This window comes from Martes martes (genome assembly GCF_963455335.1).
Source record: "Martes martes genome assembly, chromosome: 10".
Classification (NCBI taxonomy): domain Eukaryota; kingdom Metazoa; phylum Chordata; class Mammalia; order Carnivora; family Mustelidae; genus Martes; species Martes martes.
In genome coordinates this window covers 26,326,585-26,398,673 of record NC_137898.1, presented here as the reverse complement: position 1 = coordinate 26,398,673, position 72,089 = coordinate 26,326,585, and positions in this window count along the sequence as shown.

The following is a 72,089-nucleotide window of genomic DNA, read 5'->3' as shown; positions in this document are numbered from 1 at the left end:
TTTTATTTTCTGTAGTCTTTTTGTAAATATTGTTATTTCAGTTAAGGGAATCATTTGAGTCACCTTCAAATGATTCCCTTAACTGAATTAACAATATTTACATAAAGACTACAGAAGTTTCTGTATCTTTGCAGTTGACAAGTCATTCACCACTTCCCACCCCAGCAACATCAGCAAATAAACAATCTAGAATAATAATAATAAATATATTATATATTTGTATATATAAATATAATAATAAAAATAATAAAATAATAATATAATTAAAAATAAATAAATAATAAAAATAATAATAAATAAACAATTTAGAATAATAATGGCTTCAATTTCATGACTGCTTCAAACTTTAGGCAGGTACCTCTTGTGAGCAAGCTAACCAAGATCCACATTGGGAAGGGAATTCTGGAAAATACTGGCCAAAGTGATGACACTAGGTTAAAGCAAAGAATTTATTATAATGTATCTATTTGCCAGTACAGCATTCACACATGTCCCTTGTAAATATATGTAATTTCTGAGTAAAGACACTGATTAAACAAATTTTCAGTTTAACTGAGCATAAAGAACTCTGCCACATAAAACTAAAGACATGTCAACACTCTCCTCAAAAAGGGAAGTGCAAAGACCCATAGAATCTCCAGATATTCGCCCTTTTTCTAGTTAAGTTACACTTTCCGTTTCATGTCCTTTAATGTTAACGTTAGTCTGAGATTTAACCTCTAATAACACATATTAGAGTTAAGAGAAAAATAATGCTTAATATATACAGATACATCAAAGCAAAGAAGAAAATGCATAAATAATATAGCAATTAATAAAGTGGTAGCAGATAGTAATTGCAAGTTTCTTATTCTGTTATCTGTTCTTTATCTGTATTCTGGTTGTGGTGTCTCACCTATTAGGGCAACTTAAACTTCTTTGTCAAAATGCCTACAGTGTTAGTTGTCTCTCTTGTATTTGGTTACTGTCGTTTTCAACTCATGATAAGCATAAGGCATGGGATACTTAGAGTACTCCCAGAAAAATCTCATGGCTGCAGTCATATTCTAGGCTTATTCTTTCTCCTTGTGGGGCAACAACCCAATTTCCCCACTACAGACAGGATTAATCATCATAGTCAGCCCAGCCATCTTTTGCTTTGTGCTGCTTCTGCTTCCAGTCAGGTGGACCATTGGTTTTACTCGTTTGAAGTATTTCTTCCTTAGATTATGATAGGTATAGCAAAGCAAATGTGATTTCCTTGTTTTGTTTCCTGTAATTCTGTATCATGGCTATGGTATAAAGGATACTACTATATAACAGAGCATATACTGTATCAGGCAGAACACTACTGTAATATCTCAAAGTGTGTTCATTGAGCTGGTGCCATGACAGTCTTCCAAAAGGCTATGGCATCTTTTTATCAAGACAGCTGCTTCAGAGTTATGGGCAAAAATACCAAGATCTGTGAACATGTCAAGCATGAGAATCTTGTTTTTGAATTTCTGTAAAATTAACTCCCTGGAGATATGCTGTGGGGTCTGGAATATCATGACAAAGTATCATGACAAAAAAAAAAAAAAGGCGTTCTGTTAGCTCTCCAGATGATAGTTTGGGCAGAAGTATTAGTAATACTAAACATCAGTTTATATCCAGATATAGTCCTATTCCAGAAAGTACAAACAGTTCCCCTTTAGTCAGGTGGCTGCACCATCTTCTGGAAAATCATGCCATATCAGAGTCTTAGTGTTATTCTCTGCTGATGACATATTGTCACTGAAGACTGTATTCTGATGGACTATATAGTTGGTAGTAAGTCATATGCCGTATAGCTTAGCCCATGATAATTTCCATACTTGCTACAGTAAGTCAAGTGGTTAAAGACATGGGTGGCTGGGGAAAGAGGCTCACCAACCTCAGCTGAAATCAGTCATTTTGTTCACATGATTTTTGACCGCCTCCTATACTGAAGATATTGTTGGTGAATACATTTACATTAGATGTAAATATCCTCATACTTTATGCCCATTCAGGGAGTTTCAGCCAACATCTCTTCCTGACATCTTGACACTTTTCAACTTTATTCTGTTGCATTTTTTAATCTCCAGACCAACCACTAGACACTACTCATGAATCAATGTGTATCAGCATCTCTACCCATTTCCCTTTAAAGAGAGGGAAACAACCATGTACTTTGCCCAAAGTACTGCCACTAGGAGGTGTTCTCTTTACTACCAACTTTTAGGGATAGGGCTACAGTGCTGTATCCATTTACTTTTTTTTTTTTTTTAAAGATTTTATTTATTTGACAGAGAAAGACATGAGAGAGGGAACACAAGCAGGGGGAGTGGGGGAGAGAGAAGCAGGCTTCCTGCCGAGCAGGGAGCCCAATGTGGGACTCGATCCCAGGACCGCGGGACCACCACCTGAGCTGAAGGCAGATGCCCATCCACTGAGCCACCCAGGTGCCCCTACACTCACTTTTGAAAAGCTCAAATGTTTTATTAGGTCCCACAAGGGCCTCCCAAACTCTGCTTTCCAACATTTCTACTGACACAGACACTTTATATACCACTCAACTTTCTGAGTTATATGGCCGAAGTGACAAAGAGACTTTTACAGCCATCTGAATTTGTTGAAAAGCCTCCTTTTCCTCTTGTCCCTTTTCAAGTAATTCCATAAGTGCATTTAAGGAAGATGCAACAATGAAATATAGTTGCCTCTGAAACCCAAAGATACCCAACAGTAACTGTGTTTCTTTCGTTAGTGGTAGGCATGTCACATGTACCAATTTGTCCTTTCATTTGGAAAGACTGCCCGGCTTTGCTCCAGACTACTAGACCCTTGGCGGTGCAGTGAAATGGCATGTTCTTTAATTGTGTAGAATTCTCTTTCCACACTTGGGCACACACGTATGTTTCACCAATGTCTAATCAGTATGGTGTCATCAATATAGAAGACAAATATTTTGTCCTATGGAATGAAAGGTGGTCAGTGTCCCTATAGCCTACATTAGGACAAAATGCTAGAGAGTTGATATGACCCTACAGTAAGGCAGTAAAGTATTTCTCATAGACAGGTAAGAGAAAACTGTGTCAGGTGGACTTTACTAAGAAGTAGAACTAAGCCACATAAGATCATGGTTGAATATCAGATGAGATTTGTAGAAAAACCAATTCTGGAGTAGCAGATGGAATAGAATAAAGATCTGATTAAGTTCATGATAATCCACTATTGGTTTCCAAAATGCATCTGTTTTTGTACAGACCACTTAGCAATATTAAAGAAGGATATAATAAAGACCGCTGTCTTTGTAACTTTTCTGTGTAAGGGGAATTAAGCTCTGAAATTCTTCCAGAATATATTATTGCTACATTGCTACATTGGTTAGTAGACCAATATATGTTGATTTCCGCAGTACCTTCTGGAACCTGGAAAACAAACATAGAATGGGCCATGATATAACACGGTTCTTTCTCAAGAGAACCTATTTTTTTCTCTTGCATTCACAGGACTCTGTATCTTTGAATTTGTTAAATCTGGGAATTTTGTGAGGGATCATGATCTTTGATTATAGTGATTCAAGTTCACCAGACCTGCAAATGTTGCAGGATTTTTTTTCCTTTAGTGCCCGTATTCTTTGGTCATGCTGCTTCGATGAATGAAGAGGTAGACCTGACTAAGAGTGGTTGGCAGCAGAGCAAAGTTTATTGAGCAATGGTACAAAGCTCCCAAAGAGAGAGGGGGCCCAAGAGGGTTGCCCCCTGGAGTTTGTTGCTGGGGGGGAGGGGCCTCCCTGTGCCTGTCATCCAATCATGTTTTTGTCACCTATCACGTGGGAAAGGGTGACTGGCTCCTTCCAGGGTAGTGTAAAATCCTTTTAAGGATCGTTTCCTCTTAGGGTGGGGTCCCCTTGTCCCTGTCTGCCTGCTTTCCAAGGATCCTTCATCACTGCCAATATCTCTCTGTCTGGACTAGTACTTTTGCAAGAAGTGACTTAACTTTGTCATATGATGCTTATGAGTCTGTGATTTCAGTTTTCCTTTATAATCCTCACCTGAAAGATACAGTTTGAGGTTGGGTTTTCAGAAATTTCAACTTTGTGGCTATAGGTGATCAGTGCTCATTTTTTTCTGTTTATATCTGGATTCTCTATAGTTTGCTTATTTGTTAATTTGGAGAAAAACTTTATAGAGGCTGACAATCTTCCAACAAGGGCTTATCCTTTGCAATAAAGAATGGAATGTGACTAATCATTTTAAAGCAAAAAGAGACAGAACCCCATTGAGAATGGGTGGCCAATTTATTAAGGATCAGCATATTCTTAGACCACAATGCTTTGAAACTGGAACTCAAACACAAGAAAAAGTTTGGAAGGAACTCAAACACTTGGAGGCTAAAGACCAACCTGCTTAAGAATGTCTGGATCAACCAGGAAATCAAAGAACAACTTAATTCATGGAAACCAATGAGAATGAAGACACATTGGTCCAAAACCTATGGGATATGGCAAAGGTAGGAAATACATAGCCATCCAAGCCTCCCTCAAAATAATTGAAAAATCCAGAATATACCAGCTCTCTTTACACCTTAAAGAACTGGAAAATCAACAAAAAATTAAGCCAGCCCCATGCACAAGAAGGGAAATAATCAAGATTAGAGCAGTGATCAATGAGTTAGAAACTAAAGATACAGTAGATCACATCAACAAAAATAGAAGCTGGTTTTTTGAAAGAATCAATAAGATCAATAAGTCATTGGCCAAACCAAGAAAAAAGAGAGAAGACCCAAATTAATAAAATTATGAATGAAAAGGGAGAGATCACAACTAACAACAAGGAAATAGAAATAATCATCAGAAATTATCAACAGTTATATGCCAATAAGTTAAGCAACCTAGACAAAATGGGTGTATTCCTAGAAACCTATAAAATGTCCAAAACTGAATCAGGAGGAAATTGACAACCTGAATAGACCAATATCTAGGCAGGAGAGTGAAGCAGTGATCAAAAACCTCCCAAAAACCAAGAGCCCATGATCTGACAGATTTCCTGGAGAGTTCTACCAAACATTCAAAGAAAAAATAATACCTATTTTCCTGAAGCTGTTTCAAAAAACTGAAGCAGAAGGAAAACTTCCAGACTCTTTTTATGAAGCCAGCATTACCCTGATCCCCAAACCAGGCAAAGACCACACCAAAAAGGAGAATTTCAGACCAATATCCCTGATGAATATGGATGCCAAGATTCTCAACAAGATCCTAGCTAATAGGATCCAACAGTACATTAAAAAGACTATCCACCATGACCAGGGGGAATTCATCCCTGGGAGGTAGGGGTGGTTCAACATTCGCAAATCAATCAGTGTGATAGAATTAAATCAGTAAAAGAAGAGAGAAGAAATACATGGTCCTCTCAATTGATGCAGAAAAAACATTTGACAAGATACAGCACCTGTTCCTGATTAAAACAATTCAAAGTATAGGGATAGAGGGAACATTCCTCAACTTCATAAAATCTATCTATGAAAAACCCACAGTGAATATCATCCTCAATGGGGCAAAGCTGACAGCCTTCCCTTTGAGTTCAGGACCACGACAAGGATGCCCACTCTGACCACTGTTGTTCAACATAAGTACTAGAAGTCCAAGCAACAGAAATTAGACAACAAAAAGAAATAAAAGATATTCAAATTGGCAAAGAAGAAGTCAAACTCTCTCTCTTCGCAGATGACATGATACTTTATATGGAAAACCCAGAAGACTCCACCCCCAAACTACTAGAACTCATAAGGATCAGTCTAATTCTGTTTTTTTTCTCTAGTTCTTAGAGCATAAGCCTCCAGGGCTTCTGACCAAGAATGTAGTTTATGTGTTATGGCCTTTCCTTCTGGCCTGTCCTGAACATTTTCATCTCTCATCTTCCTAGCAGTGCAAGACTATCAAAATCTGTCTTCCCTTTTTCACATGCTTTCACCTTCACATTCTATCTCCCTTCCTGTACAGCTACAGATTTCAGTCAATGCCTTGAGGGGAGAATTGCCCTGTGTCAGGCCCAGTTAATCCACTTTTCTCTTTTCTTCTGGATGTCCACTGATGTTCTAAAAAAAAAAAAAAAAAAAAAGAAAGAAAAAAAAAGTGGGTGTGGGTGTGTGTTTCTCCATCCTGATCTGGTCACCACAATTCTAGCTGGTTTCCCTGTGCCCCTGAAGTAGACCTCTCCCAAGGGCCAGACCCAGATTCTCAACCTGTTGAATGATGCCAGAATCAGAAAAGTATCTTCAGGCAAAATGCTCCATGATTATCCCTTTCTGTAATCTTGGTCTATTTAACCCATTGTTTTGGCAGCTCTCTGATGAATTTATATAGATTTTTGTTGTTGCATGTTTTGATAAGTTTACTTTTTTTTTTTTTTTTTTAAGAATTGTCTACTGCAAGCTACTTTAGGAAAATGCCAAGCTTTATATCCATCTTTGATTTTTGGTCAATACTTTCAGCATATTTCCCCCAAGTAGAGTCTATATTCATATCCCACCAGGATTACATGAAAGTACTCATTTTCCCTCAACATAGTTAGCTCTCGATATTACTAAAAGATTGTTTGCTATTTGCCAAACAAAAGGATAAAAAAAGTCTTATAATTATTTTCATTTGTCTTTTATGTATTCAAGTGAAATTGAACATCTTTTAATATTATTTACTTTTCATTTTTTTCTCCCCTCTTTCTGTCCTTCTAGTCCTCCCTCCCTTCCCTTCCCCCTTCCTTCCTTCCTTCCTTCCTTCCTTCCTCTTTCTTTCTCTCTCTCTTTCCCTTTTGTGTTTCCACTTCCTTGCTCTTTGCCCCAAATTCATTTTGATTGTTGGTTTGTTTCTTTTGTTTTGGGTTTAATTTTTGCTTTTTAATATCAGTATGCTGGAGTTTTCTTTATATTACATATGTTAACAGTTTTCCATATTGCTTATTTATTTTTATTTTAGATTTCCTCCTGCTCTGTCTTTGGATTTTGAATTTATCAGTGGTATCTTTTCACTCAGAAAATTTAATTTTTATGTTTTTTTAAATCTGCCTTTTTTTCCAATTATAGCTTGAAGTTTCTATGTCCTTTAATTCATCAATAATATTTTGTTACTGTGAGCTGCATTATATATTTTTACCTACTATGTAATGATTTCTGAAGTAGAGAATCTTTATGTGTAGATGTGATCAGTATTTCATGAACATTACATGGATGTTGCAAAAAAGCAATGTAAATTGAGACAAATGTTTTATCTTTTTTTTTTTTTTTAGTTTAAAGAACTGAGTGTATGCATGAAATCAGTGTAGTGTATGTATGTGTTACTGGAAAGAAGTATATGGTCAAATGATGTCACATTTTCCTACATCAGTTTAACACATACTATTCTCATGAAATAAAATTAATCAAGAAAAAGCATCCACCAGTTATGATCTTTCTGAAACATCCCTTACTCATTTATTACTTGGAAGTGGAATATGGCAGTCTCTCATCATCAGTTTTCCTATAAATAATTGGTAAGGGATTACATTGAAAATAATATCAATGAAAGATAAAGGTCAAGAAGTGCTTCTTTATACTGAGCCAATATTTTAGATCTAGATATTGTATTTTGACTCATTAAAAAAACCCCAAAAACTTAGAAATGTATGAGCTCATGTAAGGCAATATCAGTGTGTAGTAAAGTAGGCTCTGCACGGTTAAAGTAGTTTAGACCTAATTTAGGATAATATATCTGCTTTTACCTGATTATTGTTTTAGAGGGACCTCCCTTGAATCTTGAGCTGGAGTTGGCCATAGGCTTTTAGTAAGCAGTGGCAGAAAGAGTGTTTGTACCTTGGGGTTTGCTCTCTCGTGCTGGTGTTATAGAATTTCACCTGAATGGACCAAACTAGCTAGAATTATAATGGTACCTATGTGGTCAAGTTACCGCTTTACTTTAGCTGGCGTTGAGCCAGTTACCAGACCTTCCATGAGGCGACTTGACCACGCGGAGGTAGTCATATCCCGGGTCCATATCCTGGAACAATTAAAAGTGTTTGTTAAGTCACTAAGTTCTGGGTGAGCTTTTTTGCATCAAAAGCTGATACAGTGTTCTTACTAGGCAAATGGTTATTATATTTCAGACACTATGCAATGTGTATACAGTTTTAGAAAAATAGTTCATATATGTTAGGTTTTGCCTTGTTTAAGATTTCCTTCCTTGAAAGAAAAAAAAAAAGCCATTTTGCTCTGCAGGTAAGATTCTTGTTATTCTCCAAAGCTGATACTTTTCTTACACTCAAAAAATGGACTCACTTCATGCTTCACTAATAAAATAGAAACTACCTCACAGAAACTTGTTTTAGTGTTCATTAAACTTATTTTTTGTTCACTAAAAACACCTTTGTACTTTTCATTCCTTCCACATATGATTAGGTGATCACCTCTGGTTAGACATATGCATTGTATGATCACATTTATGGGATCTTTAGGAAAAGTGAGTAGTGATTGCCTTCCCGTATGTACTTGAGTATTTGAGTATTCATGTAGTACTTGAGTATTTTTTAATGTTTTAATTTTTAAATAAGATTTTTTTCATCACACAAACAATGGAACTCAGAATTTTGAAAAACAAAAAAGGTGGTTATGGATTACAAGGGACAATTTAAAACTATATGAAGTCCCACATAAAGTGAATCTAATACCTACAGTGAGAGTAATAATTTCTATTGATCCCTAAAGTGACCCTTTGTTTGAAATTCTGGGGAGGTGCTTGGAGCAAGGACAAGGCTCTATTGTCACAAAGTTTCAAATATCTCAGGGTTCACTTGTTTATTTATGAATAGTAAAACTCTTCTCTTTTAGTGCTTAAAAAAAATAAAGTACATTTATTAACCCATCTAGTGGCTTTATAAGGAAAGTAAATAGCAGCCTTCCCATTCCTTCTTCATGATCTTTTTCACCTTTGCATTTCCTGTGATTATCCCTCTCAAGGACCATACTCTTACATCACTGTCACTGACCAACCTTATGGCGTGCTGCTTACGGATTAATTTGCCAAGCCATCTGTCTGATTTCCATAGTCTAAGTATTACTACATCCTATGCCCTGACAATAAACCGCATTCATTCAGTCAGAAGCATTAGTTTAATGTGTGAACGATGCAGTGATTTGTCTGGAAATTCCAGCTGGTGTAATGCAAACATCAGCACCAGGCAGTTGATTTTTGATCCACATAGATGAAAGTAATTCTCTTTTTATTATACTTATTTATGCTTTTCCTCTATATTTTATTGTTTTATTACCACTATTCTTTGTTCCTTTTTTTTTGTTTTTATAATGCTGTGACATGGCAAAACCTTTTTTTAAAGATTTTATTTATTTGACAGACAGAGATCACAAGTAGGCAGAGAGGAAAGCAGAGAGAGAGAGAGAGGAGGAGGAAGCAGGCTCCCTGCTGAGCAGAGAGCCCAATGTGGGACTCCATCTTAGGACCCTGAGATCATGACCCGAGCCGAAGGCAGAGGCTTAGCCCACTGAGCCACCCAGGTGCCCCCAAAACCTTTTATCTAGTGAAATTATTAGCTGTTACTGCTGACAGAAAGTCGCTATTTTGATGGGCAGATAAAGCTGTGGATAAAGATGTGAAATTTCTGAGTTAAACTCTTGTCCAATGGCTTTGAATATTGAGATTTTCATGATAAACTCAATAGTTCAATGGATTTGGAGCTTTATAAGCATTACTGCTATTAAACACTCTTCTCAAGTACCAACTACTCTCTTTCCTTTTCAAATTATTTTCAACATAAGGCCATTTATTCCATGGGGATATGGTTGAAACCCAAGAAAATTCATTACTAGGCCACTCACTATTCATCATTCTCAGAAATACTGAGATTCGGAGCTAGGAAATTTTTGTCACAGTGACAATCCTGTGCATTGCAGAATGTTTAGAAGCTCACCTGACACTTCCCCACGGCATGGTGCAAGCACCAACAGCCCAGTGTGATAGCTAAAAACATCTGAGTTGCTGCCAATTGTCCTTTAGCAGAGCAATGACATCAGCCTAGTTGAGAGTTTGTGGTCCATTGGGTTAAAGCTGGCTTAAATGATTGTGAAAGAAAGTGACCTTAAATGGGAGAGGGGTAGAGGAACACTGAAGAAAAACTGAGATGTTGTATCCTTTTAGCTGAGTACAAAAATGTGAAAATGCACTGGGGGTTGCTGTTGCATTTAACTAGTTACAGTTATTCTGTACATGAGATTTAGAGGTATGTGTTGGTATATACATTCAAGATACCTTCTGAAGGCCGGCCTCCCTCTCTTTTCTTTCATTCTTTTCTTTCTTTCTCTCTTTCTTTCTTTCTTTCTTTCTCTTTCCTCTTCTTTCTCCCTTCCCTCCTTCTTTTCTTTTCTTTCTCTCTTTCTTTCTCTTTCTTTCTTTCTTTCTTTCCTTTCTTTTTCCCTTCCCTCCTTCCTTCCTCTTTCCTTTCCTTTCCTTTTCTTTCTCTTGTCCATTTTATTCCACACATCCTGTGCCCATACTCATTTAGGTAAAGAGCTTCTGCCTACTCATAAATCCCAGGACCCACTGCGTATCCAGTGCTACTTATTCCAGTTTCTCCTTTATCTTCTGTGAATGTCTCTGTCTTTATCATCTGCTTCCAACTTTACCATCAATAGCTGAGGAATCTGCAGTTGTGTCCCCCCAGTGGGGACACAGTGGCTGGATTCCTAGAACCTGTCATCAGAATTTCCCTGAGTGCCTATTAAAAATTCCAGTAAATAGTACTCAGAAATTAGCTAATGTTTTCTCAGTCTTATATACAGTTGCACGTGAAAACTGTTTGCAGGGGCCACAGCAAGCTTTATTATAAGCAACTGATGCAACCAAGCCAAGAATTCATGGTCTAGTGATTTTTACCAGATACATAGATGTGCTTTGGAAAACCCCAAAGTAAATATGCTTCCCACAAAGCTGCCACGTTTCTCTGGACATGTTTGATGCCAGGTGCCAGCTTTCACTAATCTATCATATTGCCACGTACTTCATTCATTCGTGGATCCCTAGGTCTGAAAGCATAACATATAAACAATGGGTGTTTTTGGAAAATGCTGTTCTAGTTATGAAATTAACTTTTTGCTGCAATAACTGTTAAATGTCTCCTCCCTCCTATATTTATGGAAACATCTCCTCAGTTTCTGACTTACTCCAAACTTATTTATTTTTTCTTTTTAGATTATTTATTTATTTATTTGACAGACAGAGATCTCAAGTAGGCAGAGAGGCAGGCAGAGAGAGAGAAAGGAGGAAGCAGGCTCCCTGCTGAGCAGAGAGCCCGATGCGGGGCTCGATCCCAGGACCCTGAGATCATGACCTGAGCCAAAGGCAGAGGCTTTAACCCACTGAACCACCCAGGCGCCCCCAAACATTTTATTTAATCTTTGTATGGTTCAGGCACTTTGAATCCTGTAGAGTTAAGTGTGGAACCAAAAAGACATCCGTCTTACTGTCATAAAATTTCCAAGAAAGATACAACTAAGTAAGTATTACGATGCAGGATAACGTGGGAGTTAGTAGCGGGAATATAAAGTGTCAGAAATGTAGATGAAGGCAGAATAAACAAAACTGGGGGAAGGGAGAGCACTTCTTTTCCTGTCTTTCCCTTATTGATCTCTTATTTCAAAACAAAATTGATGTCTAAGCTTGGCGAGAAGGATAGAGTGTAGCCGAATAAAGAAACCACAAATCATCATTCTATAGCCCAAAGAATAGAGTACCCAGAGGCTTGAAAGTTACAAAGGGTATGATGCATTTTTTAAAATGAAAGAACTTCTGTATGGCTAGAGTTTAAAGCACAGAGAGGGAAGTGTGAGAAGGAGTGCATGGAAAAGGATAAACCACCAAATTATGGAGTCTTTTCTATTTTATGAAGGAGAATTTGGATTTTGTCTTGAGGAGGATGGTGAGCCATGTAACTGAAATGGGGACAGAATATTTTAGAATTCTAACTCTGTTATGGATGGTGGATTGTGGAGCTTGTAAAACTGGAAGCAGGAAAACCATTAACAATACTGTTTGAGTGTTCCTCATTACAGAGCGGTTCCCAAAATCTTCTTGTGCCAAGTTCACATTTTCGCAAATTATGTTCATCTATTCCCTTAGGTAAACACTGGTTTCTCCCAACTGTAGACATGTTTTGGACATCCTCATTTTTAAACATATTCATTTTAAAGGTATCATGTTTGCAAGGGTATGAGGTCTTTTTCCAAAGTCCTGTCTTTTCCTCCCAGGTGTGGGAAGCTCCACCATTCATGACTTCTGGCCCATCTGTTGCCTCCGAAGTTCTGAATGGAGGTCAGCTATGTAAACAAGGGGATTATATTCTGGATGTCTGTGCTAGACAGCACATTTCCCTCAGCTTTGATCCAAGTTCCCAAATACCAGATTCAGGAGAAATGAAAGTGGCATTTCCCTTTCACATGATTTCTCTAGGTTTTCAATCAGGCTCATGTATTACTTGTTTTAGAACTTAGATGGTATACTTTCAGACTCCCCATGGTCACACTTTCCAATAAAATTTAAGATAGGATCTTGTTGGATGTCAAGTACTCAAATACTTGACTTAACTTTCATTCACACACACACACACACACACACACACACACACACACAGTTATTTTAAATTAATCACCTGACTGAAAGGCTTTACTTACATCAGTCCTTCTTACCAATCCCAGACTATCAAACAGAAAAAAAGTCACCAGACTCATTTCTTACTTGTTTTATAAATGTACATGAAGTGTAATGCAGTATAAAATATAAAATGCTTGTGAGTCCTTAAAATATGTAGATTTGTGGACTATGTTTCCCTTAGTCATTTTCATGGGAACTTTTGAGTTTAATGTTCTATATGAGCAGTCCGATTTTTTTTTCAAGATGGAACGAAGTCACTTATACTATCCAAATAAAGTGGTAGGACCCTCACATAAATGCACTTAATCTTGCAGATATAATTATGAGAACTTAATGAGAAGAAAGTCAAATTAATTGCTTTACTGTTTCTCCCCCCCTGCCCAATGCCCTTGAGAGGCCTTATTTTGGTATTGATGTCATTCAGTAAGAGTAATTGCTACAATTTTAAACTGTTATTCATTTTTTTAAGGCAAAAACATTGCCACTTAAATTCACTTTTTTCCCCTCCTGTTTGGAATACATGACCAACGTCCTGTAATTCTTATATGTGAACTGAGGCTTGATCTGTACTTATTTGCTACATTACAACCTGATAGACTGGTCTTCAAAATGCTGTGTTTCTTGTAAAAGGTGTAGGGTGAACCGCATTGGAGAGAATTGTGTTTCCTTTTATTCTTACAACTACAGTCTTCCTTGGTGTGATTACTTGCTCCCCCTGTGAATTAGGGTGCCGTCCCGTGCCTCTGAAACATTCTTTGCTATAACAATTAAAAGTATATAACATATGTGCTAAAGTCACAATGCAGACTTTCAAGTATCATGATCATCCTTAAGATTTGTAACAGAGGGGGCGCCTGGGTGGCTCAGTGGGTTAAGCCTCTGCCTTTGGCTCGGGTCATGGTCCTGGGGGTCCTGGGATCGAGTCCCACATCAGAATCTCTGCTCAGCGGGGAGTCTGCTTCCCTCCCTCTCTCTGCCTGCCTCTCTGCCTACGTGTGATCTCTGTCTGTCAAATAAATAAATAAAATCTTTAAAAAAAAATTCGTAATGATGGCTTCATGGTTGTGTAATTCCTCTGCTCCTGGGCACTTTTCCTTGTTTTAAAATAGGTTGTCTACTTTTAGGTGCTCAGTGATCCACGTTCTTGTTACATATATCATGAGCTATGATGAACCCAGCTGAACTTTCCAGTTTGACCATCCATCCTTTTATCCGAGAGAAAAAGAACATCCCTCGAGTGTTTGGATCTCTTTCCTCTGTCAGGAATACCCTTTTCGAAATCTTGTGTTCCAGGCTTGTGTTCACTCATTTTATTATTTTTTTCATATCTCAACATGAATATTAACTCCTTGGTGATTTTGTACTTGAGTTTTAGTCTTACACTTACTTGTGGCTTTTCTTCTGCAGTTTCTACCTGATCTAATTAATGACAATGCTTTCACAATACAATGCAATATGACTTCATTGCAAATCTGTCTTTTCTAGATAGTTAACTTCATGGAGTACAGATAGTTCTGTATTGTATTTTGAATTCAAAAGATTACATATATAAAATGCATAGACATTGTTTATTAGGGGGAAAAAAAAGTACCTAGAATTTTCTTACTTTCTACCAGATGTCTGGTATCAGGCACTGTATGCCTCAAAATGAATGTGCTACCATTCTCAGGGATATTTATATTTGAAACCATAGGTCTAGATGTATTTAATGTTACAGTCCAGTCTTAGAAATAGCATTCTTGGTGATTGTCTTGTAACCTTTACAGGTTATTTTAAATGTCTATATTAAGCTTAGAGTGACTTTATAATTGGTCCTTGTGAGCAGGTCTCATTGATAGTAAATCCTTCCCTTCATATTTAATCCTTTGTATTACAGCCTTTAAAAATATTGTTTTGGGGCACCTAGGTGGCTCAGTCAAATAAGCCTCTGATTTCAGCTCAGGCCATGATCTCAGGGTCCTGAGATGGGCCCTGGATTGAGCTCTGTGCTCAGGGGGGAGGCTGCTTGAGATTCTCTCTCTCCTTCTCCTTCTCCCTCAGTCCTTCCCTCTCACTCTAGAATAAATAAATCTTTTCAAAAAGTGGGGGGAAAAAGTCATTTTATCGTTTAACACTGAGTAACAAACATTCCCCGAATCAAATGTTATCATTAAAGACCAATGCCTGCAAAACCTGTTTATTTTTTATTTCTTCCCTCCAGTGTCGTCACTGAAATAACTAATTCTTCTATCAGTTAGGATTGGTATAAATCAGCTGTTCTCAATCCGTGTACATTGTATACCATATGCAGTGTGATGGGGAGAGGGTTCACTCTCTCCTGCTGGTAGACTAGAACCCGTCTCATCACCTGCTGCTGTGCTGAGATCATAGGTCCTCAGGCAAAGCTACCCCAACCCTAGTTCTGTCACTTATAGAGGGTCTGAGCAGGAAATCATTAACTTCTTGTGCAATTATCTGAACAATTAAGTGGGGACACAGACAGTACTTCTCTTGTGTAAGTGTTGTCAGAATTAAACGAGGAGGGGCACCTGGGTGGCTCAGTCTGTTGAGTGTCCAAGTCTTGATTTTGGCTCATGTCATGAACTCAGGGTCATGGGATCAAGCCCCATGCTGGGCTTTGTACTCAGCAGGACTCTGCTTAAGATTCTTTCTCACCCTCTCCCTCTGCTCCTACCCCCCACTGCGTGCTCTCTCTTTCTCTAAAATAAATAAATGAATAAAATATTTCAAATGAAATTAAACAAGGAAATGGATGCAGTCTGCCTAAATAGTTGTTAATTGTTTGGAAACTCTTACCTCTGCATGACCATTATTTTTGCATGAATATTTTATTATTTTCATCATTATTATTATTATTAAATTAACATCTAACATGGAGAAGATGAAGCCAAAAATTAGGTTGGAAACCACCAGACAAAAATCATTATTTAACCTATTATTTTCTAGAGTGAACAATGGTACTTGAATTTATACAGTGAGAGGCATATTTCACATAACTAAATGTATAATTTTAGAATTTTAAAATATATTTTATAGCAAAATTCATAAAAATATATATTACATTCACAGTATAGAAGATAAATATTTTAAAATAAAATTAACACAGTATTCATTCCTATCACTTTTTAAAATATTTTACTATGGTTCCATCTACTTTCAATGCATATACATAATTGATTATTTTATTTTAATCAATTGGACCACATACAGTGATTTTACCTCTTGTATAAGTTTTTGGGAATTTATTTTTAATTTTCCAAATGTTTACTTATACTTTTGTTGTATGGCTGCAATATAATCTATTGGGGTTGAGGTACTTGAGTTGTTTTTAAACATTTTATTATTAGAAAGATTATGAGTCAACATATCTGTACATGAATGTTTGTGTATTATTTATTTATTTATTTATTTATTTATTGAAGTTTTTTTGTTTTGTTTTTTCTGTTTTTTTTTTTTTTTTTTTTTTGACAGAGAGAGAGATCACAAGTAGGCAGAGAGGCAGGCAGAGAGAGAGGGGGAAGCAAGCTCCCCGCTGAGCAGAGAGCCCGATGTGGGGCTCGATCCCAGGACCCTGAGATCGTGACCTGAGCTGAAGGCAAAGGCTTAACCCACTGAGCCACCCAGGCATCCCTGTTTGTTTATTTTTAAACTTTTGCTAATTTTTAAATTTTTGCTTATGTTAAAGTAGAGGAAAATCATATTTAAAAGGTTTTTTGGGAGGCCAATTTTATATTGTTAAATTTCTCTTCAAAATATTGTGCATTTTACACTCCTATTGTCAATATTATAAGATGGGCATGACTTTATTTTCATGCACCATCCAACATCTGATGCTACCAAAAAAAAAAAAAAAGAATGAGGGGTTTCTTTGGATCCTATAGATGGAAAGAACAATTTTAAATAATAACAAATTAATAAAAATAGAGTATCAACAAACATGGTGCAGCAAGTATGATATAACAGTCTTACCACAGAGCAGTTTATATATGAAATAGCCATTACCTCAGTGGAGAAAACTATAGTCAATAGCTTTTTAGAGGGGATAAACTAAGAAAAGGGTCAAATTGTCCTCTGTCAGTAGGTGTAGAACATGGAAGTATCAGCTACAGACAGGATAAGGTTGAGGTAAAGACCAGGACACGTGGTATTAACTGGGAGTTTACATGCAGGAAAAAAGTTGCTTCATCTTTTTCTTCTTCAGCTTTGCACACCTAATCGCGGGGTAGTTATCCATTAGATAAAGGATGAGGAGGGTCATCTCTGGAAAATCTGACTCGACCAGAGAAAGTACCTCTTTATGATTATATTGAGCATCCCAGTGACATGATTGCCTCCCTGAACAAGCTCTTACATAATGATGCACCCATCATTTGGCATAGCTCCAAGTAAGTAACTTAGTCTTCATCCTTACGTTTAAAATGTTAGTAGATAATCAAAATAAAGAGAACAATCCACAGAGAAAAATCCAGTATCAGTGAGGTTCCCAAAAGGAAAAGAGAAACTGAAAATATGGGTTGTGCAGGTTCTACAAAGTAGTGGAATGGCCAAAAGGAAGCACTGATGTCATACAGGCAACAGTGATAGAAACAGCTACCACTTCAAGGGGTAGAGTAAAAAGAAAGATATTGAGGTTATGAGTACCTAGAATTTTGGAGGAGGCACTCTAACGACTGAAGAGAGCCTGTTCGGAGTGAGTGTAAACTCAAGAGCTCAGGGCTGCTTAGAACTGGGACTCAGGTCGCTTAGTAAGCACTGTCTAGCTGCTGGGAAAGAACAGACTGGTTATGGGTCTAATGGGGCAAAACAAAACAAGAAAAAAAACGTGGGCCAACTGCAGTTTCTAGACATTGCTAAGGTGATGCCATAATGAACATCTAAGACCCAAGGACAGTTTTAGTTTCTTCTTTTGTGCTCTGGTCCGGTTTCCTCTAGCGCCTCATCATGGTGGGTCAAAGAACAAACCAGAATAATCAGAAAAAAGAGTGTACAGGGGAGGTTCTGGAGCTGGGGTGGGGGAGGTGCACAAATAGCTGGTACATGATGGAACATGGCAGAAGGAAAAGTAATCCAGAAGGATAAGGGAAAAAAAAAAAAAAAAAAAGAGCTCGAAGATGCCAAAACAGAGCAAGGAAATGCCTTCATAGATCAAAAGAGTTGTTATATATACATAAATAAGAAGATGCTAATAAAATTAGTGAAAGGGAGCAGAATTTGCCACCCTAAAATATGTCTCTTTGGCATAAGGATTTTTTTAGGCTGATTATTTTTAAGTCACACCAGACACAGGAAAAGCTCTGTAACCCCAGTGTCCCTTTAGGCTGATAATCAGTGGAAACTCTTATCTGTGGAGAAGGCAGTGATCTAAATCTACGTAACAACCTTAGCCCTGTTTACAGTGCTTTTCCAAAAGCCTTCAATAACTGCCCCCCATCTTCTTTTGTCTCTATATGGAGGTGATATTTAAAGTGGTGGCTTGGGACCCGTAGGGGAGTTACTTAGTTTTCCTAGGTCTCTCCTATATAAACATGAGGTATATTTTTGTCCTGCTAATCTGCTTTTCTCCTGTTAATTTGTTTTTTATTACTGAGGGGTCTCAGCCAAGAAGAACCTGGAAGTGTACAGAGAATATTATTTTTTCTCTGCTATATTACTACGTATAAACAGAATATCCAAAATGCATTACATGCATTTGTTTATTTTTAATGATTTAGTTGAAGAAGTTTCCCAGAAAGAATAATGAAGGAACAGAAGGAAAAGAACAAAAAGCAAATAAATAAAATCATAGGACTTGGGAAATGAATCCAAGAGATCCAAAATTTAATTGAGATAATAAGGAAACCGGGGTTTGAAATTATCAAAGAAATAATCAGAGAAAACTGTCCTCAAATAAACTATCTGTTCTTAGTAGTTTTCTGAAAGACAACAAGTTTCTTCCATTTTTCTGTGTGTACTCTTTCTGACCTCCAGGGTTGTTTAATCAGTGTTACCTATCTATCTGTCTGTCTGTCTATCTATCTACCTATTATTAAGCTTTTCTAATGAATACCTTGATATTCTTTCAAACTGGCATATCTTATCACTTAATTTATATATTTTATAATTCCTACCTTTTTAGATGATATAATGTAAACCACATCTGCTTTATTCTCTGTTTTCTCCCCAGCTTTACTGAGCTATAATTGACCAAAAATCTATATATGTTTAAGGTGTATGTCTTGATGATTTACTATACGTATATATTGTAAAATGATCACCACAATCCACTCTCTTAAGTATTTCTTCAAAATTTCCTCTAAACCTTCTTGATTACCTTGTATTCAGACCATAAATAGTATTGAAAGGATTTTGAAACACGGCTTAATTTTTTTGAGTAGCCCTTCCTATTGTTTTTTTTTTTTCTCTAAATTTCATCCCGGCTTGACTCTTTTGTTGTGACCTTGGGGAAAACCATTAACTCTCTCAGTTTCATCCTCCTCTGTAAAGTTTGAAATTGAAACTGGGTCTCTATTGTTTCTTTAACCTCTAACAGTCAGATTTCTTTTGTTAGTGGATCATGTGTAGGTCACATTCTCTATGGAGTGCAAAAATATATCCAGGAAAGTTAATAAAATATGGAATCAGAAATAACTAATGAAAGGCAAAGTGAATTATTCATAAGGTTTAACTCTGCAATGTACAGAGATATGTCACTCATAAATGAATGATCCCTTGTGGCAAATTATTAACTCTTATGGAAGGAGGGGGTATATTAATTGTTGAAATGTGTTTAATCAATTTGGAAACAAAATTATATGAAAATTAACATATGTAAAAGTAATAACATATTTTAGTAGATAAATGGAATATACTTAAGTAAAAGTTGTTATTCTCTGACTCATTAAGATTAAAATGTTAACCATTCCATTGTGCATTTATCTCTCATTTGAATTTTGGGGCAAAGATCATTATTTACACAAGTAAATTGCTTTAGTCTCTTATATTGAAGCAAATTTTCAACATAACTATTATAAATGAATTGCTTTTTCTCTTTTATATATGACATGTTTTCTCCACAATTAAGTGTGATTTTGGTTTCTTTTTGAACAAAATTTTCAATGGAAGTTTATTTCCTTTATTTCCCCTTTATCACTTGGAAAAGAAAGATAAGCAGGGAGGAGAAGGAGGAGAGGAGGGAACAGGAGAGAGAGAGAGAGAGAAAACACGGTGATAAGAGACCTGGACATAAACCTTGGGCTCAGTTAGGTTCTTCAATATTTTGAAACTTAAAAAAAAAAAAAAGAAAAAGAAAAAATCATTTCTAATAATAAAGAATTTTATTTATCTTTAAAAAATGCAAAAATGCTTTGGTCTTTAGGTGGTCTTTTTTCAGGAGAGATCTAAAGGATGACAGGTGTCCGAAGGTGGTAGCCAAAGAAGAAAGCCTTTGCTCATCACATTAAGGATACAGATTCAGGATGAGCTGTGAAGTTGGAGAAGATTCAGATTGGACTAAAGATATTAGCAAGGTAGAATTTTTTGCTAATTAGGAAATGAATTCTTTCCATTCTTCATCTGTGCTTTGCTTTCAGAGAGACTGTGGCTTTGCACTTTGGTCAATCCAGAACAAGTTATCCTGTTAGTGAAGAAGCAGACAGCTCACTTCCACATATGTTCTCCTCTGACCAAAAGTTGATTACTTGCAATTTATCAAGAATATTAACCAAATAGAGGAAAACATGTTTCAGCTAATTAGTTCAAAAGAAATATGCTTAATGTGCAACTAAGGATTTTCCCCTTGAACCTGACACTGTCTTATGGTGCAGAGCCACGTTTGAAGTTGACTTAATTACCTGTCTTATTAAAACTAGAAAGCTGTATTTCAAGGTCATCAGTATTAAGCAAACACACAGTTGCTATTGAGGTAAAGAGAAAAACTCACTTGGAGTTTCTGTGTGAGGTCGTAAAACTGTTAATCTCGGTGAATTCAACGCCTGCTTTTCTATGATGTGAATGAGGAATAATCGATACTATTTTAAAAAGAATATGTTTGCATTTTCTTTTATTCCTAACACATCCACTAATACTTATTAGCACTCTGCTGCATACTGTATTACAAAAGCAATATAAAAAATAATCTTTACATAGTATATGTTCTAGCTGAGAATGCAATGCACCCCCTATAGGTATATAAGAAAATAAAATTCTCTTTAAATTGAAGTCAGACAGGAAGATTCTCCTGGAGGTAACAACATTTATTCTGTGTGGCAAAGAAAACGCAAAGCTTAGCTCTGATGAATGATGGTGAAACAAATACAGGAATAAATTTGGTATATGTGATAGGATTGCTGTTGAAGAACAAAGAAATCAATGTCTTAATGTATCCAGGAGGCCATCTTGAAATTTTGTGAATGATAATTTGAAACGTTTCCCCCAATTAAGTAAAGTTCCTATTATATAAGCACATACACACACTTGCACATACATACAAATAGGTACGCACACAGCCATGTATATAACCAGTGTCATAAGGTTCATAAGGTAATATAAATTACTTCCTAACTTCATGGACATAAAGCAGTTTGATAATAAGACTCTGTACGGCTGCATCTGATGACAAAGATGCATTGTTAGTTCCAGTTGCTGCATAGGTGAGAATTGGGAGTAATGTATTTTTTTTTTTAATTTTATTTACTTATTTGAGAGAGAGCAGGAGCAGAGGGAAGGGGCAGAGGGAGAGGGAGAAGCTTACTCTCCGTTGAGCAGGGAGCCCAAAGCCAGGCTGAATCCCAGGGTCCTGGGATCCTGACCTGAGTGGAAGGCAGATACTTAACTGACTGAGCCCTGGAGTAATGTGATTAAAAACTGTGGTAGAAAAGTGAATCTCTCATGGAAAAAGAAATATACAGACCCTTGTTTATAAAAGTAATTTCAACACAGTACAAAATAGCCCTAGAATAATAAACACTTATCAGATAAAGCCTTACAAAAGATGAATTCCTTACTTCCATAAATCACTGGTCTTCAGAAATAGCACATGTATTTGTATGTAAAGAATCATTTAGGGGCGCCTGGGTGGCTCAGTGTGTTAAAGCCTCTGCCTTCGGCTCAGGGCATGATCTCAGGGTCCTGGGATGGAGCCCCGCATCTGGCTCTCTGCTCAGTGGGGAGCCTGCTTCCTCCTCTCTCTCTGCCTACCTCTCTGCCTACTTGTGATCTCTTGTCTATCAAATAAATAAATAAAATCTTTTTTTAAAAAGATCATTTAGAGATAAATTCCTAATTCTATCTTTAAGTTTTACTCTTTTGGGGGGTGGGGTTGTTAAGAAAGGAGTTACAGATAAGTTGGAAGGGCAAGTCTGAGTAAGAATAGAAAAGAAACTTGAAGCAGATGAATTCAACGAACATAATAGTGTTCATAAAGTTTAACCAGCATTCCTTACAAAATGGAATCAGAAGACATGCTGGCTTAAATGAGTTTTAAATACAATAATGCACATATATTTCTTTCCATGCACTTTGAATTGAGAAGTTTGTATTTTATATGTTAACTCTTGCCTTACTAAGTACAATAATCTAATTTCCTATACACATATTCAACAGAATAAAGGGCTAGTTCACTCATACTGTATCCTAAAAGTATTATTATCATATGGAATTTAAATGCCTAGCTCCTAATTTGTATTCTTGCAATGTAACAAAAAGCGGAATTTAGTAAATACATTGATTTTCTCCAAATGATGCTTCTCCCTAAATATTTCTTTTGACTGTCACGCACCTTTTACTTGTCAGAGATGTAGCAGAATTCACGAAATTGTACCATATATGCAAGAGAGTCCGTGAGTTGCTTTTTGGGATTTCATCCACTGAAAAAATCAAGAAAAAGACCCTGGTGAATCATTTAGACTTTTACTTCCACTCTTAATAAAGACTCCAAAGAAAGAATCAAAACCATAGCCCATGATTTCAGTTATTAAATTTTAGATGACACAGGTGATAATTAGAGGGTTGGGACATTAAAGACAAATTGAATTAATAGAAACAGATGGAACAACTGAGTGCAGATTTGCTGACCGTTCTTACTTTTCACAAATATTAACAGGACTGCAGTTTCTTTCATAAATGTCACCTGGGGGAATCGATTTCCATGAGAAGTAAAAAATGATAAGGAGAACACTTTCCCTTTCCGTTAACCTTCTATGTAGCAACAAGAAATGATATTCCAAAGAGCGGCTGATTTATAACTATGGTGAAGAGCTGTGTTATAGCTCATCCACAACCGAAGCATGCATATTCATAGCTTTGACAGTGACAAATGCCTTTGCAAAGGCTTTGAAAAGACACAAAGAGTAGGTGATCTTCTCTACATCCATAAGCCATCATCTCAGTAACATTATATTCTATTCCTTGACTTAGCATCCTAGCAGATGCAAGGTATGGAGCTTTATGTATATGTATATAGATATATATATATTTTTTTTTCCTGAGGAATGCCATTTGATTTGATTTAATTTTTGTGACATTTTCTTCATCAAATTATAATCAGGAGAAAATTTGGTTGTGTAAAAAGTTCATAATCATCAAGGTGAAATGAGGAAATGAGCCCTTGCTTCATTCATAGAGAAAGCAAGTGTTTCAGATGGATAGTGAATGCAAAGTAGGTTACATTACTTCCTCCCCTTCCCGTCTGCATCATTTCAATATAGGTTATCTAAATCCAGTGTTTTAATTTTCAAAGGCATAGGATGGAAAGACAGGTTTTCTTTTCTGTTCAGATACGCTATTGAAATAAAGCAGTACTAGGTGGCTACACTATGGGTGGTTATCAATAGAAAGCTACTTCAATTTTCTAAATAGAACTTTAAAAAAAAAGAACGATTACTAAGAATTGGAAGAAAATTCACTTGCTGCGGAGTGGATAATGATATGATTTGCCTGTACAAAAGAGAACCATGCCAATAGAGAAAATATATATATATATTTTTAAAATTGTGCTCGTCTCTCAGTTAATTTTATAAGTACTCATAAGAAAATGTGAGAGGCAGAAAAGAAATGATGATTTTCTCCAATCTGTTCAAACCTGAAATTTCATCAGTGGGTGACAAATGGACGCTATTCCCAACTCTTTGCTTGTTGATAAAGGTAATCCACAGCATAGAGTGTTTCCAGATCAGATAATATAACTTTATTGGTGCTGTACTTAGGGTATAAGAATATGAATTTGGTAGATTCAGAGTTAGGGCTCTCTTATCACAACATAGCAATACATTGGCATTTTAAACAAAGATAATATTGGGAATGAATACAAATTTTAACATTAACCATACACAAATGCCTCCTATCTTTCAGGTTCCTATTATGGAAGGTCAAGTTGATCTACTACCTGAAATACAATTAGAGGTTTTAGTACTTCTCATATTAAGGCCAGAGTGTTACTTCAAATTACTTTCCTAAACACATTTGGTATCTCATAAATTTCACAGACAGGGAAAATAGAAAAACTTTTATAAAGTGTAAGCTTAACTGTCATTGATAATGAAATTATTTCCCTTGAAGTTCCTGCCTATAAAGTTGTCTTGGGGAGAGAAATAAAAATAACAGGGACTTTGGCTCACAGGATGTGGTTATTATTCCAATATTTATTAAGTTTCCCAGATTTACCAGACTATACAGGAAACAGAGGAGGCTGCACAATTCTCAGAAAAGAGAGAGAGAGAAATGGATAAAGCTTGAAAATAAGCATTCCAAGTCAGGAGTATAGATTGATACATGAGAAAAATGGAATTAAAATTTAATAATCAAAACTATGTCATCAAAACTATGTCATCAAAATGCATATCTTCTACCGAATACCATGGAAGTTTTAGGTCTTTGTGTAGTTCATGAGAATATGAAGTTAAGTTTGCCAGTTTCTATTCTCAATAGCTTGTGATAGGTAAACATAACAGGTAAACATAATAAAATGGATTTATTGATAGAAGTCTCTGAAGGAATATGGAAGTGAGTATGATTGACATTATGCAAGGCAATCAAAGAAGGCATCCTACATAAGATGAGATCATACAGAACTAATTGTGAAAATGTGTTTACCGGTAGGAAAGGACTATGGAGACAGAAGCTACATCACAAAGGAATGGGACAGCAAAGTGGGTTTCAGCAGATACTCATATTTCAATATTCTGGAGGAAAAAAGTGCTACAGAGAGAAAGTAAATATAAGATTGCAGGGCTACTGGGGCGCCTAGGTGGCTCAGTGGGTTAAGGCTCTGCCTTCAGCCTGGGTCATGATCTCGGGATCCTGGGATCGAGCCCCGCATCGGGCTCTCTGCTCGGTGTGGAGCCTTCTTCCCCCTCTCTCTCTGCCTGCTTCTCTGTCTACTTGTGATCTCTGTCTGTCAAATAAATAAATAAAATCTTAAAAAAAAAAAAGAAAAAGATTTCAGGAATACTATTACAGTAATGGAAAGTATCCTTCATTAGATTATGGCAGCCTCAGTTGCATTAAAAAAAAAATTGAATATACTTGCTTAAAGAGGTGATCCTATTTTAGATGGATGGATACACGGATAGAGGAATGGAACAATGACTAGACTGATACATGAGTATTTATAAACAAACAAATGGAGTGGATATTGGATATTATCAATTAGTTAATGGTAAGTAATTGACTTATTTAAGGAGGGCAGATATATGAATAGACATGCAATTTTGGGAAGGGTCACTCAGTTTATCCGTAAGAGACTTAAAAAAAAAAAAAAAAAAAAGAAAGAAAAGATAAAATGAGAGTGGAGCCAAGAACACCAAATTTAAATCCGTAGACATAGCTTCAGATAGAGATTACAGAAACCTAAACACAGAGTGTCTGTTAGGAAATAGAGAAGTCATTTGTAGGACCTGTAGGACATACCATGCAGTGGAATTGGGGGTCAAACTGAAGAGAAAAAAGAGGAAAAGTCTGACAAGCCAATTTCTGGCCTGAGAAATTAAGACATAAGTAGTAGTGACATTAACAAATATTAAGAATAAAAACAGGTATGTTTGGGAAGGTAACAAAGCAAACATTTTAGATGATCTCATTTAATCCTGACCATGGTCCTCTGCCTCTTTATTTATTTATTTTTCAAAAGATTTTATTTATTGGGGGGCCTGGGTGGCTCAGTCAGTTAAGTGGCTGCCTTCAGCTCAGGTCATGATCCTGGGGTCCTGGGATCGAGTCCTGCATCAGGCTCCTTGCTCAATGGGGAGCCTGCTTCCCCTCTGCCTGCTGCTCCCTCTGCTTGTGCTCTTCCTCTCTCTCTCTGTCAAATAAATAAATAAAATGTTAAAAAAAAAAGAATTTATTTATTTGACAGAGAGAGGGAGAGAGAGAGAGAGAGCACATAAGTTGGGGGGAGACAGTCAGAGGGGGAAAGAGGTAGAGAATCTTGAAGCTGACTCCCTTCTGAGCACGGAGTCCAGTCTCAGGACCCATGAAATCCTGACCTGAGCCAAAACCAAGAGTCTGATGCTCAACCAGCTGAGCCACCCAGGTGCCCCATATGCCTCTTTTATAGGGGAGTCTAATGCCCTCTAGGGTCCAAGCTTAGACAGTAATAGAAAATGATTTGAAACATGTTAGATCTAGCTCCACATCTGCATTCTTTTCCTAATGTCTTGTATGATGCACATAGGATAAAAATCTTTATAATTTTTAAGTTCTTTACAATTTGTAATTTTATTATAAAAATTTACCCTAAATATCAAAAGTATATAAAATATGTAGGTGCAGTTGAAGGAGTTATTACATAGTAAATACTCAGGTGATACCCCGGTTTTTAATAGATTATTGCTAATACTTTAGAAGCCCAACGTCTGCCTTTTCCAAACCACATGCTCCCTATCCAAAATAAGGTAACTGCCATCCTGACTTCTGTGAAAGTAGTAAAAATGCATTATTTGTTATTGCCTCTCTTTGAACTTTGGATGTATTAAATCATGACTATTTAATACTATCACGCCTATAGGCTTCATCCTTGTTGATATTTGGATTGTACTGTTCTTGTGGGAGAGATATGCAAGACATCCATAAGTGAAATTGCTGAGTGATAGGACACATGCATATTTAATCTTATTAGGGTTTGTCTTAGTAGTTTTCACAGTGGTATACAAATTTATCCCTTTATCAATTGTCAAGGAAGTTTTTGTTGATCCATGATCTTACTAGCCCTTGTCATCTTATGCTTTTAAAATTTATTTTGGCTAAATTGTGCAATAGTATCTCATTTTTATTTTAATTTTTATGTATGTGGTTACTGATATATTGGAACATCTTTTAACTTCTCCATAGACCACATAGATATCCTTTTTGCTGAGAAGCTTGTGTGAACTTTTTACTTTCTTTTTTTTTTTTGTTTCAAGTTATTTGTTTTTTCTAACTGATTCTTAGTAGTTTGAATATTTTAGATACTTCTAGTTCTGTGTTCTGCAAATATTGTTTCTTGCTTCATGGTTTATCTTTTTTCAAAAATTTTTGTAGCATTTACTGGGCAGAATTTCTTAATATGGTTAAGTTTATCAATCATTTTGTTTTTAGTAGTGTTTTTCTTAAAGTTTTGTTTAAGAATTTCTTTTTTACTGGAGAACATTTAATGGAAAAGATATTCTTCTGTTTTTTTCCCCAAAGATTTTACAATTTCTTCATTTATATGTTAGTCTTGAATCCGTCTGAAACTGGATAGTGTGAGGAAAGAATTTCATTTTCCATGGAGACAGCTGTTTTGTTTTGTTTTCCTGCATGGATAAGCAATTTTGCTAGCAGTATTTATTGAAAATTTCAAATTCTCATGTTGATCTGCAGTTCTCCCCACTTTCTGATCTCTTGATATTTAGTATTTTTTAAATTTTCTTGTTTGCAAAAATTGCTTTTTTGGTTTCCATTATAATTGTTTATTTTACAAATTAGTTTTTTTTTTCCTTGTTTGTTAGGCATGGTAGTTTTCTCCTTATATTTCATTATTTGCTTATTTTTTTACCTTGAGTTCAGATTATGAATTAAAATATTTCATCCTTTGAAATTTGTTATCACAGGTTTTAAATTTTGTGGTTCCATTTATGTAAACTTTCAATGTATGTGAAATAAAGCATATATTCTGAAATTTTTGCTTTTGTTTTCCATTGATTTTTGTCAACCATTTTGTTCAAAGTCTCTGTTCATTGATTATTTTATAGGCTTATCCTATCAATTACTGAGAAAATTATGTGAAAATCTCTTATTACCATTTTTTTGGTATCTATTTCTCCCAGTAATTCCATTAATTTTTACTGTACATATTGTGGAGCTATTTATCAAAAGCACATGAATCTAAAATTATAATATTTTCTGGTTTAATTAACAATGTTGAAGTAATCTTCATTATGCTTATAATAGCTATTATAGGAAAGTCCATTTTGCTTGGTATTATTATAGTTACATTTACCATGTTTAGTTAGAATTTACTTTGTATATTTGTTTGTTTTTCTTTTAGTTTTATCCTTTGTAGGTCTTTATGCTTTTAATGAGTCATTTGTAAGCAGTGTAGAATTAGGTTTTATTTACTCTCTTTTCCTTTCCTTTAAATCTATCTTGATGACACTTTTTCAAAATTGCTTATCTATTTATATCACACATAGTTACTGCATTTGAATTTCATATTTATGATGATAAATTATTTTTTATTTTATTTTGCACCATTTGGTTCACTTGTTATGTTTCTTTTTATTTCCTTTCTGTTCTTCACATTTTTTCTTATTCCATTTTTCTTCTGTTTAAAATCAATAGGTTTTACAAAATCTAATTTGTAAGTAGTAGATAGAAGAAGTTTGCATTTGTTGAGAAATATAATGTTTATTAAAATGCAGTCAAGAACAATAACTTTTCATTTGCTACAAAACTTCTGCCTCTTAAGTGTATCTTTCTTTCTACATTGAATTATAGACATGGGGGAGTTATTAGAGGCCATAATGAGATAGGCATATAGATAAAAGTCATATTTTAAGAAAAGTTTTTAAAAGCGTGTCTTTGATAGCAACATGCAACTACTGTGTCAGACTTGGGACTATCTGTTTAAATCTTTTTTTTTTTTTTTAAAGATTTTATTTATTCACTTGACAGAGATCACAAGCAGGCAGAGAGAGAAGCAGAGAGAGAGGGGGAAGAAGGCTCCCCACTGAGCAGAGAGCCCAATGCTGGGCTTGATCCCAGGACCCCGGGACCATGATCCGAGCTGAAGGCAGCGGCTTTAACCTGCTGAGCCACCCAGGTGCCCCAGGGGACTATCTGTTTAGAAATTCTTGCTGTGTAGAAAAATAAAACTCCCAGTTATTCAAAAAAATATGTAGCTGATACCACTCCCAATTGATACACTAAGGAATTCATTTGCATACTGAATTAATATTGTTAATATTAGTTATTCGATTTTGTCTTCTAAGTTTCTTTTGTTTTATTGTCTAAGTGATGAATCATAACTACATTAAATTTGGAATCAGAGAGCTTATAATCAAATAGTGCCCACACACAATTTTGGGTAAGCCCGAATATCTGTTGTAGAGTATATTATTGTCTGAATCATTTCTGCCCCTCACTCTTGGTTCTGCCCTACAGAACCATGGTCTGTGTGGGAGTTGAAAGTCCTGCCCATTGACAACAGATGCACTTGTGATTTGACTTTGCTAATGCAAAACAAGGGGAAGGTGGCATATGTTCTTTCTCCAAAAGAACGTTAAGAGGCATCACATGCTTCTCTCAACACTTCTTTTTTTTTCCCCCACTACCAAGACCAAAGCAATCTCCTAGATGTTCTTGCAGCTAGTTTCTTAAAATTAAAGAGTCAAAGCCACACACTCGATTATCCAGGAACCTGAGAGAAAAATGAACCTGTACTGTTGTAAGCCACTAAGGTTTGGATGCTGTTTGTTATCACAGCTTGACTTGACTTTATGCAGACATACAACCTTTAAACCCTGCTTCGTGCAAGGACCACAGTAATGCCTGATGTTCTAATTTCCAGGTCTGTGGTCAGGGCCTGATGAAATAAGATAAGCGACCACATATTGTAAGATCCAAAATACTACTAAAATGTGAGGCAACATCATTTTCTGCATATCTTATTTCATTTTCAAGGCATCGTTATCCAACTGTTCACAACTAATGTAGAGATAAAAAGTTATGCTGGCAAGATACTAGACTTCACTAACCTTTTGAGTTCTCACATTTCCGCTTGCATTATGCATCTGTTGCTGAATGTCGTCTACTGTTTCCATTGGGCCTTTAATTTATTAACCGTAGTCATTTTAAATTTCCCCTCAGATAATTCCAACATCTGTGTCCTATGTCTGAATTTGGTTCTAAGTCTTCCTTTGTTTCTTCAATGTTGTTTTTTTTTTTTTTTCTTACAAGTTGGTATGCCTCTTCATTTTTTTGCTAATAGCTGGACATATTGTATCAGATAATAGGAACTGAGGTAAATAGGCCTCTAATGTGAGAATTTATGTTAATCTATGAATTGAACTATCTTCAAATATTTGCTGTAGCTGTAGGTCTCAGAGGCTTCTAATTCCTCTAGTGTCCTTGTTTTTGTTTTGGCTCTTGACTTTGAGTTTTGCTGTATCCTCTTCCAGGGAGAGAGCCTCTGTCTTGCAACACTATTGGTAATCCACTGTTACTAGAACAAGTAACAGTGTGTTATTTATTTGTGTGTGGTGCTCATGTATTGAGAAGCGTTCTATATTATGATGATTATATCATTGTTTTTAGTGGGTTTTGTCTCTGGGTTGTGATGGCAAAAGTATTTGTTTCTTCTCTAGTAGAGCATTTCTTTCTTCACGTGGTGAGACAGAAAGATTAAAGGGGGGCTGAGGTGAGGCTCAGTTCCCTCGCCAGCTGGGACAAGGCTATGATGAAGACATTTGCCCTAGAGAGCAGACCTTTGTTAAGGAGAAGGTTTTGGGCTTATTTCACAAAGCTTGTTCTTTCTTTTCTCTGGCCAGGGCCTAAGGGGATCTTCATTTTGGGAACTTGGTAAAGATCCATGAAGGTAAAACCCATGGATAGATGGGACCCTTCTTACACTGTGGCCCCACAAGTTTTTCACTCTGAGGGTCCTCAACATTCAAACTCCAGCGATTTGTTTAGTTACCATACAAGCAGACCTATCAGTTTCTGCTCCGGTTAAGTATATTGTGATCTGACCCTGGATTTTCCCCTCTCTTGATTTTATTTGTTTGTTTGTTTGTTTTGTTTTGTTTATTTATTTATTTGACAGAGATCACAAGTAGGCAGAGAGGCAGGCAGAGGGAGAGGGGAAGCAGGCTCCCCGCTGAGCAGAGAGCCAGATGCAGGGCTCCATCCCAGGACCCTGAGATCATGACCTGAGCCGAAGGCAGAGGCTTAACCCACTGAGCCATCCAGGTATCCCCCCTCATAGACACTTAGTCTACTGAGCCTCTCAGGCACCCCTCTTCACCTTTTTATTATGAGGATGGAATGATGACTTCTAAGTTCTTTACAGGCTATAGCTGGAACCAGAAGTCTGTCCCTAAACTTTGGAAGTCCTAAATTTTTCTCAGGTGATTTAAGTGGCCATTTGGAACTTTTCTTTACATGCCAGAGTTTGCCTAATTACTACGTGAGAATGTTTCTTATTTTTCCCTGTTTGAAGCATTTAGCAAATTTTCTGAAGATTTTGGATATATATTTATAATATACCTGTCCTATATCATATTGGCACACGGAAACTTTAAAGTATAATTAGATTTACATAAATTGTGAAAGCATAAAATATATCATTTAGAAATGCCAATTATGCCTTTATTTACTTACTTATTGACATTTTTGTTTAGGAATAGACTTTTCCATACCATGTACATGTTATGGAACTGGGCAACTAAGTAATAATACCTTTAAAAAGTAGCATCCAAGTTAGTTCATTCCTGTGACTCAGCTTCAACTTATCACACATATTCTCTTCTCCACAACACCCCCCCCCATGAAGGTAACTTACCTTGAATTTGAAAAGCAGGATGGATGTTTTCTGGAATGTTCCATCCCCTGACTCTTCTCCCTGTTTTCGTAGCATACCATCCATTCAGTCCAGCAATGAAATGCTGGTTTAATTTGTCATTTCCTTCAGAACTACAACCTGTTTTTATCCTTGTCTCATTCCATCTTCCTGTTTCAGGGAAAATGCCCTACTTTATAGTTAATCAAAAAATATCTCAGCTGTTGAATTAATTTAAAAAAAAAAGGCAAGCAAACAACTCTTCTCAACTCTCTGAAACACACTTGTAGGGCTTTTTTTGTGTGTATTTTTGTTTTAATTTTGCTATTTTTACTGAAAATTTATATTTTGCTATCTTCCTTTGGATTCATGTAATTTGATCCTCTTGGATATCCTGACAATAATATATACTGAATAGTGATATTTAAAGTCCCAAATGATATAAGGTGCATCTCTTTAATATAGCTCTTTCTATTTATAGAAGCCACTAGTCCTATAGGTATACATTTTAAATTACTTAAAATGAAATAACATTATAAATGAATCCCTCATGTTACTTCACACATCCCAAGTGCTCACGTCCCTAGTGCCTACCATCTTGGACAGTCCAGAGAACATTCCCTTATCACATAAATGGAACAGCATTCCTCTAGATGAACCAGTAGATCTATAAACGAAACGATGTCAACTAAGAGTTTTATTGTTTGCGTGAAGAACTCAGACCCATTTTCTGGAAAACTAAATATCAAAACTTCTGTTTGAAAAGGAGAGAATGTGAAGATAACAAATCTTTTCTCACTGACAAATCCCAACAAATGGGATCATAATATGTTATAACCACAAGACAAAGTTATTTTAAATATGGTATGAATTGCTAGCACTTTCTCTAGGGAATTTCAAGAAGCCCACAAAAAACATGACCAAAGATAAGATTCTGTTTGAGTGCCTTCAATATTCATTTTTCTTTATTAGAATTTAAGAGGTCATGCTTATCATTTTAATAATTACACAAATCTAACATTTTGCTGTTTTTTTTGAGGTACATAATATTGAGTAAATGGCGATGAAGTCAAGTATGTTTAAAACTTTTTACTGTAAATAATAAAGCGAAAGGCTACCATTTTACTTATCTGAATCAAATTTGGAGGTTTCTCACCATTAGACTTTTCTTTAATCCTATGAAAGGAAATTTAGAATTAAATTAAAAGTAGAGTAATATCTTTACCAATGATTAACCAGTGTGAAATTTAGCCAAATGTACTATTTGAAACAGAACAGAGGAAGATCAACTCGACGTTGTAAATGACGATAAGGTATATTTATACAAATCCTGTAATAACAGAATTTGTGACTAAAGTAACAGTAGATGAATTTAGCAAGTAAAATGTACTCAAACCATTGTTTAGAAGCTGGTGAAGTTAAGAGTAAAACTCTGAAAATATTGTTTCACTGAAAAGAGTGGTAAGTAAATGCGAAGAGGCATAAAATGAGCAATTTTCTCTATAAGAAATTGTGTGTGTGTGTGTGTGCACAGGTGCGCATGTGTGTGTGTGTGTGTGTGTGTGTGCGTGCCTGTACTGAACAAGTATAAAAGAAAAGGAAGTATATGAAATCAGGGAAACACTATATTGTAAAGTACTATTAGAAGAACCAGAGCCTTAGGAAATCAAATTGAGAATAATATAAACAGATGAGAAATGAATAAAAAGGGTAATTGAATTCAAGATAACAGGAAATAAAAGAAAACAATTATAATTGGACACACAATGACTAGTGCCTGCTTTAAAATGATATGAATTAGATTTGAGATGATGAAAATGTAGCCCATAATGATCGAAATGAAGTGAAAGAGAATATAAAATGATATTGTAATGTCATAATATCATAAGTGAATCAAAATATTATTAACTAAGGTAAAGACATGGAAATGAAGTAAATTGGGCAATGAACCAATGCAGAAAACTTAAAAAAAAAAGGAAGGGGGGAGTTTGACAGAATACCTGAGAATGAATCCAAACTGAAATAACAGAAATAGATGATATATTTTTGGAATTACATACATAGATAGTGTTTTATCTAAATAATGAGAACTCTGATGCTAAAACTGTGCTTGATGGCAATAAAACTAGAATAAAATATTATTTACCCCAGAATAAACTATTCTCACAATTTTCTAAATAAAATGTGATAAGCCAAACACAATGATGAAGAGCATTCAATTTAAAATGATTTGTGTTGGCATCGTCAAAACCTTAACTTGCATACAGTAGATTGCATTGGGAAAATGTGAATTATTATATTAAAATATCCACTAGAGCAATTTATTGAAATAAGGAAAATTGTGATAAACCATGGAAAGTGAGGTTTGAGTATTTTATAGAGATATTGTACAGGTGATAATACAAATTTTGTTTTGTTAATCAAGCAAGTGCAAATATTCTTGGTTGATCTGACTTAGTTTTAAATTTACAATATCTTAAGTTTCATTTACAATGAAAACCAAAAAACAAAAGAAAGAGAAGAAGAGGAGGGGGAAAGAGGGAGAGAGAGGAAAAAAAAAAGGAGGGATGGAGGTACAAAAGAAAGGAGGGATGGTAGGAGGAAGGATGGGAGGGAGGGAGGAAGGAAATTAGTTTCCTTTCCACGTGGTCAAATCTGTCAGAATTTATGTTAGAAATTTAAATCTGCACCCCTCACACCCCACCCCTGAGATATCCCTCCTGGATCCTTCTGACCACTTTCTAGACTTTTCACATGGCTACGTTATCAAGACCCTTCTTTGCCTCTGTTTTGTGAATTAGTTTACATCTTTCCTTTATTGGATGCCTTAGGTTTTGGCCGCATTAATTCATCTTTTAGTCTTCTCTCTTTGTTGCTGTTGAACAGCCTCCATACCTTCCTAAGAGTGTCTACACAGGAAATCATTTTTGGCATTTATAATACTTATTTTCTGAGATATCAGATTCTCCCACACATTATTTTTGCACTCATAAACTAAGCTCGTGCTAAGTTTACACAATGAGCAATTAAATATTTTTTATTTATTTTTTATTTATTTATTTTATTTTTTTTTAATTTTTTTAAATTAAATTAATTTATTTGTTAGAGAGAGAGAGCGAGCGAGCACAGGCAGACAGAGTGGCAGGCAGAGGCAGAGGGAGAAGCAGGCTCCCCGCCGAGCAAGGAGCCCGATGTGGGACTCGATCCCAGGACACTGGGATCATGACCCGAGGTGAAGGCAGCCGCTTAACCAACTGAGCCACCCAGGCGTCCCGAGCAATTAAATATTTTTAAATATTTAATATTAATATTTGATATTTTAAAATTATTCTTTACTTCTGGATCTGCCTTTAATCTTAGGCTCTCTGGATTGCAAGAACACTTAGAAATTTCATGTTAATATTCCATCATTAAAAAACAAAAATAAAAAATAAATAAATAAATCTTGCAAGAGAGGAAAAGATACCTTTGCAAACTACATTGCCTTTTTTTTTTTTTTTTTTTGCAGTTATTGCCAAATAGGGTGAAAGTGTATTACTGATGAAAATATAGGGAACTGTTGCTTGGGTTATATGATGTGATGGGCAGAGCCCATGCTGTTTCTGGATATCACTGCCTCTCTGTCACTCGGCCTCTCTATTAAATAACTGCAAATAATTCCAAACAACTTCTCAAAGTGACCTACTATCACCAGAGGCAACCTTCAGTTTGGCCAGGATTCACATGGACATGTGGCTAGGAGTAGTGGGTCCAGTTAACACTGGTGTGAAACCAATATAAATATGTTTTGCTACAGGAGGGTGAATGAATTGGCTTATAAAACCCGTAGTTATTAGAGATGCTTAGGATAGTCACAGGAATAGGGGCTCAGCTCTAAAGTTAAAAACAAAATAAGGATCTTACACCCACTTTTCTTTAAAAAATAGGCTTAACAGAATTTTTCTGGGGAGATAAATATAGCGGAGTGGAATCATTTTGGATGGACATTTGTTTGAATTGACAGTCACTGAAGGAATATTCGACAACCCTTCTAAGACCTAAGCCTAGTTTCCCCAACTGAAAAATGTACACAATATATATTTGTTTCAAGCACCATTTAAAAACACCAGTACATGTTGCTAATTAATATTATTTTTTACTAATTATTATTTGACCAATATTTTTTATATCTTGATTTCTTTTGATTGTATGAATTATCTCTACAAATGTAAATAAGTGGTAAAAATCTCTTATTTTTCTATGTCCCACAGTGAATATATACTGTACATGTATATAAATAAGGTATGTCAATCAATACACATACAAATATATGTGTGAATGAATTTTTTATCCTATAAACTGAATCAATAATAGAAAACATGGGCTAATTTTGTATGTATATTATTTATGAAGAAAGTAACTTTTAATTAAATTGTGTACATCTAATAATGAAAAGAATTATCTTTTTTCAGAGAAAATATGGTTTTGTAACTATTCTCAAGTATTTTAGAAAAAGGAATTATTAAAAAAATAAATTATGCAGATAACAGTTCGTAAAGTCCCCGTTAGATATTTATTTTGCTTGGTATTACTTTATATCATGCAGTGCATCAGGTCTTCATGTTCTCTTCTTGAGCATTTCACTAATGTAGATATTTATTCTTTTGAAAAAAAAAGATACAATTTAATGAATGCTAAAAAAACAAATCACAGTATCTGGAGGACATTTTAAAACCCAAACACCTTAGAGGTACAAGTGGACCAAAATACAATGAAAGCTACGTGTTCCTAGGATATTTGTTTGATATTCGAGTACCCGAGCACCATGCCATAAGACACAGCTACCTGCCACCTTGTTGTCATGTACTTTGTCCAACTGCAGTATATCACGATTCTAGATCCTACCATCCTGCTACCTTGGTAATCATGGGTGATTAGGGAAGAGTCAGCCTATGGAAGGATCCTCTTGTCCTAAATCAGAAAATGTATGTTTGAGAAGATTACTGTTATCCTGGTACTTTATCCCTGTTATTTTGAGCTTTTGCCACCTAGGAACAATCAATATGACATTTTTCTATTTTGGTATTTTCTAGTGACCATTATCAAAAGGTCAGACAAATATTTATAATTTGTATAAATCTAACAACACAATTAGGAGAAGTAGAAATATATATGATGGCATTAAAATAAACACATATTCTCATCTGACACTGTACATTGCGGTTTTAAACATGCTTCCTCATCCTTTGCCATTTTCCTTTTGAGATCTAGTGTAATTCCTTTCGTCTTGCATCTGGTAGTGTATTTCTTCTCCCTTTGACCATCTTAACACCTAGCTTCTAATGAATAGAGCATCTTAGAAGTGATATTTTGTGATTTCCAGGGTAAGATGACACATGGTCATACATCTTACCCCTTACTCTTTTGGATTCCTGTCCATGGAACTCAACTTCTATGTTATGATAATGCTCATTTCACCTATAAAGTCTGAATATAGCTGCTTCAACCAACAGACTCCACAAAAGCCAAGCTGAGAGTCAGCATCAAAAGCCTTTTTTAAATGAGGAAGCCTTTGAGATTATCCAGCCCCAGTTACCGTCTGACTATAATTATGTGAATAACTTCCAAACGAGAACTGACCAGCTGGACCCAGTCCATCCTCAAAACCATGAGAGATAATAATTTAAAAATCCACTGTCATTGTATTCCACCAAGTTCAGCCTTGTGATGCTTCCTTTTTAGCCTAATAAAACCTGGCCACTCTTCCATAAATATGAAATACAGGGGAATAGCAAATGCTAAGTGAAATAAAATGGTCATAATGCTCTATGATTTTATTCATGTACCATGTGCCTAGAGTAGTTACTCTTACAGATAAAAAGTAGAACGACATACACACTCCCGTGTCCAATGCACCATTATTCACAATAGCTGAGATATAGGGGCACCTGGGTGGCTCAGTGGGTTAAGCTTCTGCCTTCGGCTCAGGTCATGATCTCAGGGTCCTGGGATCGAGCCCCGCATCGGGCTCTCTGCCCAGCAGGGAGCCTGCTTCCTCCTCTGTCTCTGTCTGCCTCTCTGCCTACTTGTCATCTCTGTTTGTCAAATAATAAATAAAATCTTAAAAAAAATAGCCGAGATATGGACACAATCTAAAAATCTGGTGACAGATGAGTGGATACAGAAAATATGTCATACACATACAATGGAATATTATTTACCCTTGAAAAAAGAAGGAAACCATGCCATGTCCAACAACACAGATGAACCTGGAGGACATTATACTAAGTAAAATAAGCCAGTCATGAGACTAGATCTCATGTTAAGTGTTCTGTTAATAATAGTAATTATAATAGTAGCAGCAACAACAAAAAGTAGGTGATGGTTTCCAGGGAGGAGAAGAAGAAGGAAATGGGGAGTTGTTATTTAATCGGTATAACATTTCAGATTTCTAAGATGAAAAAGTTCCAGAGATTAATGGAAGAACAATGTAAATATAATTAACATTTGTGAACTATACACTTAAAAATGATGAAAATGATAGATTTTATATTATGTGTATTTTATCAAAATTAAAATAATATTTTTATTGACATATAGTTGACACACAATGTTACATTTGTTTCAGGTGTACAACATAGTGACTTGACAACTCTGTATGGCACATTGTGCTCATTAAGTGTAGTGGCCATCTGTTACCATGCAATGTTATGGTAACATCTGTTACCATAGCTGCCATCTGTTACCATACAAAATACCATTGACTGTACTCTTTATGCTGCAGCTTTTATCTCTGTGACTTATTTCTCCCATAACTGGAAGCCTATACCTCCCACTCCCTTTCACCCATTTTGCCCATCCTCCCCCTACCCCGAGGCAACCATCAGTGTGTTCCCTATTTTTTTTTTTAGGTCTATTTCGGCTTTATTGTTTGTTCATTTGTTTTGTTTTTTTTTAGATTCCACATGTGAGTGAAATCATATGGTATTTGTCTTTCCCTGTTTGAGTTTTCCCTTATCACAATACTCTCTATATCCATCCATGTTGTTGCAGGTGGAAAGATCTCATCCTTTTTTTCTGGCCAAGTAATGTTCTTGTGTGTGTGTATGTGTGTATCACCTTCTTTATTCATTTGTTTGTCAACAGACACTTGGGTTGCTTCCATATCCTGGCTGCTGTACATGATGCTGTACTAAACATGGGGATATGTATATCTTTTCAAATTAGTGGGCTTTTTTTGTTTTCTTTGGATAAATACTTAGTAGTAGAATTACTGGATCATATAGTATTTTTATTTTTAATTTTTTGAGATAGCTGTGTACTATTTTCCACAGTGGCTGCACCAATTTACATTCTCACCAACAGTACACAAGGGTTACTTTTTCTCCACATTCTCACCAACACTGTTACTTCTTGTCTTTTTGATTCTGGGCATTTTGACAGGTGTAAGGTAATATCTCGTTGTGGTTTTGCTTTGCACATCTCTAATAATTAGTAGCATTGAACATCTTTTCATGTGTCTGTTGACCATCCATGTGTTTTCCTTGGGAAAATAACTGTGTCATCTGCCCATTTTTAATCAAATTCTTTGTGGGTTTTTTTGGTGTTGAGTTATATATATTCTTTATATATTTTGCATATTAACTCCTTATGAATATATCATTTGTAAATATCTTCTCCCAATCAGTAGATTGTCTTTTCTTTTTATTGACGGTTTCCTTCACTGTGCAAAAGTTTTTAAAAATAATAATTTAAAAGAGGGTTTTGATATTACTTAATCTGAGAGAATAATGGTGTAGAAATAAGAATAACATAAAATTCTGATGGATCCAACCATTAGACTTATGTATTTATGTAAATGAAAACTATATAGAAACTTAAGGTATTAGAACCAGAAGGAATCTTAGGAATTGGGCTCCCATTTTATATACTTAAGGAAAATTACATCCAGATTGAGTTAAGGAACTTGTTAGAGACTAAGTCTGACTCCAAGATCTTTTTTTCAATAAATATTAATATAGAATACATCTATGATATATTTAACAGCTGGCTTTACCTACATGTGCAAACTACTGATTGCTATTCAGAACAGTAAACAGCCCCAAACAAATTTTTTTGCTCTTTACATCAGTGAGACCATGAAACTGCTTGCTTTGAATCACATTCTGCTGCTGCTTTTCCCGTGATACAGCAAAGCAGTCAGACCATATTTCAGCAACAAGACTGTGGAAGGAATGAAAAATAAACCTTGATGAAGTTGTTGACGTGATGTCTCTTTTCCCACTCTGTTTGAATCATTCCACTGCTGCTGACTCCATTAAAATGAAAGCTTCAGTTCGGGGCTCTATTGATAACTTGTAGCAAAATAGCACTGCAAGAAAGAAATGAAAACAGTAACAAGACTCTCAGACCTTGTTGTTACAGCCTTGATTTACCATGGGAGATGGGGCTGCTTAAACCATTAGTTAATGTTTTTTGCAGGTACTATTAGCAAAAGATTAAAGATGCAGATATATCATGAAAAACAATGAATTTCAGTTATCATTGTAGTAGCATTTGATATGATAATAATCTCTAAGAATTTCTTCGCTCTCATAGGATGCTAACAATTTCAGAGAAAACTTAGTTCCTCTTTTTCTTTTGCAACACATTAAATTAAGCCTCTAAATAAAGATACTTGAGGAGTTCCATTTCAAGTTATAGTTAACCCTGTGACTTTTCCCAGTTCTTATACTTCTGTGGGTTTTCTAGTTATGAGTTGTTGATGCAGGTATCCTGTATTTATGATTACTCAGATTATGCAAGTGACGCTTGTCCTTGAATGCATATTTCAGATGTTCCTGATGAACATCAAGGACACTAAAAGAATCTTAAAATAAATGGTAGTTAATATTACATAAATAGTAGAATTTAGTCAGGACCTGATAAACATCAAGGACACTAAAAGAATATTAAAACAAAATAAATGGTGGTTAATATTACATAAATAGTGATATTTAGCCAGGATCATTTCAAAATAACTGAGAAAGTCCCTTTGGATTAACAACTCTTAGATGTGGAACATTCTTTTAGCTGCATGTGCCTACAGTTAAGAGTATTTGCCAGCAGATGGATTTCCAGATTCTGTGGGTAGATTATAAATTCTCTTGTCATAGACATTGATGGACGAGGGGACTGGGGACCGAGATAGTTGGTTAAGTTAAGTTAAGACACTTAAAAATATGTGTTCACTTGTTTCAAATATGCATTTGTGTGTATACATACACATTACAATATTACTCAGACGTAAAAAATAATAAAATCTTGCCATTTGTGACAACTATAGGGTATTGCGCTAAGTGCAATAAATTAGACAAGAAAAATACCATATGATTTCACTTATATGTGGAATCTAAAAAAGCAAAACGAACAAAACAATATAGAAGCAGACTCATAGGTACAAGAAACAAACTATTGGTTACCAGAGCGGGGGCAAGGGGAGAGAAATATATGAAAGAGATTAAGAGGTATAAATTTCCAATTATAAAATAAATAAGTCATGTGGATGTAAGGTATAGCATAAGGAATATAGTCAGTAATATTGTAATAACACTGCATGGTGATGGACTATGATGAAATACACCTGAATAGGTGTATATTAGATGATGTACACCTAATAGGATATTGTAAGTCAATTATAGTTTAATTAAGAAAAATCAATTCAAGCATGTATTTACAATGGAGTATTTCCTAATTATTTTGAAATGATTCTCACTAAATTCTACTCTTTGTCTAACATTAACTACAATTTATTTTGCTTTAAGGTTGCTTTATGTCCAATGTGTATCAGGAACATGTAGAATTCAAAGGACAGACTGGAGTCCTATAACCCAAGTAATCATAAATACATGATACTAGCATCGATTACTTGCAAACTAGAAGAGAAAGCTCACAGAGGTAGAAGAATTGATATGTAGTCAGAAGACTTGAGTATAAAATGTACCTCTCTCACATATCTATTATATTTTCTTGGCTAATAATACAAAGCTCTTAGCCTCAGTAACTTCATTTTTAAAATGTCGGTAACTATTTTACTTGACATGTTTGTGATAAATAAAATATCTGTAAATACACATTTAATTCATAAAAGATACCACAAAGATATATATGCATTATTAAATACCAAATGCCAGGGATATTCTTCCTTATTTCATGGGTTTATGGAGAGGAGAGTAGACATTCTTCCTAAGTGCTTTCCTTTTTTTTTTTTTTTTTAAGATTTTATTTATTTATTTGACAGACAGAGTTCACAAGTGGGCAGAGAAGCAGACAGAGAGAAAGGAGGAAGCAGGCTCCCTGCTGAGCAGACAGCCCGATGTGGGGCTCGATCCCAGGACTCTGGGATTGTGACCTGAGCCGAAGGCAGAGGCTTTAACCCACTGAGCCACCCAGGTGCCCCCCTAAGTGTTTTCCTTTTTAGAACAAGTGACTGCCACTCCTCAAACTGTCATTATAGTTTCTCTTAATTGCACATATCATCTGAGTTGTGTCTGACGTTACTTCTATCGCCTTTTGTAAAATTAGAGAAAAACATACGTTTTTAGGTGTGAGACTGTTTCAATCACTTTGTGTGCCTAAGAGGGCCTTCATGTCTCTGCTTCTTTCTTAACAGCCAACATTTCTATAAATTCTGTGGTAACTTTGCTGTCAGCACTTGTCTGTAAACAGGAGCCACTTCTAAGGCAACACATGTTTAAAATGGTATCTTTTTCTTAACCATGAAACATTTAAACTTTCAACAGAAACCACTAAGGTTTTTGTCATTTAATATCCTAGATAACCCATTTCCCATCCCATGTGACTTGAGTCATTCTGAACATTTGGGGAAATGTCTGATATAGTTCCAAACCCTACCAGTGGTTTTACTATATTCACTCATTAAATAAATATTTATAGGATTCCGAACATGTCCAATTGTTTTTATGGCCCTTAGAAACTGGGCAGGGAACCAGACAATTCTCTGCCTTCTTGAAGCCTTTATTCTAAGGGAGGATCTGAGCAATGTATAAAGACTAATGAAATAAATTTTTGAAGTTGCAAGAATGTAGATATTGTAGCACTCAATATATTTGAAATATAGAAACAAAATGAAAACCAAACCAAACTCAACAAGTAGCAGCTCTGGACAATACGATCCAGGCAAAAGTATATGAATAACAAAGATCTTAATAATAAACTCATCAAGGTAAGAGATAACTTGAGTATCCTATCTACATAAAAATTGAAATTAAACAACTGGGGAATTATGGTTACAAAAGCACAAACAGAACACAGTAAAATTACTAGCAGGAAATGGGTAGTTTGTGAAGAAGGGGAAGATAGACATTAATATCTAAAATTTAAAACTTCGGTATAAAGTCTATGATGACAACCGTATCTTTAGGAAAATTTCTTAGAATTGCAGAACTCGTTCAAATTCATTAAATGTTCTTCATCTTTGGTTAAATTCATATATATTTAAGTTTGATGATATTAGCTAAAGTGTAGTATGTAGTACTTTTTTTTCTAGTACTACTAGAAAAGTAGTACTTTCTAAAATTATTTCTATGTTACAAATTTATGTATCTATATATCACCTATCTCTCTATATTACATACCTATAAGGTGGTGACTACCAGAAAATATTAGTTGTGTTTATTTTTATGACTAGGTTTTTCTGTAGGATGAAGTAGTATTTGCACACCATCTGAGAGCATGTTTGAAGTTCATAATTATGAATTTGTAGTAACAAATTGTGACTTATCCAGTAGTTCCTGCTATTGAAACATATACTTGAAGAAAGAGTAGAGAATAGTTGAGTCTTGGTTTGGTATTTTGCTAGGTGGGTATAAAAATTAAAAATATCAAAGTGAGTCATAGTACTGGCAAAAGTCTTAATGAAATAGCAGACCGAAGGATCTTAGCTGAAAAAAAAAAAAAAAAAAAGGAAGTAAAGAGGGATGCGGAATCATGGAATACAAGGAAACAGACTTCAAAAGACTCTGAGTTCTGTAGATACAGACTGACAATCGAGATAGTGTGGAAGAAATACAGTGTGTGGTCAGAATGTTGCATGCTTAAATCAGTGATTATTGATGATGACAAGATCCGGGATGAGCACCAAATGAAACACAGCTGATACGGAGTGACAAAGAAAGCAATTGCTAATGATGTGGGAGAGAGGAACCAGAATAGAGTTTGAGATGACTGTCATGGAAAGTAAAGTCCCTGGGGATAATGGGTGTCCTTAATGGGGAGAGGAAGTTGAATAGGCACTTATATGTTCAACAAAGGAACACTATGAAGAAGTTGGAGGAGGTGCTTTTACCCTTTCTAATTTGCGGATAAGCAAGTTGAAGTTCAAAGCAGATATGTAACTTATCATTGAGTAACTTAGCATACAACTAGCTAACCTGGGATGAAAGCTCTCATTTTCTAGTTTCTACTATCTCGTGTATCCAGCAAGCTTAGAACTTCAGTACTTTCTTAGACTTATTGTGTGAAAAGGTCTTTATACATTTAAAAGTTAATTATGTAGAAGAGGCTGTCGCTCCCACAGAGTGATACAGAGCATTGGGTGGATTGGAGAACAAGTAGAGTATATTATCTTCTCTGTGGCTCTTTGTGCCCCACCTCCCATAAAATATAGCAATAAATTCAGAGTTAACTTTATAAAGCTATATTTTAATTGTAGTCACAAATTAAGTAAGGGCTGCTTAATATTATGGTGTAACCTCTCTTTCGCTCAGGATAAGCAACAGGCTCTGAAGGCTAGGAGCATAGAACAAGCACCTAGAATACATGTGCCTGCCTTGTAGAGGAGCGATGTCGAGCAGAGAGTTTATGAAACATGGTGGCAATGCATTCAGACAAAATTCACAAATCAGACACTCAGGGCCAACTGCAGTCCATGGGGATCTAGAAATAGATGTCAGAAAGATCTCTGGGTATAGTGGGCCAATGACATACAGCCATATCACAGAGTTATCATGGGTGCCATTCCAGACCACCCCAATAAAGCAAATAGCATAATAAAGCAACTCAACTGATCTTTTGAGGGCTTTCCCAGTGCAAATTAAAATTATGTTTACATTATACTTAAAAGTTTACTTTTAACTTTGCAATAGCATTTCATCTAAAACAATGTATATACTTTAATTTAAAAATACTTTCTTGCTAAAATATGCTAACCATCATCTGAGGTTTCAGCAAATAGTTAATTTAAAAAAATTTTATTTTTTTTTTGCTAGTGAAAGGTCTTGCCTCCATGTTGATGGCTACTGCCTAATCTGGGTAACGGTGGCTCAAGATTGGGGTGGCTTGTGGAAATTTCTTAAAGAAGGCAACAATGAGGTTTGTTCTATTAACGGACTCTTTTATTTATTTATTTATTTTATTTATTTATTTTTTTAAGATTTTATTTATTTATTTGATGAACAGAGATCACAAGTAGGCAGAGAGGCAGGCAGAGAGAGAGGGGAAGCAAGCTCCCTGCTGAGCAGAGAGCCTGATGCGGGGCTCGATTCCAGGACCCTGAGATCAGGACCTGAGCTGAAGACAGAGGCTTTAACCCACTGAGCCACCTAGACGGCCCCTGACTGACTCTTATAAACAATTTCTCTGTAGCATGTGATGCTGTTTGATGACATTTTAGCCACAGTTGAACTTCCTCCAACATCTGAGTCAGTCTTCTAGAACCCTGCCTCTGGTTTATCAACTAAGTTTATGTAATACTCTAAATGCGCTGCTGTTAACAGTCCTCGCAGCATCTTCATCAGGAGTAGATTCTATCTCCAGAAATCACTTTCTTTGCTCACTTGTAAGAACCAGTTCTTCAACTGTTAGCGTTTCTGTCATGAGATTGTAGCAAGTCATTCACATCTTCAGGCTCCACTTCTACTTTCGGTTCTTTTGCTGTTTCCACCACATCTGCAGTTATTGCCTCCACTGACGTCTTGAAACTTCGAATTGAAAAAAAAAAAAAAAAAAGCAACATCTGTGAAGTGCAATAAAGCAAAGCAAATAAAATGAGGGCGAACTGTATTAATCACTGTAAAGGCTGCAGGAGATTAATTGAGAGGAAGGAATGAAACAGAGGATTAAGATGAACAGCTAACATTTATTAAGCCTACTCTTTCTCCAGCCAGGCACCATCCTAAATCACTTCCTCAATTATTATTTAATTTTCAAACATTTGAAGATGTAGTTATTATTCCACAGATAAAGACACCGAAGCTTGGAAGGTCAAGGAGCTTCTGCAATCACCGGCCTCGTAGGAGTCAGAATGAGGCCATCACGGTGTAGGTGTGCACTACTTGACACTGAGTTATCCTGCGGACTCGAAGCTTTCTACCAATATGACATGATTTCATCTTCTTCGATTCCCGGGAGGTTAGATATTACAGTCTTCATTTTATATTTGAATGGAGGCTCACAAAACTAATAACTGGTTAAGTCAGAATTCAAGATAGACAGAAAATGTCATTGTTGCCACCTTTTGTGGGCTAAGGGATGTCATGATTCATTTAAATTTTGACACTATTCACAGAAATTAAACATAGTCATATATGAGAAGAATGTTCTATCACATCCCTCTTGAATGCAAATGTAATTTGCATTAGAATATACTATTGTCAGCTCCTCTTAGGTGTCTCAATAGCGTTCTAGTTGCTGCATGCTTGCCCTGAGTTTGACAGTCTACATCAAAGGTAATAGTCAGATAAATGGCTGCAAGGCATTACTTCATTTTGGGGCATCTAAAGGTAAAATAGAATGTCAGGACAATCTGGGTTCTCAAACAACGGGAATCTCACTCACCACATCCAGAGTAAAAAGAAAACAATAAGCTGAGTACAGGGAAAAAAATAAAAATGAATGTTCATGCTCTAATTATTCTTTAAGCTTATATATTATTTGTTGAAAAAGGGAAAGAGAAGATGAAAAGTAATTCACCGTTACGCCATTCACTGTGTTAGCCGCCTGCCCTAGGGTATCACTCAGACATAGTAAAGGATGGGGGCAAAAGTTAATAGCAGACCTGGCTTTCAGAATTGATAGAATTCTTCCCTTAGATTTTCTGATTTGAGTTGAGAGATTCCAGATGGCAATAGGGATATGCTTTGCCTTTTCTCTGCCTTAAGAAGATGCAGCCCAGCATCCACGACAACAAAGACACAGATGATCAGCAGCTTCCCGCGATGTTTAGAAGGAAAGGTCAGAAGTTCGATAACTGAGCATATTGGACTTTTCCCAGGAAATAAATATCACCTTCGGAAATGGCCCACCAAATCTAATAACAGGTTGTGTTTTTTATTTTTTCCCAACACTTTTTATCTCCCAACTCCATCAAAGCAACTGTTGCATTTTAAATCTTTTTCCATGCCAGTTCTGCCAAACATCTTTTTTTTTCATTATTTTCTTGTTCTTTCTTTTCTTTTCTTTTTTTAACAACAAAAACTCCAAGAGAGTGCATTTCGTTATGATCTGTGTAAAAGGCAACACATACTTTTAAAATCATTTTTCAAAGTTAATTTTGCTTGACTTAACATTCTCCGATGAGAGCTCAGGGGTTTGGTGCATTCTCTATGCTTCCCTTAGAACCGCCGAGAGGGTAAGAAACATAAGCTTGGTACTTATGAAACAGAGCGGATTCTGCAGCTAAAGCATTTCCCAGTTATGATGGCTACAGCCACATTTGTCTATGTAAAAGCAAACAATCTAACTCATCACATCTGCTCCCTATTTGTCTTCAAGTCACATCTGCTGACTTTACCAACAAAAACAAGTTGTGCTTTTTTTCTTTGCAGTTGGCATAGCAGAATTGGTGCAGACCTGGAAGGCTCTGAGACTTGCTTTGTCTCTTCCCTCCCAGAGCATCAGCAACATTGTCATATAAATCCCATTGCAATTCCTCATTATGAGAATGGAGGGATGGGGAAAGGGGAAGGGGAAGTTGCATTTTAAATGGTAATCTGTTTTTGAGAATTATTGCCATTTTTTAAAAGAGATCTCCATTACTTCTGAAACTGCTGATAAATTTACAATTACACAATATAGTTAAATAACTCTGGGGCATGGCTTGCCTTTAATCTTCTCCAACATATAAAATGTCAACTTAAAGAGAACATTACTCTGAGATTAAAAACAAATAAAAAAATTTCCTAAGGGAGTTTCTTTGTACATATTCTCTTTAAAACAGAATTGCTAAAAATACCACTACTTGAATGGGGAAATTGGTATATTGATTCGTAGAATCTCCTGTTTTTGAAATATTGCTTATTTTTATTTCTACCAATATTCTTTAAATTATTGATGTTCATATTTAATTTTATAGTGTCAATTCTGTATAAATGTACAAATGCACACGCATCATTTCAATTGAATTTTCAAAACAATATTGAAAGATAAATATTATTTTCTGTGTGTACTGTGGAAAAATGTCGGGTTTAAAAGGTGAAGTATATAGACCAAGATTATATAGTTTAATGGTAAAGCTGGTCTTTTGCTTCAATTTTCTAAATCTTAGTCAGTGTTCTTTTTGTCTTTGCCTTAATTTTTCAGGTTTGACTTTGTACAGCTACCTTTCTGTGCCTAATATGAAATAGTGCTATCAAGTAAAAAAATAGCTGTGTTTTGTTTGTTCTGTTGAGAAAATAAAATAGGTCCTTCCATTTAATTTAGGAGTGTAATTTTTAATATATCTTAATATAATTAGCTTTCACCTGACATTTTTATTTGGGACACGTTTTATGATTATGGCATAACCAAGAAGGCATAGAAATAGATAACAACTAGAATCTGTGATACAGCAAAGCAGTGGCTAGAGTCTGCCGCTACAACAGGAAATGGGTAAACATTGAAAGTATGGGCTTTTTTTTGCTATTTGTCTACTTTTTCTTTCATCAGTAGTCTTTTCGTTCTGTACACAAAGGACTATGCTGTAAACGGAGAAACGGAGAAAATACAAACTCCATCGATGTCGGTAATAATAAAAAAAGCCAACTAAACCCCAGTTCTATCATGTTTCACCCTACACACATACTTAAACCACAGAAGAAACTTGCTCCAGCTCCTGACGTCTATTTTTCTTTCCTTTTTTTTTTTGTATTTAAGTACTGATTATATTTAGGGAAATGATATATCATTATATATTTTTTAAAAGGTTGTTTATTTGAAAGAGAGAGAGCAAACACGTAGGGATAGAGGCAGAGGGAGAAAGAGGATCTCAAGCGGACCCCCCACTAAGCTGGGAGCCTGACACGGGGCTCGATCCTCTGACCCCGAGATCATGACCTGAGCTGAAATCAAGAGACTTAACCAACTGCACCATTCAGGCGTCCCTATATAGTAATATTTTTAAAGTGAATGAACAAACATATAAACGTGAATGAATGTTTGACTGGAGTGTTGGAACTTGTATACTATCTTTACTTATGAGAGGTTTATTTGTTCTCTTGGGTAAATGGTCAACAAGGAGGTTTAAGCAGACTTTTTATAAAAATTCATTAGTAGAATTAAAGGTCTCATTTTATATTATGATAAACATATATATAATTATAAAAATAATATATAATGATAAAATGGTATCTCATTTAATTATATAAAAAGAATTCAAAATAGATGTATCAGAAAATTTGACTCAAAATACTGTCACTGAACAATATTTAGAACCATACAATTTATTACCCATACTGGGACATTTCTTAACCTGAAAGCTTAGTCTTAAATAAAATAATATAACTTCTGAAAAAAAGCTATTTATTGAATAACAAAGAATTTTTATTATGTTGATAGCCTCCTAGAATAGTTCTTTTCAAAAATTTGTTTCCAAATGATATGTGCATTTAAAATATAAAAACATCCATATATCATAATATCATAAACACAAAAAATTATTGATTTTTTATAATTTTTCTTATAATTCAAAGTTTTAATTCTTTCTCCCTCTGCTTTTTTTTTTTTAGCTGCATCATTTAGTACTGAATCAGTGGTATTTTTATGATGGTGTTTTTTTAGCTTCTGCTGTTATTAATTTTTAAATTTGTTGTGAAAAGTTGCATTTTATAGCTAACCAATTTGAGATGTTTGATACTCAATTGCTTCTCTTCTGTGGATGATAATATTTTGACTTAAGGAAATATTCCTTCAACAGATATGGAGGTCTTATTATAGTGAACATTAGTACAAATGTAGGATGTACATATTCTAGCTTATTTGCATTTTGGAATATACATATATATTATGCACACCTATATATTATTATATATACACAGACATATAATTGTAAGCCTTGCCAAATATAGCTACTATGTAAACACCCAATTATGAGATTGTTTTTCTGTCCTCTCTCAGAGTTAGATTTGACTTAGTGACTATGTTCTGGCAAAGGAAATATAACTGGAAGGGTTTTTGTTCATTTGTTTATAATTTCCAACAGGAGATTCCTTAAAGAGAGAGAACACATGATTCCTCATCTTTATTATTATTTTTTGTTATCATTTCAAAAGCCATATTTCACTATGAGATGGCTTTCAGGATAGCAGACTATGATATTAAAAAGAAACATCCCTGTTGCTATTATTGAAGTGCTATGCCAACCTCTGACTGTCTATCACCTATGCCAGGGAAATAAAATTTCATTTTGTTTATTTTAGAGTTTTCTGGTACATGTAGTCAAACCTGGTTTTTATTTACATACATAACAAATACGTAAGTCCCCTTTCTCAAATAAAAAGATATCAAAGTTAAATTAAACAAAATATACATATACACAGGAATAAAGTGGTGCGAGTAGGAAGGGAAATAGATTATTACTGTCAATTTTCAGAGATGAAAACCTGTTATTTTGGCAGAAGTGGCAATAAGAGGAAGGTATACCACTATTGGTGCCAGGTTGGCAAATAATAGCCAAATCTTATTCCAAAAGCTGGACATATATGGAGAAGTACAACCCCAGCTGCCTGATCAACTTTTCTTACTCTCATCTCATATTCCAGAACTGAGTCGGCCTTTGTATCAACAATAAGATCAGGATCGGACCCAAATTCCTGTGTATCTTCTTGTGCAACCAAGCAGAGAAATACCAATTTCTTTCTGGTTTGGTAACCAGAAACCCTATATACAGGAAACCCTGGTAACCCTAATAAAGTTATATCCTGAAGATACTTGGCTTATAGCCAACTCTTCTTAGCTGAAATGCTTCTTTCTCAATGACTTGAGGAGAAAAAAAGAGGGAAGGACTGCAGGTGGGAAGAGAGTGAGAATTAGGGGAGGAAGGGAAATGTGGGAGGAGGGGAGACCGCAGACTGTAGGAAAGTACACAGTTCAGCTGTTGGACGTCTAATGAAGTTCACGGTTGATTCTGTTACTTCAAAAGCACTGGTTTGGTTTTCCCTTGCTTCCTGAGTGAGGGATGTAACTGTAGGCACATACTCTACAGAACGCAGTGTAGTGATGAGCACGTGGATGTACTATAATAGGGCTTAATTAAAAGTTTACTTTGAGGGGCGCCTGGGTAGCTCAGTGGGCTAAAGCCTCTGCCTTCAGCTCAGGTCATGATCCCAGGGTCCTGGGATCGAGTCCCACATTGGGCTCTCTGCTCAGCAGGGAGCCTGCTTCCCCCTCTCTCTCTCCACCTGCCTCTCTGCCTACTTGTGATCTCCATCTGTTAAATAAATTAAAATCTTTAAAAAAAAAAAGTTTACTTTGAGTTGAAAGCCTTGCCATCTACTAGCCTTGTGGCCTTCTACATGTAATCTGTTTTCTCAGCTGTAGGATATACATGATAATAACGTGAGGCAGCAATAAACTGATTTCTTTCCTTTTTTCTATTTTTGGGGAGCAAAAATCACACTGTGAGAGACAAACTCTGAGTATAGAGTTTAAAAAAAATGAATTTTATCAAATTCCGTTTTGACATTTATAACTTTCTGGGGCTGAATGCCCTACTGAGAACATAACAAAATCTTTTAAGATGGTTGAGAAATAATCAAAAATACATTTATAAATTGTTTAAGATATGCCTAAATGTCCATTATCATTTTCCTTGTTATTCTTTATTAGTCACTCTTGCTATATCTCAGGAAATTTTTGTTTACTAAAAGAAGTATAGTTCTATTTTATACCAGATCATTGTGATATATTTCATATATTCATGCAGGCTTTAGCGGGCTAGTAAGGGAATGTTTAAGTCATTTACAAATGTCTTTAGATGTTTTATAGAGGATTTTTGGATTTATCAATCTCTGGTATTAATAAATGGGGCTATTATTTCTATTTGGAAAAATATAACATGTGTACTAATCAAGGTAGTCGAGTACTGAAATAAAACTAGTACAAAATACCTGTATCTTTAAAAGAGCTATTAGTCCCTCTTTTCATGAGAGAATGTTCTGCTTTTATGTGTGTGTGTTTTGTGTCGTGCTTAAAATGTAAATGGTTGAAATAATTTTACCATGAAATAAGAGCATGCAACACCTAAATGATCCCAAATCCCATTGTATGTAATGCTATTCATTTTGTCTCTATAAGACAAATCTTCTGGGAAAGGTCTGACTTCTTCTGGGACCTGTAAATGGGACATCAGATTGTGATTAATGTAAAAGTAGTCCCGTGTGCAGAATCATTTCGAAGTGTTTATAAGAATTCCCATTTTCATTGATGTTTTTGCACAGCCATAATTCAGCCATGTGGAACACTGGAATTAAAAAAAAAACTACAGAAACTCTATACTCTCTTGCACATACAAGAATGGTTAAAATTAAATAGACAAAGCCAAGTGTTGGTGAAGATATGGAACAAAGAAAACTTTCATTTATGACTGGATAGCCTGTGAATTGTTACAGTCTCTGATATAAAATTGAGAAACAAACTTTATGCTATTGGAAAACAGTACAAGTGTTACACTGGGGAGAAGACACAAAGGAACTTTTTGGAGGAATTATAAGGCACACCTCTAGGCTGCTGGTATATTGTTCTATTTTTTGACCTAAGTGGTAGTTTTATGAATGTGCTCACTTTGTGGTGATTTATTGAAATGCATATTTACAACTTCTACACTTCCTTAAATTATAATATCTCTCCATAGGAAAGTGTATTATAATGTTTTTCTGATTGTTGTTATTTATAAATACTTAAGATATGATTTTTTACTTGTTATTTTGAACTAATTTGATATTTACAGAATCTTACAAATTATTACAATGTCATACAGAGGGTTTCCATATACCATTCTCTTAGGATTCCTAACATTAATATATATGTAACTATAATATGATCACAAAAACCATAAAATCAATATTTGTACAACCATATTACTTAAACTACCTAACTTATTCACATTTTAGTAGTTCTTCTACCAGTGTCCTTTTCTGCTAATTTCTTATTCACATTTATATTTTTTCTAATAATGTCCTCCTTTGTCTTTAAGATTTATTTCAGAATCCCACATTGTATTTCATTACCCATGCCTTTGTTTCCTCTACTCTAGGATAGGTTCTCAGTTCTTTTTGTCTTTCATGACTATCACACTTATGAATAGTATCAGTCAAGTGTTGTGTAGAAAATGGGTTTGTCTGATTTCCTCATGATTTGATTGAATACACACAGAAGTGTTATGTCCTTCTCAGCTCATCAGATCAGGGTGCAGATCATGTCTATATATCTTACTACTGCGTGTATTAACCTTGGTCACTTGGTTAAAATGGTGACTGCTGGCTCTCTCTATAATCGAGTTGCCATTTTTTTTCTTTGTAATTAATATGTATCTCAGAGGAGATACTATGATAATATGCAGTTGTTACTTTTCTATCAGACTTTTCATCTCTAGATTTGAGCTTCCATTAATCTTCCCTGCATTATCTTGACAGATCAGTCTCACATATAATAATTTTTCCTTTGCTGTTGGTCTAATAGTAATTTTGTATTTCCAACAATATTACGAGATTTCAAAATGAGATGAAAAGAAAAAAACATTAAAAAATATGTGTTAGGTTTTTTTTTTATGGAAGTATACACTCCATATATTTCTGACTTTATCTACCTGTGAGTTCACAATATACTGCTTTTATTTTTAGACGTGCCTGTCTTTTTATGGCATGAACCCATGGTACTCATTACTAAAAATGAATCACCTCCAGGTGATTTGGAGATCTATCAGAGGGTCCCATGACACATTGCTCTATGTGTATTTTAGAACAAGTCATCTATCTTTTGTCCTAGTTTTTACATGTCTACATCTGGAAACCCAACTGCATCAGCTAAATGATGATCCTTATGAAACTGCTTTTCATTTGAAAGTTTTCAATTTTAATGTCTACTGATAAACTTATCCCAATATTAGCATACACCTTCCAAAGTATGGGAATGGGTTTGTGACTGCTACCACAGGCTGAAATGCAAAAAGGGAATAGACTATCATGAGTGGATCTTGAGTAGTATTGTTGTCAAAGGGAGAATGAAGAAAGAAATGTCTTTAAGATGCAAAGCAATTTAATTTTATTTTGCAGCTTCTGTGATATAAGGGAAACTATGGTAAGAGTATGCGATCTTGTGTTTGTTTTAATGTGTGCTGAGGTCTGTATGTGCAACCTTTTGTCCTTTTATATCTGTGGCTCTCTGTGGTGAAGAAAAAAAAAAGTACAGAGATGAATAAAAGACTAGCATAGGGTTAGGGGCACCTACGTGGCTCAGTTGAGTGTTTGACTCTTGGTTTTGGCTCAGGTCATGATCTCAGGGTCATGACATGGAGCTCAGCTCTGGCTCTGTGCTTCACAGGGGAGTCTGCTTGAGATTCTCTCTCTCTCCTTCTGCCCCTGCCGGGCTTGCACTTTTGTGCGCTCTCTCTCTCTCTCTCAATCAATCAATCTTTAAAAAAATAAATAAATAAAGACTAGCATAGGGTTATTTTTCCTTTGAGCCATTCTAAAATTCTTTTTTTTTTTTTTTAAGATTTTATTTATTTATTTGACAGACAGAGATCACAAGTAGGCAGAGAGGCAGGCAGAGAGAGAGGAAGGGAAGCAGGCTCCCTCCTGAGCAGAGACCCCGATGCAGGGCTCGATCCCAGGACCCCGGGATCATGACCTGAGCTGAAGGCAGAGGCTTTAACCCACTGAGCCACCCAGGCGCTCCTCTAAAATTCTTTTTTTAAGTTCCTTAACACATAGTATTTTCTAACAGGAGTTGGAATCTATCGAAAAATATAAAATATATGGATAGAGGGCAGTAACAACCCACCTTCATGTACATTTGAATTTTATAACACCTCAGAACCCAATGCAAGACCTTCTGGACCCACCTGTTTTCAGTAAGTATAGGTTTATTCAAGCTGACTTTAAAGAATTCATGGACAAATACCAAGCATGACTTACAAATATTATGTATAGTCAGATTAATGAGTGATGAAAATATACAAATGACTGAATTTTCTTTAACAGAAGGGGAAACCTGAGGTGCTGAGGCCACTACTAGTTACAATTTGTCTTGCTGGAAGTCTGAGTTGGGGACGGTTTAAGCTAAACCTAAAATGGGTTTAATTGCATTAATTAATTAATTAATTACATTTAATTGGGTTAAAGTGGATGGAGCTAAAGAAGAAATTAAAAAAAACAGCAATCGGGGCACCTGGGTGGTTCAGTGGGTTAAGCCTCTGCCTTCAGCTCAGGTCATGATTTCAGGGTCCTGGGATCAAGCCTTGCCTGCCTCTCTGCCTACTTGTGATCTCTCTCTGTCAAATAAATAAAATATTTAAAAGAAACAAACAAACAAAAAACCAAAACAGCAATCCAGGGGCGCCTGGGTTACTCAGTGAGGTAAGCCTCTGCTTTCAGCTCAGGTCATGGTCTCAGGGTCCTGGGATCGAGCCCCACATCGAGCTCTCTGCTCAGCAGGGAGCCTGCTTTCCCCTCTCCCTCTGCCTGCCTCTCTGCCTACTTGTGATCTTTCTCTCTCTGTCAAATAAATAAATAACATATTTACAAAAATTGAAAATAAAAAATAAATAAAAAACAAGTTAAATGTCCGTGAAGATGATCCAGATAAAAATGCACCTTGTAAAGAGAGGAGAAAATAATAAGTTAAACTAAAGTAGTTAAAAATGTTTGCCTTTGAAGAACAAAGCTGCCATGAGGGAGTGTCAAGGGACCGTAATTTTTAGCATTAAGACTTTTTGGTGCTTTTTGATATTTTTAACCCTGACTTTGAAAATATTTGCTATTTTAGAATTTAATTTATTGAAAAATGTCAGTGTGTATCTAAGTTTGCATATGTGTTCAACATTACAAATCAATAAGGAGTCATATTTGATTACTTAAATTAATCAGAATAGAGTTACCATTTTATCTTGAGATAGAGAAAGATAATAGAGTATAATAGCCTGAGATTTGAGCCCAAAGGACACAGGTTCAAGTTCAAATTCTGTCATCACCCAGCTCTAGATATTCTTTTATGAAAATGGTGATAAGAAACTGCCAAGCTGTCATTGGACAATTTAGCATCATTGTGTGGATCAAATGTGATAACGCAGATTTTTATTTGGAAAGTGTAATAACTACTGTGAATTATCATTCTAGCCAGTACTCCACAGATATTTTTAAGTTATGCAAATGTTAAGTTATGATGACAGCCATTGCTGGAAGTCATTACGTTCCTATCTCTTGCTAAGTTCATTCATGCTGCTTATGTGATTGATGTCCAGATTGTCCTTTCCTTGAATAAAACCATTGATTCCATACTACTTTATTTTCAAGGTTTTAACTGTTTCAGAAAATGGGACTAGGTCATTATACATGCTTATCTTCTTCTTCTTCTTCTTCTTTTTTTTTGGATAGTAATTCTTATGTATATGCTAATACATTTTGGTCAGTTTCTTGTAATTTGCAAATGATGCCTACTGTCTTTAGTTTCTGGAAAATTTCCCTAAAATAATGACCCAAAATATGAAGTATCTTTTTCCATAAATGTTTAAAAGCCAAGATTATACCAAAATCCTATAAAGTGCTCATAATGGTGTGCCACACTTTACCTTCTCCAAAATTCTCTCTTCTGCCAATAAAGTGATTAGCTGCCTTTACAGAAAATGTGATTTGCTAGTCCATGATTTGGTTTGCAAATCCAGGTTTGCATGCCTAGCTCCTATCCCTCACTTATCAGAACTTACACAGAAGTAGCATATTGATAAGTGTTAAATCTAAATTTTACACATTACTAACTACAAATCACATAAAATGCCACAGAATAGAATAGCAGACCCTGGATACTATGAAGAAAGGAGAGGAGGAAATGAATCTCTAATTCCTGACTTTGTTATGATCTACAGGCATCTGGGGGAAATAGGCACAATGAAGCCACTGAAATCTAAGTAAGTTAAAACTGTCACACCACAAGAAGTGTACTCTAAATGTTCTTAGGAATTCTGACTCTGAAGTAAGCTCATAGGTCAAAAATATAATAGGCATTCTATAAGAGCCTTTCTTTCTTTCCCAGTTCCCATAGATTTTGGCATAATAACAGCCAAGACATTGGAAAGTGGGGAAGTGTTTATAGACTTTGAAATGAGAAAGACTGCTTTTACTTTAGAATAAAGAATGACTGACCTAGAATCTCAAAAACAAAACAAACCAAGAAATAAAAAATAAGCTTAAAGAACTCATCTTTCACATTAACTGTGATGGCTAGCTAGATCAGCGCCACATCTTATTGACAACTTATATTTCCTTTGGATTTTGGAAATATGTTTTAAGGGGCAACTGAGTAACTTAGTCAGTTAAGCATTAGAGTCCTGGTTTTGTCTGAGGTCACGACCTAGGGGTCATGAGATTGAATCCCTAGCCGGGCTCCATGCTGAATCTGGAGCCTAATAAAATGCTCTCTCTCGCTCTGCCCTCCCCCCAAAATATGTTTTAATCATCATTATATATAATAAAAATTGTCATTAGATAGAGTTTCTGACACTGGAAAATGTTGTTAGACATTAGATTACACAAAAATTACCTAGAATTAGGGGCACCTGGGTGGCTCAGTGGATTAAAGCCTCTGCCTTCGGCTCAGGTCATGATCCCAGGGTCCTGGGATCGAGCCCCACGTCGGGGTCTCTGCTCCGTGGAGAGCCTGCTTTCTCCTCTCTCTCTGCCTGCCTCTCTGCCTACTTGTGATCTCTATCTGTCAAATAAATAGATAAAATCTTTTAAAAAAAATACCTAGAATTAGTTAAAATCTAGTAGCTCAATTTTCATATTTGCTCATAACTAGTTGTATAACTGGATAAGTCAATTAACTTGCCTGTTTCCTCATGTCTATAATGAGAAAGTTGGATGAGATAATTCTTGGGAGATGTCCAGGTGTCATCATGTGTACTAGCTTGAGTAAAAAATATGTCCATTTTACTACAATTATAGCATAAGTAATAAATATCTCACCTTTACTGTATCAACCTTCCAAACTAAGTGGCATGTTGGTTACAAATAAAAAAGTAAGGAAAACAACATTAAAAGCATATTAATAGCAAAATTAAATGTCTAAAAGGCTATACTGTAAGCCTTATGCTCTTGGCATATATAGGAATATTTAAACTTGGAATCCATATAATATAGGCAATAGTTTAAAGATTGATAATCTGGTTTGTGTGTGTAGAGAAGATTACAAGAAAAAATTGATCATGAAGAGCAAAGACTGAAGTATGCTGTGTATCAATATAATAAAAGTAATAGTGCATGGTCAGAGAAAAGACAGGAGTAAAAGCAAAGCAGGCAAAGGGCATCAAAGACCCCAGTGAGCATGGAGATATTAAACATATTAAGTAAAAAACAGTCTTTCACAAAATACTGGAAGAATTCCGATAGGGACTCATTAAGTCTAATGAACTCTATATAAGAAAGCAAGAAAATGCTTAATATCTTTTAACAACTTTAAGATGGTTAAATTTTAAAATTTATGGTACTTAATTCAAAAATAAAGAAGTAAATCCCTACTGAAAAAGTTGCTCCATACCTCAAGCAATTCACAGACCAGTTGAGGAGAAAAATAAGTGAACAATTACAAGGCAATATAATGATTCTTTGACAGAGGTGATATGATATTAGTTGTTATATATTTCATATGTATGTTGTGCTGGTCTCCATGGTCATTGGTTTATTCATTATATCATCCTCTGCACAGCCTTATATGATGGATGCAATTTCTTTTTTGTTATAAACATAAGGATACTTAGGCTGAAAAGGTTAAATATTCTGCCATATACCACACAAGCAGTCACAGTTAAAGTAGGCTTTGTTCTTCTTTTCTTTCAAATCCGACAGTCTTTGTGTCTAGGAAAGTCACCTATTCATGAGTCAAGAGGTATAGAATATGCAGACTTAGGAAAAAAAAAATCTCCTCCAGAAAAACATCCTCTAAATTTTGACAACTGAAATTGTGTGAATATTTAACTGTTTGCAACAGTGAATTGTGCTATACTTTGGAAATTGACAACTCACTGATGTTTCAGACAACTATACAAATCAAAAGGAGAGGACTAACAGTGCGTGTGGTTGCTTGTAGGAAATTTGTAATTTGATGATTTGCATTTCTGTAAAATAATTTAAATATTTACCCAGATTACAAAACCTACACTTGTTTATGACGTGCTTCAATATGATTAGCTTTAATAATGAATGTTCCATGCTTTCTTCAAAATATTTTGTTTCATCAGTTGCCTGAATACTTAGTGTGTTTGTTCCTAGCCCCATTTGTATTTAGAATGTCCTTAACCTACCATCTAAATATACTTTCCAATGTAATTCTTCTTCATATCACTTGGGTATTTCTCAAACAACACATATCACAATTTATAATTATGAACTTATACACTTAGTTGTGAGTTTCTCTTTCATGTTCTATACTATAAGCTACGTGGGGACTGGTTTTTTTTTTTTCCCCTTCTGCATTCCTGTATTCTCTGTATTCTTATATTAAATATACCACAAAATTCATGCCTAAAAATATTTGTTGAATGAAAGAATGCTGAACACATGAATGAATGAATGAAATGTTCAGGAAATTAAGAATTCTAGGATTTTTAGGGAAAGAAGAACAAAACCCAATTCTGAAAAGTTCTTTGTAACAGAATCCTCAGCAATGTGTGAAGTAGAGATGATTAATTTTGTGCTTTTCTAAATCCTGATATTCTTAACCTCAGTGTTACAGTATCAAAGGGGCAGCTGCTCAAAACCCAGAAAGAATGAAAACTAGTATAGTAGAAGAAAGTAAGTATATTTTTGGGTCTGTGTCTTTCCCAAAGATGATCTTATGTTCTCAAACTCAAGAGGCCTCTCTTACCTCCAAGAGATAATTGGTTATAGCAATGTTTATAACTTTAATTAAGTAACAGTATCACTAAAAGACAGACGGTGTCAGTACAAATGGCTGCTCCAATGGATGCATATGCATGCTGTGTCACATCAGCTTGTACACAATAGGGGCTCCAGTCTGGAGACCTGAGTTCAAGTTCCACAGTGATTATACAACTAGCTGTATGACCTTGAAAAATGGACTTAACCTTGACAAACTTCAATTTCTTCTTCTGTAAAATTGTGCTTAGATGGACTGTAAATTTCTTTTTAATCTTAAAAAACACTCAGATGCTATTTTTTCCCCCAAACACAACTACCATATTCAGTTAAAATCTGTTATAACACATTGATCTGCTAACAAGGTTGGCTCCTGCTACTTATCTGGCTGGAACATCCTTACCTCAAGCACTAGCATTATAAAGGGATTTATATACAGTATTATTCCTGAGAAGTGTGCCTTTGGCAGAGGCAAATAGAAATTGCAAAGCAAAATTAGGTTTATGCATATTTTTCTAGAGAAAGAACACCTTCCTTCCCCTGTATCCTAGCTTTTAAAATTTCAATTTTTGCCTCCACTAGCCAAAGGAAACTAAACACTGTGCAATTATTCAGTGAAAATGAAAGTGTTGAATAGAAAAATCTGGACAGTGCCATGATTTCATAAAATGTGAGGGTTTTTTTTTTCCTTAAAGTAATATAGGTTTAAACTTAGGATGGTATCTGTTTGTCACGTTTGAACAGCAGTAAAAGACAAACATAAGCTGAATTAAAGGGTGCTTTATCATAAGCACATATACAAAAACATTCTCTGTACCCAGATGAATCAATAAGATATAGAATTTAAACTATTTTCAAACACTTAACATTGAGTTGCTCAGAGAATCATCATGTGTTTTCTTTTTCTAGCCCTTTTCAAAGTGATCTCATCTACTCATGAATAAATAATCTCTTAAACTCATGTTACTCAACTTTATATCTGAGTTACAAAAATATGCAACTCTATGCTATTCTAGTTGATGTTCCAGAGTCATCTCAAAATTAAATGGACTGTAAAATGACTTTGATTCCAATTGGCTCTGCTTTAAACTTTCCAACCTTGGGAAATGGCGCCACCGTATCTGAATGACATATGGCAGAAATCTAGGCATTGTTCAAATTAAATGCAAAATGGAGACTGCACTTGAGAATTTCAAGGAGACAAAATCATCTGAACCATATAAGCAAAGCTAAATCTAGATTATTTCATGAACATAGTCAGAATTTAAGTCATCTTTTGTAAATGCCTCTGATAATCACAAAGAAACTTAAGTCATCTTCCTAAAGATATCAGAAGATAAACACTTGTAACCAGTCCCCTGCCATCTGCAGAAACTGTAACCAGTCATTGTGAAGATTAACCCCCCCCTTGCAGTAATCGATCACTGTAAGGGTTAAACATCTTCATTTTCACCTTCTAAGCTGTCCTGTAAAGCCCTGCTGGTAAGCTTCATATCACTTCTAAATTGCTAAACTCCTAGTTCACAAACCACTCTTACTTTATAATAAACTCTTACTATATACTCGATATTGATTTGGTGGTTTGTTTTTTTTTTCTTTTAAGTTTATTTATTTTAGTCATCTCCATACCGAGGGTGGGGCTCAAACCTACTACTCCAAGAGTTGCACTCTCCTCTGGCTGAGCCAGGCAGGCACCAGATTTAGTGGTTTCAATTTTACTATTTCTGAATTTTTTTTTCTATTTCTGAATTTTTATCATTTTATGTATTTATGTATTTATTTCGTTAGTACTTATCACATTATTTTCCTCATTTTTACATCTAATCCAGTGGCAAATTTTACCAATTCACTTTCCAAAGTAGGTCTTGAATGTGTCTTCCTCTCTGTACCTCCACTAGGATCACAATGCAAGCCAGAATTTTCTCACACTTGAACTACTCTTCCCCAAATCTCACCCTAATCTACTTGCCATGCAGTAGCAAGAACGGGTTTTTAAAAATCGAAATGGAAATTTCACTTCCTGTTTAAATATTTCCTTTGTCAACCAGCGTAATAAGTATGAAATTTCATTCCTAAACATTCAAGTCGCTGCCCCTTTGTGACATGACCCATTATTTTTTCAACCTCATGGTGAATAATTTCCCTCCTCACTCATGGACTACAGCCTTATTGGTCTCTCCCCACCCCCTAGCCCCAGTTTTTGGAGTATACTAAGCTCTTTCCTGACTCAGCCCTTGTTTACCTCATGTTACATCTGCTTGGAAGGATTTCCCTACTACCTCTCTTGTTAACCTGCTTTGCTCTTCCTACTTTATCTGCTTAATAAAAGTTACCTTTAACAAACTTTTAGTGAGCTCCTATGTGAATCAAATCTTACCCAATGCAAACCATTATTCTCTATTCTAGTGCTTTGTTTTCTTCTCTGTAATATTTGTGAAATGTGTAATCACTCTATCAGTAATCTATTCATTCATCATCTATTTTTATCTTTAGAATATAAACTTTGTATTGTTAGATTGTATTTGTTTTATTCTCTGTTGTAACTGTTATGCCAACCTGTTTGGTTGTCTGGTAGTTGCACCAAAAAAAAAAAATGGGGGGGTGGTGGTGTGCCTGGGTGGCACAGTTGGCTGTGTTGCACTCTTGGTTTTGGCTCAGGATCCCCCCATTGAGGTCAGGCTCTGCACTGAGCCTGGAGTCTGCTTCAGATTCTCTCTCCTTCTTCCTCCCCATCTACACAACCCCCTTCACTCGCATGTGTTCTCCTTCTCTCTAAAATAAATAAATAAAATCTTTTAAAAAAATGTTTTTTGAGTGTTGAAAAAAATTAATGGATCTCACAAAGGGTGTGGAGTATTCATCCTGAAGTGAAGTTCCTGTAATGTTTTCATCTGACTATGGGCTAGGGGACAGTGAGAGAAGAGATCCACACAGATGGAGTATGAAATAAAATAAACAACTGGATTTACAAATAAGAGGGCTACTGTTTAACATCCCAGAAAACGGAGGGCTAGATGGTACCTTGCAATACCATCAAGCTATTTGCAAATCTAGTGTCCATGCCCAGTTAAAAATGAAAAGCTGACCTCCTCTATAAAACACGCCAGCAACTGCTATCATTTTTCACAGACTGTGCTTTCAAAAGTAGATGCGGGTAATAACAGTGGAGAGAGGAAAATGACAAAGAAGACACATCAGTTTCCTCATCAGTATAAACAGACTAAAATTATTTACCGTTTGTAGTGTCAGAACAAATTTCCTTGTAAGTTTCCATTTACACATTTTTACTGACAGCACCACAATATCAACATTATTTCCATGAAGAGTAGAAAATGAAAGTGGATATTAGACGCGCAAGGCATCAGAATTTAGAAAATAAACTGGCTCCGAGAAGTCGATGGCTATCAATAGTTCACACGCCTTTTGGAGAGGATTCAGTCTATGAAAAGAAGCTTATCTAGATTGCAAAATCTTTTTATACTGTTCCCGGAAATGAAAGTGTTTGACCACCCCGGGGTTGAGCTTCGCCTCTCGCATGCTTTCAGTCATCCTAACCCCTCCATTTCTCTGAAGCCTCTGTGAATAGAAGAATGGCAGGAACTGATTTCACTATGTTCACATCTAGTGGAACTGTGAGGTGTTTTGCATTTTCAGAGCGCCTGGTTTACAACCTCCTGCTACAGCTGATTGTGTAAGAACTGAGGGCGTTGAGTCTAACTTAACTACCAGCACTTTCATATTGATCTATCTGATCCCCACTTCACCTAAGGGCTGTGCTTTTGTTCCCTAACCTCAGTGCTGAAACTGTTAAGACACAGAAGTTTGGATTTGGGTGTGAAAGTGCATGCCTGCGTGTTTGAACATACAGAGGAGCAGTGAAAGGAAGCAAGACTGATCCCCTTACCACATACTATTCAGATACATCGTTTCCACTTTATTCATTAAAGTGACTCTGCGAAGTAGATAGTATTATATCTCCCTAGAAAACTGAAGCATAATTATTTATTTACATAATAAAAAAAATCTTTGCTCATAATAAAAAAAAATCTTTGCTCATACCTGATAAATTATGAAGATTTTTTTTAAAAGAAAGTAGTATTCTCTGTAAAAATAATTTCAAGTTTGAATTTTCACATTTCAGAAAACCCCTAGCATATTAAATACATTTTAAAAATATTTATTTATTCATTCATTCATTCATTCATTCATTTATTTCTTTATTATTTTAGAGAGAGAGCACATGCACAAGAGAAAATCCCAGGCAGACTGCACAGGGTGTGGAGCCCAATGTGGGGCTCCATCTCATGACAGTGAGATCACACAGGATCCAAAGCCAAGGGTCATTCACTTAACGACTCCACCACCCAAGTGCCTCCCCCACCTTAAAAAATATATATATATATTAGATTTATATATTTATGAAGTGCCTTTATTACAATGGAGGGATTTAAGATAGTTGCTCCTCTTTCCAAAAATTTAAATAATTTTATTCTATTCCCTTTAGGATAGAACAAATGACATTCTTTTTCAATTAGTTATTGAAGGAAATCTTGGTTCTTTCCAATGTTTGACAATTACAAATAAACCTGCTGTCAATATTCCTGGACAGGTTTTCAACTCATTTGGGTGACTATTAAGGAGTATGATTATTGGATCCATAAGGTTAAGAGTATTTTTAGTTTTGTAAGAAACTTTCAAAATATGGTGCATGGGTAACTCAGCCAGTTAAGCGTCTACCTTCAGCTCAGGACATGATCTCAGGGTCCTGGGATCAAGCCCCATGTCGGGCTCTCTGCTAGGTGGGGAATCTGCTTCTACCTCCCTCTCTGCCCCTCCCCCACTTGTGCTCTTTCTCTCTCAAATAAATAAATAAAATCTTAAAAAACCCAAAAAGCTGTCAAACCGTCTTCCAAAGTGGCTGCACCATTTGGATAAGTATTGCCAGAATTTTGGCTTTTAGCCATTGTAATAGGTGTGCAATGGTATGTCATTATTGTATCTATTAGCAATTTCCTCATGACATATGATATTGAACATCTTATCATCTTAGATGTTCATCTTAGACGGCTTTGTTTGCCATTTAAGTATCTTTAGTGGTGAAGTGTCCATTTTGCCCAATTTTTAATTAATTTATTTTTATTTTTATTTTTAAATTTTAAGAGTTGTTTGTAGATTTCAAATAACAGTCTTTTATCAGATATGTGTTTTGCAAAGATTTTTCTCCCACTCCATAGCTTGTCTTTTTGTTCTCTTACCAGTGACTTTCACGGAGCAGAAGTTTCTAATTATGATGAAGTCTAACTTACCATTTTTTTTTTTTCTTTCATGGGTCATGCATTTGGTATTGTACTTAAAAGTTAATTACCAAACCCAAGGTCACCTAAATTTCTTCTTATGTTATATTCTGGAATTTTAAAGTTTTGTTTCAGAGTTAATTTTGTGAAGAATACAAGGTCAATGTCTAGATTCATTTTTTTTTTAAATTAACCTGTGAATGTCCATTTCTTTCAGTAGCACTTATTGAGAAGATTATTCTTCCTGTGTTGGATTGGTTTTGCTCCTTTGTCAAAGATCAGTTGACTGTATTTGGGTGGGTCTGCTTATGGATCTCTATTCTGTCCCATTGAGTTGTCTGTTTTTTCAGCAACACCACATTGTTTTGATTACTGTAGATTTATAGTTGAATTTGGGTAATGTCCATCCTCTCTTCTTCTCCTTTATCTTCATGTTGGCTATCCTGGGTCTTTTACTTTTCCATATACATTTTAGAGTCTGCTTAGTAACTTACTGTGGTTTTCTATTAGGAACACATTGAATTTATAGATCAAGGTGATAAAAACTGACATGTTCACAATCGTATTATTTCCTATCCATAGACATGGAATACCTCCCCATGTACTTAGTTCTTCTTTGATTCCTTCCTCAATGCTTTGTATTTTTCCTTATATAGATCTTGTACATATTTTGTTTGACTTTATGTAAGCTTTTAATTTTTAGAGTGCTAATATAAATGGTATTTTTTTTTTTTTATTTCAAATTCCAACTGTTCATTGCTGGTATGCAGGAAAGCATTTTTTTTTTTTTTTGGTATATATTAACCTTATATCCTACAAACTTTCTCTTATTACATATTTAATTCCAAAATTGTATTTTTGTTTTCTAGTTTTGTTTTGTTTTGTGTTTGATTCCTGGGGTTTTTCCACATAGGCAATTATGTCATCTGCAAGTAAGACATGTTATTTCTTTCCTTCCAGTCAGTGTAACTCTTCTTTTCTTAGCTAGAATTTTCAAAGTCGAATAGGAGTGATGAGAGTGATGGTCTCTGTTTTCCCAGTTTCGGGAGAAGAACATCTACTTTCTCACCATTAAGTATCATGTTAGCATCATTTTGGTTTTTGTTTTTATTGATGTCTTAAATGTAGTTGAGGAAGTTTTATCTCTGTTGCTAGTTTGTTTACAGATTTTGATATAATCCAATAGCCATTCATGACAAAAACATCTATTAATATTATAAGATTTTTCTTCTAGAGCCTGTTGTGATGGATTATATTAATTGATTTTCAAATGTTGAACCAGCCTTGCATACCAGGAATAAATCCCACTTGGTCACTTAGTATAATTATTTTTGTACTTGTGGGGCTCAATTATGCTAATATTTTTTGAGGTTTTTTGCATCTATATCCATGAGAGATATTGGTGTGTAATTTTCCTTTCTTGTAACAGTTTGCTTTATTTGGTGTTAGGGTAATGTTGGCTTTATAGAATGAGCTTGATGTGTTCCCTTTGGTTCCATTTTATATAGAAAATTGATATCATCTTCCTTAAATCATAAAATTCACCTTTGAAGCCATATGGGACTGGTGCTTTGTGTTTTGGCAAGTCATTATATATTGATTCATATTGTTACAAATTCACATTTTTGAAGTGTTTCACACTTTCAAAACCTTTTTCTTTTTTTCATTTTTTAACTTCTCTTTTTTTATTAACATATAATGCATTATTTGTTTCAGGAGAACACGTCTATGATTCATCAGTCTTACACAAATCACAGTCAAAATCTGTTCTAATAGGAAAGGAAATAATAATGGAGTTTTAAAATGTGAACAGAAACCAAAAAATTCATTATTTTTGAATGTATTAGGAAGAAACATATCACCCCATTGAAACAGAAATATCTTTTGCATAAAACAAATATTACAGACACATACAAATACATATGCTCATATAAATCACCCCAAGTGGACCCTCTGATTCAAACCTCTCAATACCTTCTCATTACTTACAGGATAAACAATATCCTTGCCATGGCCTGTGAGTTCTTATGTCATTGGCTTTCTGTTACCTTCTCAAATTCCATTATGGGTAGTATTCCTGTCTCTGAAGCCCTACACTAGCTGTCTATCATTCTCTCAAAGCTATCAATGCTCTTCTATAGGACATTTAAAAATACAAGTCTATAGGAGTTCTGCACATTCAACGTAGTCTTCCTGTTCTGACTAGCTTCTCCTTCCATCCTTTGATAGTCCTTGTTTTTCTTCAGTAAACTTTCTCGGGCCCCAAGCAAGCTCCTTTCTTAAATCCTCCTTTACAGTTGACTACCCCTTCTTCACAGCATTTTCTACCGTCTGTACTTAAATATATCTATGATCACTAGATTAATATTTGTATACCCTACCAAAGAATAAGACCTGAGGAGAATATGAACAATATTTCCCTCATTGCTACTTACCTGGGCTTAGGATCTTGTGCAGCACCTTACACAGGTTAGTCATTGAACACATAATTATTAAGTGAATAAATGAGTGAAAAATGAGTAGACATTTCAAGGGGAAATTTAGGCAGAGATAATGATAATATTAATCAGCAGTAACTTACCCATTAGTATTGTAGTAATATTGCCTTCTTAATATCATAGTTTGTGGGGCACCTGGGTGGGTCAGTGGGTTAAAGCCTCTGCCTTCGGCTCAGGTCATGATCTCAGGGTCCTGGGATCGAGGCCCGCATCAGGTTCTCTGCTCAGTGGGGAGCCTGCTTCCTCCTCTCTCTCTCTGCCTGCCTCTCTGCCTACTTGTGATCTCTGTCTGTCAAATAAATAAATAAAATCTTTTAAAAAAATCATAGCTTGCATAAATAGTGAAGCTTCTAAATCCATGAATGTATCTGCAGAAAATTGAACACCCAATATGTTGAGGAGTAGGATCTATTAACTTTCTGTATGGACGGATGTTTTTGGGATTTGTCCCACATAACTGACCACCTGGGCCTGCATGTGTACCCAGGCAGGCTAAAGAATGTTGTTTGTGAGACTCGTGCTGCGTGAATAACCTTGGGAGCCTAGTTGTTTGAAGTATATTATCTGGCCTCTAGGTCGGAACTGTCCCTTCCAGTCCTGATGCCAAGAGCTACAAATCTTGTCGGATACCCCCACCTGCTCCCCCCTCTGGCTGGCCCTCAGGATTGGAATCCAGGAGGGGAGGTAGAACAGGTAGCCCAAACTCCTTGAAATTATAGAAACGTAATAATATGAAAATGCAGCTTGTTCCAAACTGCACATTGGCGAACAGACGTTCAGTTTCAAAACGCCATTATTTGCCCTATAAATATGGCCCTTATGGGCATGGTCAGTTGGAAGTCTCACCTGAGGGGAGAATGCTCTGCCCAGGCCTCTCAATAGGGACTCCAGCCTAGCTGTTCCCACAGGACTTGCCCGGCTGATGAAGTTGGATGCTGTAGTACCCGGTTTGATGTAACTTTGCCTTATTCTCATTTATTGCCTACCTTTACCTTCATCGATGTGTAGATTCCATTTTTGTTTCTATTAGGATTCTATAATACTAATGATGATAATAATAATAATAACAATAAAAATAAAATTTTCTTTCCTTTTCGAAACTGATACACGACTGTTGTGAATCTTTCGTGCGGAACATCAATAAAGCAAAATGTTATATGTTGTGTGCGTGTGTGTGTATACGCACATGTGTGCGTGTGCATGGGATTATGCCTAACTTCAGTTATTATTCTCCTTTCCTTGAATTATCCATTTTTTTTTTCCTCTGAAAGATTCAGTTCTTTTGAGGAATATTTTGAATCACTTGCTAGTAGAGTCAAGGTAAAAATGCAGCTGCATCTGGAGGGGGAAACAATCAAAATCCCTTTTTGTTAAAGGCCAAAAAATGAAATAAAACTTATGAGGCATGCATCAGTAGAGAAGTGAATCGTAACAGACACAAAAAAATTCAATATTGCCTCATTCCATAATAAGCTGCCGTGTTTCTCCTCTTGTGTCGAGGTTTAAGATAATACCATAAGGTATTAAACCTGCTCTATAGGTATTCTTGATAGAGGCTGATATAAAACAGACAGTAAAAGCATTTCCAGAATTGCAGTGATGTTTGTTAAGCACTCCTAGACCCATCGTAGGGTATTTTTCTTTTCTAAATCATACAGTGCAGTTGGCTGAATCAGTAAATTTAAAATGAGAAAGAAATAGATAGTGGTTTGCCACAGCTGCTCTCATCAACCTGATATATCCACTGTGGGTTTGGTATCAATGCACTACATCAAGAAGAAAAAATAATGGGGGCATAGTGATTGCTTAATGAATACATGAAAAAATGTAGATCTAGACACACTAAAAATTCTGTCAAAATATATGTCTGGCCTGAAGTTACAGAAAAAAAAATGTTGTGAAAAGACTGAATAACTTCCTAATCAATTTTTTTTGTCATGTTGGTTGATTCAGCCTTATGTTAACTGGGTTTTTTTGTTTGTTTGTTTTGTTTTGTTTTGTTTTAAATTTAAATTCAATTAGCCAACACAGAGTACATCATTTGTTTCAGGTGTAGTGTTCAACAATTCATCAGTTGTGTATAATGCCCAGTGCTGTTATTTTTTAATGTGAAGGATTCAGAACTCATGGTGCTATACTCAATAGGTATTTTGAATAAGTCAGCTTTCATTCATTTGGGGAAGAAACTTCAGGGCAAGTTAAATCAGACTAGATCTACAAAATTCTCTGAAGTGTCTAGCAAAACTAAAACATACACATACATACATACATACATACATACTGGAGAGCAGCTGCTAAATGAGGTACAATGCTGATACTGTCCTTTTAACTTGTTAACACTTCTTATGTCCTAAATGACTAAACAATTATGTTATAAATCTAAGAATCCAAAGTCTTTTTATTGTGAAACATGATATTTGAAAGTTATCGTCCGTTTGCTCTAAAGTAGACTTGTTGGTGGAAAGTCTTTTTATCAGTTGTTGGATAGCCCATTTCAGTTTAGTAAGTGTGATCATTCTCATTTTTCAGATTCAGAAACAATATCAGAATTACCAGATATTTTGTCCAAAAAATACACTGCCTGTGATAGAACGAAGTGATTTTAGACTTTTGACTATAGCAGAGCAGACTCTTTTCAAAAACTCAGTGGATCTAGCATGGAATGAAATGCTACCAATGTGCTATGATTCATGTTCAAACATTCAATAGCATACCATGCTTTGCAATGTCCATAATAGTCAAACCGTGGAAAGAGCTGAGATGCCCTTCAACACACAAATGGATAAAGAAGATGTGGTCCATATATACAATGGAATATTACTCAGCCATCAGAAAGGATGAGTACCCAGCTTTTGCATCAACATGGATGGGACTGGGTAGATTATAAGTGAAATAAGTCAAGTAGAGAAAGTCAATTATCATATGGTTTCACTTACTTGTGGAGCATAAGGAATAGCATGGAGGACATTAGGATAGGGAAGGGAAAAATGAAGAAGGGGGGGATTGGAAGGGGAGATGAACCATGAGGGACTGTGGACTCTGAGAAACCAACTAAGGGTTTTAAAGGGGAGAGTGTTCGGGGATGAGTTGGCCTGGTGATGGGTATTAAGGAGGGCATGTATTGCATGGAGCACTAGGTGTTATATGTAAACAATGAATCTTGGAACACTACATCAAAAATTAATATGTTGTATGCTGACTAACATAATAATAAAAGAAGTGCTTTGTCAAGATTCATGAAATGATCACTTGAGTAACCACAGAAGATTAGAGCCAAATGCCATTTCTGTTATATCTAGATTTCCATTTTTGGGTGATGCCTTATTGGAGGGCAGGTTACCGCAGCCGCCCTTGAGGATGTGTAGTGCATTAATATCTTATGACTAGTTGGCCATACAGAACTCACAAAACATTTTATGGTGTTGATATAATTATCTCCATGTACAGAGGGGAAAACTAACATTTGGAATGTTTGAGTAACTAGTTAAATTATACTATTAATAAGTAATAGAGGAGAAGTTAGAACCTATACGTATCTAACTTCAAAGCCTGAACTAATTACTAATGTCTTGCTTTCGTGCATTTCATTTACCATTCCTTTTTTTCTTCTTTTCTTTTTGCAGTAGTGTTAAGAGAGTCACTACTCAGTAGATCCCGAGAGTCTATTTAATGTGATTTATTTTCTCTATTCCACTAAGAAAAATGTATCATAATTGCAAGGATAAGACATAGTAAGAACAGGTGATTGTAAGAAAGTTTAAATCCCCTGAACAAAAACAACAACAACAAATCCAATGAACTATGCTTTAAGCAAACACAATAATTATGAAGATTTTAATCCTTTGACTTTGTTAAGTCAATGGGTAAAATTGGATACAAAGACCTGAAAATGACATAGATAAAATATGTGGATAGCTTCACCCTAGAGTAGTACAACATAGTTTGCCATAGTTAATTCTAAGCATAATTATATGAACACACATGTTTTAGAAAACATATTTAAAATATTGCCTCAGTGATTTTTAAATTACCTCTCCACTGAGAACTTCTGGTTTATATTCTTAATGTTCTAAAGCTTGAACCCCTATTGCTCAAACAGTCATTGCCCCATATTTTAATATATGGTTAGTTTTGGGCAGTGATATAACTCACCCATGCCCCCAAACTAATTGAACTGATTTAGAAATGTACTTCTCTCTCTGCAACAAACTCTATAATCCTCAGGCTCCTCTACCCTTTTCTGTTGATAGACCTGTTAGAAATGAGTTGTTTAAATTATAGATGGCTTAATATTTGAGGCAGGTTTTGGAATAGTAGACA